The sequence below is a fragment of the Haliotis rufescens genome, unplaced genomic scaffold (assembly GCF_023055435.1).
Source record: "Haliotis rufescens isolate VD_foot unplaced genomic scaffold, xgHalRufe1.0.p SCAF_1, whole genome shotgun sequence".
In the NCBI taxonomy this organism is placed as follows: Eukaryota; Metazoa; Mollusca; class Gastropoda; order Lepetellida; family Haliotidae; genus Haliotis; species Haliotis rufescens.
In genome coordinates this window covers 15,047,516-15,107,841 of record NW_025963779.1, presented here as the reverse complement: position 1 = coordinate 15,107,841, position 60,326 = coordinate 15,047,516, and the positions used below count along the sequence as shown (strand labels likewise).

General features: G+C 40.3%; 4 protein-coding genes across 7 annotated transcripts; 1 reads left to right on the top strand and 3 right to left on the bottom strand.

Moving 5' to 3' along the window:
* Positions 1–598: 598 nt before the first annotated feature.
* LOC124149021 (thioredoxin domain-containing protein 5-like) lies at positions 599–16,689 on the bottom strand. Its single transcript, XM_046520355.2, has 9 exons — positions 16,525–16,689; positions 14,655–14,748; positions 12,142–12,300; positions 9,520–9,723; positions 8,138–8,224; positions 5,603–5,737; positions 5,302–5,384; positions 3,547–3,673; positions 599–2,297 (listed from the first exon to the last, which is right to left on the bottom strand). Exons 1-9 carry the CDS (start codon positions 16,683–16,685, stop codon positions 2,169–2,171), a joined length of 1,179 nt encoding a protein of 392 aa, XP_046376311.2. The 5' UTR covers positions 16,686–16,689; the 3' UTR covers positions 599–2,168.
* A 171-nt stretch (positions 16,690–16,860) lies between these two features.
* LOC124149010 (60S acidic ribosomal protein P1-like) lies at positions 16,861–21,214 on the top strand. Its single transcript, XM_046520344.2, has 4 exons — positions 16,861–17,068; positions 17,298–17,358; positions 20,613–20,738; positions 21,105–21,214. The coding sequence occupies exons 1-4, from the start codon at positions 16,997–16,999 to the stop codon at positions 21,173–21,175; spliced, it is 330 nt and encodes a 109-aa protein (XP_046376300.1). The 5' UTR covers positions 16,861–16,996; the 3' UTR covers positions 21,176–21,214.
* Positions 21,215–24,692: 3,478 nt separating this feature from the next.
* On the bottom strand, positions 24,693–39,546 carry LOC124150384 (cadherin-89D-like). Of its 2 annotated transcripts, none has more exons than XM_048390507.1 (11): positions 39,372–39,546; positions 38,669–38,743; positions 35,397–35,560; positions 34,276–34,317; positions 32,687–32,788; positions 31,463–31,570; positions 30,692–30,811; positions 28,876–29,043; positions 28,377–28,458; positions 27,291–27,451; positions 24,693–26,448 (listed from the first exon to the last, which is right to left on the bottom strand). In XM_048390507.1, exons 1-11 carry the CDS (start codon positions 39,463–39,465, stop codon positions 25,975–25,977), a joined length of 1,590 nt encoding a protein of 529 aa, XP_048246464.1. In that variant the 5' UTR covers positions 39,466–39,546; the 3' UTR covers positions 24,693–25,974. The 2 variants fall into 2 exon arrangements, with proteins under 2 accessions (XP_048246464.1, XP_046378343.2); XM_046522387.2 differs by having other exon boundaries at positions 24,694–26,448; positions 32,687–32,782.
* Positions 39,547–45,052: 5,506 nt separating this feature from the next.
* LOC124150368 (CD209 antigen-like) lies at positions 45,053–59,932 on the bottom strand. Of its 3 annotated transcripts, none has more exons than XM_048381646.1 (6): positions 59,848–59,932; positions 57,447–57,638; positions 56,552–56,755; positions 56,138–56,179; positions 55,498–55,749; positions 45,053–45,336 (listed from the first exon to the last, which is right to left on the bottom strand). In XM_048381646.1, the coding sequence occupies exons 1-6, from the start codon at positions 59,921–59,923 to the stop codon at positions 45,242–45,244; spliced, it is 861 nt and encodes a 286-aa protein (XP_048237603.1). In that variant the 5' UTR covers positions 59,924–59,932; the 3' UTR covers positions 45,053–45,241. The 3 variants fall into 3 exon arrangements, with proteins under 3 accessions (XP_048237603.1, XP_048237607.1, XP_046378326.2); XM_046522370.2 differs by lacking the exon at positions 45,053–45,336 and adding an exon at positions 53,894–54,088; XM_048381650.1 differs by lacking the exons at positions 55,498–55,749; positions 56,138–56,179; positions 56,552–56,755; positions 57,447–57,638; positions 59,848–59,932 and adding exons at positions 46,662–46,910; positions 47,706–47,747; positions 48,120–48,335; positions 48,944–49,210.
* Positions 59,933–60,326: the final 394 nt, after the last annotated feature.

The window sequence follows — 60,326 nt, the reverse complement described above, 5'->3', positions numbered from 1 at the left end:
CATTTATTGATCTCAAGTTCATCAATCTGTCTTAGATGTGATTAAGTCATTATGAATACAACACAGCATGAGAGCGGGTCAATGAGCCGTGTCTATGTACATGTGTAGTGACTCGTGGCTAAAGAGAGGAGATTGCTATGCAGGCACTTGCCGGAACAATACAGGGTCTGCTGTAAGGAAGCATTAATTGCACTGTATCTACTTGCATCTGCATCGTTTACAAGCACTGTTCATGCCATCATCAGAATACTCTCATCAAAATGATACACAATCACTGGGGGTGCCGGTTGTTTATGCAGCACAAGCACAATATATGGATAACTTTTTCTTTTTACTATATAAAACGTGACTAAATATGTGTAATGATTAGTTTCTTCATGAAAATTCTTGAAAAATGTAAAAAAGTATCAAATTAACTTCCTGTTTTGAGTGTTTGAATGACAAGTTGAAGAGGTACTTACATTGATCTGGATTTACTACTGAAGTCTGACAGATTAAATAGGGAAATGAAGGGCTGTTCTTCAAATCTTAATTTCATTCCATGAAGTAAAATATGGAAGCAGAAACTCCATAATCCAAGTGATAAAATAGAAATTCCTAAGGAACCAGTCATTTATTATACCAACAGAAGGGATGTAGGCGCATCCATACCAACAACAGGGTGTCAATGCATCCATACCAAGGAGGGGTGTACATGTTTCCATACCAACATCAGGGTGTCAATGCATCCATACCAAGGAGGGGTGTACATGTTTCCATACCAACATCAGGGTGTCAATGCATCCATACCAAGGAGGGGTGTACATGTTTCCATACCAACATCAGGGTGTCAATGCATCCATACCAAGGAGGGGTGTACATGTTTCCATACCAACAACAGGGTGTCAATGCATCCATACCAACAACAGGGTGTCAATGCATTCATACCAAGGAGGGGTGTTGATGCATCCATACAAACATGAGGGGTGTTGATGCATCCATACCAACATAAGTGGTGTCAATACATTCATACCAACATGAGGGGTGTTGATGCATCCATACCAACATCAGTGGCATTGATGCATCCATACCAACATCAGTGGCATTGATGCATCCATACCAACATCAGTGGCGTTGATGCATCCATACCAACATCAGTAGCGTTGATGCTTTCATACCAACATCAGTGGCGTTGATGCATCCATACCAACATCAGTGGCGTTGATGCATCCATACCAACATCAGTGGTGTTGATGCATCCATACCAAAATCAGTAGCGTTGATGCATCCATACCAACATGAGGGGTGTTGATGCATCCATACCAACATAAGTGGCGTTGATGCAGCCATACCAACATCAGTAGCATTGATGCATCCATACCAAAAAAAGGTGTAGGAAATCCCAAACCTTCGGTCTACATATGAAAATATTAATTCTGTTCATTGTTTCATCTTTGTAAATATACTATTATGAGATTACATTATTCAAATATTTAGAATATACGAGATCTTCCAGACTGACAAACACCTGTTCAGATCAACTTGATCGGAGCCAGTGGCACCAAGTCAGTAACATCAGTTGTATGTCATAGCGAGAGTGTTTTACACCGCCTTCAGCTATATCCCAGCAATATCACAGTGGGGGATGGGCTCCACACAGTGTACCCCTGCGGGGAAATCAACCTGGGTGTTGGCATGACGACCATTTCATAGCCTGTCATAAACCAGTCTTGAGAACCACTGTTATTTTCCATATTCATTGGACCTACATCCTAACTTTAAAGAATATATTTCACTCTCTGGTCGATACAATGAAACCTTATTTATCTGGACGGCACCATTCTCAGTAAAAATCATCGGGATTAACAGTTACTAAATTAAAGAATCAGTGACAAAGACTGGCAGGTTTCTAGACTCAGCATCCAGACTTACAGATGGTCACTGCATTTCAATTACTTGTTTAGACATTTTCTGTGTTATGTAGAGCAAGGTGTTATTAAATTAGCCCTGATACTACTTACATCGACATTACCCATCTTAAAAAAAATCCAAATATGTGCTAAAAGAATTTACTATATCATTAATAACTTCTTTCACATTACACACATCAAAGTAGCATCTTTTGCACAGATATTACCAGACACCTTGTCAGGTACACAAGTTAAACTTGTACAGAGTTTTAGGCGTGTCTACAACTCGTCCCTCTTTATTTTATTTTGATCAACAAATGAGTAGAGGGACTCCATATCTCTGGCACCGTTATATTCACTGATCTTCACGCCGTTGTTGAATAAGATCAGTGTCGGATAGCCTCGGACCTACAAACAAACAAAGTCGATCACAATAAATAACTATCAGGGAAGATTTGGGCAAAGACGTCAAAATGAAAAAATCCCATTTCATCTTTTGATGGTCATAATCTTGAAAACAAAAGATCAAGTCAGGTCATATCTTGAAGCTTTTTGATCATGCTGATGCCTCTATTCAATCTCATTAAAATCAGATCTTAGTTCTCGCTACCGCTAAACAAAGATCTGAGGACATCCCATTACGGGTCATGTCAGCACGACCTTTCATCCAACCAATCAGAGCGTCGCTTACCAGATCCTGAAAGTGACAGTCGGAATGTGTTTTCTAATCATGCAACCTCGAGATGTTTAACATGGGGTATTCCGAACGACAGTTACGGGTTTTATGATTATATCCATACAATCTAGGCCATCTTTAAGCCATTCCAGAATGTTGTTTTGGTCAGTTTAATTTTTTTTTAATTGAGAATACGTCAAAATATGTTTCGAAGCGTAGTCGCCAGTTTGAAACGAGTGCCGTAAAGCCCGAGATAGCTGCCTTCTGATTGGCAAATGTCAATTTCTTGTCAGTCATTTCATTGGTCGGTCAATGTTCGCGAAAGGTCGGTCTGACAGGACCTGTAATGGGATGTCCTCAGATCTTTGGTTAGCGGTAGCGAAAACTAAGATCTGATTTTACTGAGATTGACCTCTATTCAAATTTTTATCACAACAGATTATCTGCATATTAGATGTTTGTTTGTCATTTGAGGCCACACACAGCAATATTCCCACTATATGATGGCTGCTTGTACCTGACGATCCAGTGATCGATATTGTGAACAACGATCCACGCAGTTGGGGTATGGGACATGCTATCAACCATGATGGCGAGACTGACAACACTATCCTTTTGGTTGCATCTTACGATCGGCATTGGTTGATGTGGGCCTAACTCAGAGTCCCAACAAGGGACCAGAGAAAAGATATTTGTGATCAACATAATTAGGGTAAATCCTTAAAACTATGAAAATAAAATAATATGAAAAATAGATTATAGGCTTGGACATGTATCAATGTCGTGCATCTGAAAAGGAAGTGTTGACAGCTACACCATGTATTCACAACAAAAGGCACCCTGATGGTATGGGGGGTTGCTCATAACATCAACCACTGGTTTTTCAGTGATACAGCTGGAATATACTGATAGTGACATAAAACAAGATTCAACACAAACTTTGACATGGAGGTACATCACTTGAATACAAACTGACAATACCTCATGTTTCTTGCACAGATCCCCTTGTACAGTGCAATCAACCTTAGCAATATGGACATCTTCAACGTCAAGGAACTTCTTAGAGAGTTCGTCCCATACTGGTGCAAGCCGCTTACAATGTCCACACCTGTAGGACAACAAGACAGCTGGTGGGTAATGGTGGGTGATGGTAGGTGATGGTGGGTGATGGTGGAAGATGGTGGGTGATGGTGAGTGATGGTGGGTGATGGTGGGTGATGGTGGGTGATGGTGGGTGATGGTGAGTGATGGTGGGTGATGGTGGATGATGGTGGGTGATGGTGAGTGATGGTGGATGATGGTGGATGATGGTGGGTGATGGTGGGTAATGGTGGGTGATGGTAGGTGATGGTGGGTGATGGTGGGTGATGGTGGATGATGGTGGGTGATGGTGAGTGATGGTGGGAAAAGACGCGCCACCTTCAGTGACTTTCCCACCCAGTGGCAGAGCCAGGATTTTGAAAAAAGGGAGTAGACACTACCCAGGTCATGTTTGTTTGTTGTTTAACGCTGCACTCAGCAATATTCCAACTATATGACGGCGATCTGTAAATAATCGAGTCTGGACCAGACAATCCAGTGATTGACATGATGAGCATCGATCTACACAATTGGGATACGATGACATGCATCAACCAAGTCAGCGAGCCCGACCACACAATCAAGCTATTCGCCTCTTACGACAAGCATAGAGGCCTAATATGGCAAGCATGGGATGCTGAAGACCTATTCTAATCTCAGATCTTCACGGGTCCCCAGATATGCAAGACATCAGAACCGAATGAGTGAACTCTCAAAAAGATGAAACAGCATTTCAAGTTGGTGAATTATTTTTCTTTCAAATCAGCTGGTACCATGCTAGAAACATGTCATGACATCAACTATACTGTTTACACTGTATGATGTTTCAATTGATCATCCAGGCCAGGTCTTATCCTGGACACCTCCCCTAAACTATAATAATAATAAAGGTGATATATTCGCTTGCCTGTAAATTAGGACCTGTTTTAATTTTGAAAAACCACCCATCTTTTCAAGTATTTAAAAAAATAGTGTCAGGGCACTATAGCTCACCTGGATATTTCATCAACAGTTTATCACAAGATACTGTCAGCGTTGATATTCAAACATTTTCTGCATATATACTGATGACTCAAGGTAACGCCATAGGAGACATTGACAGAGCCAAGTAGAGATTTTAGGAGAATTTAGAGCTTGGTATGATGAGCCCCACTACTAACCACACATATCCAAAATGTCATTACATTTTAATAGAAAATGGCTGAGTATTCACAGTAAAGGCAACATATAGAATTTTTCAATATGGCTGCCATGCTGGCCATATTGAAAATCAGACTCAAACCTCTTTACCAAATGGGGATGTCATCATTGGTGGGTACAAGTGAAGTTTCAGGTTCATTAGTCAAATGGTTTCTGAGCAGCAGATGCTAATGACAGATGACAAGCAATGGCCATTATATAAACTCACTTTATTTACAACCATGCGAGCCAAATGTTCCAGTCCCCCAAACAGGGGATGCCAGAAAGTTGTGAGGTTCGTCCACGAAGTGCAGCAAAGTTGTTTAAGCAGTAAAGCTGTCCTGAATTACCAATTGCTAATAATTCACTACCTTTCTATGAAAGGGTAAGATTGATACTATCATCCTTTGAGAAACATTGTATTCCCTGTGAGATGCAATGCATTGTTTTAAGAGGCCATGAAAACTTCCTACTAACCAGGGTGCAAAGAACTTGACAAATACCATTCCATCAGCCAAAACCTCATCAAAATCATCAGCAGTTAGGTCCAGCACTTCAGCCTGCAAATAACAAACACATCTAAATACACTTGCCGACATATTTCAATACTTTGACACATGATGTTATTTACACTTTAATGTTTGTCCCTTAGTACACTTTCAATGTAATGATACCAATGTTTATTTCTCTTTGATCTTGTGGACATAAAGAAATTAACAAGAAATAATTTGTATTTTAATCATTCAGTGAGAAAAGGACTTGACATTTGACCCCTGACCTCTGGTTCATCATCCAGACTGCCCTCCACGATCATCTCGTCCGTCCTGAGTTGTTCAGACTGATCACGAGAAAGCATCCTCGACACATATTGTTTCAGTTCATCCAGGTTGCGACCTCCCTGGTACTGGTCAACCTGGTCAAAATAAACACAACTGCCCACATGAACACTTGGCAAGACTTGAAAAGAGGTTCACTGCTGTTCTATATAGCAACCTCAACAAAGTCATGCAGTCAAATGCTGAAATCTGTTACATCACTATACATGCTATATTGTCACACAAGCTTCACGGTCCATACAGTATGTTGTGTCACATGCATGCCTCCTCCCTTCATAGCTGTTCCAATATTTCTTTACATCAAAATATATAAAGGACATTTACCAAATGTGGCAATCGCCACCTAGGTCAACTGCCAACTGGGACAACTGCCATCAGGACAACTACAACCTAGGACATTTACCAAATGGGACAACTGCCATCAGGACAACTACAACCTAGGACATTTACCAAATGGGACAACTGCCAACTGGGACACCGGCCACCTAGGTCAATTACCACAAAGGACATTTACCAAATGGGACAATTACCACAAAGGACAATTACCATCTGGGACAACTGCCACCTAGGTCAACTGCCAACTGGGACAACTGCCATCAGGACAATTACCACTTAGGACATTTACCAAATGGGACAACTGCCATCAGGACAATTACCACTTAGGACATTTACCAAATGGGACAACTGCCAACTGGACAATTACCACTTAGGACATTTACCAAATGGGACACCGGCCACCTAGGTCAATTACCACAAAGGACATTTACCAAATGGGACAATTACCACAAAGGACAATTACCATCTGGGACAACTGCCACCTAGGTCAATTACCACCAAAGGACATTTACCAAATGAGACAATTACCACCCAGGACATTTACCAAATGGGACAATTACCACCAAAGGACATTTACCAAATGAGACAATTACCACCAAAGGACATTTACCAAATGGGACAATTACCACCAAAGGACATTTACCAAATGAGACAATTACCACCAAAGGACATTTACCAAATGGGACAATTACCACCCAGGACATTTACCAAATGAGACAATTACCACCAAAGGACATTTACCAAATGGGACAACTGCCATCAGGACAATTACCACTTAGGACATTTACCAAATGGGACAACTGCCAACTGGGACACCGGCCACCTAGGTCAATTACCACAAAGGACATTTACCAAATGGGACAATTACCACAAAGGACAATTACCATCTGGGACAACTGCCACCTAGGTCAATTACCACCAAAGGACATTTACCAAATGAGACAATTACCACCCAGGACATTTACCAAATGGGACAATTACCACCAAAGGACATTTACCAAATGAGACAATTACCACCAAAGGACATTTACCAAATGGGACAATTACCACCAAAGGACATTTACCAAATGAGACAATTACCACCAAAGGACATTTACCAAATGGGACAATTACCACCCAGGACATTTACCAAATGAGACAATTACCACCAAAGGACATTTACCAAATGGGACAATTACCATATAGGACAATTACCACCTAGGACATTCACCGAATGGGACAATTACCACCAAAGGACATTTACCAAATGGGACAATTACCACCAAAGGACATTTACCAAATGGGACAATTACCATATAGGACAATTACCCCCTAGGACATTCACCAAATGGGATCATTACCACCCAAGACAACTGCCATCAGGACAATTACCCCCTAGGACATTCACCGAATGGGACAATTACCACCTAGGACAACTGCCATCAGGACAATTACCCCCTAGGACATTCACCAAATGGGATCATTACCACCCAGGACAACTGCCATCAGGACAATTACCACCTAGGACATTCACCAAATGGGACAATTACCACCCAGGACAATTACCATCAGGACAATTACCACCTAGGACATTTACCAAATGGGACAATTACCACACAGGACAATTACCACCTGGGACAATTACCACCTAGGACATTTACCAAATGGGACAATTACCACACAGGACAATTACCACCTGGGACATATACCACCAGGGCCAACTGCCACCCAGCGAATGTGCTACAACATGACTGTATGGTAGGACTATGTATATGGTGTATTTCATCAGTAAGGAAAGGAGACAACACACACATTCTTCATTAGTCGGTACATGGGGACAATAAAATGATGTCAGGTGGAGTGTTTGGTGGTCAGACAGCCAGAGACTATAATCAATAATTTATTACGACCTAATTTCAAAGTTTGAGGGTGTATCAAGCCCCCTTGTAAACAATTAACAGATTTACGACCATTAAAGTTTCCAATCAACCTCTTGAAATGACACAGCTCTACTTGACTTGTTTTGATTGTAACCATGGTAACAATTCATCTTAGTTATAGAACTGATGTATTGCTATTTCAACTTGAAGGTATATTTTCACAAGGCATATTTTGCTGGAGACTGGAGTTATTCTATCTTGTTTCCATCAATGAGACTTTACCTTCTGCCCATCCTTCATCCACATCAGGGTGGGGTAGCCCCGCACAGAAAAGGAGTCACACACCGAACCAGTGGCTGTGCAGTCTATCTGTAACAGAATCCAGAAATCTCTATTAGTTAGTATAAACCTACTGGCTGTTTGTATAACTCGATATGGAGTTTTTGAAATTGTGGTAACACCTCGTAGGAGGTATTACAACGATTGTAACACCTCGCAGGAGGGCTTACCATCATTGAAAAAACCCTTGATAGAACAAAAACTACGAACAGCCTACGAGACGCAAGTGCAGATTCCGTGCCATTGTGAGACGCACGTGCAGATTTCGCACCGTTGCAAAACCCACATGCTGAGGTCACCGGTTTCATTGAACCGAGTTCACGACTGCAGGCGACATTTCATCTCCGATATAGGTTATACATTTGAGAGTTTTTATTACAGTTATTTCATTAAAAACGTTGTCTATGCGATGAGTCGGTTTATAAGTTGGACAAAACATGTCTCCTCGAGATTACTAGAGATTGTAAACCCTCACATTCGGGTTGGCAATCTCTAGTAATCCCTCGGAGACATGGTTTCTCCTACACGTATATTTTGCAGTTTACAACCAGCTCAACCAGCACATTCGACTGAAGAGTCAATTGGTAACTCAAAGCTTATATTCCAGTTCAGTTTGGTATCGGAGTAGAATTTTAAACTAATTTATAATTCACACATTTCTGGCCTTACAGATTTGCTCTAAATGACCATGGTAGCACTGATTTGTCCTTATATCTAACACATAACAGACATGGTATCGTAGTTCTCCTGGATACATAATCAATAGTTTATGATGGCCATAAATAGCTTAATAGCTAAATACAATATGGCTGCCATGGTACACAAAAAAGTCGTGACATCAGCTCACCTGAATTACTGATCATATCTATTGTCGCCAGTGCCATTACAATGATTACTGATTTTTACATTATTCAAACCATGACACATGTTTACAGTAAGTAGTGACTTCAATTGCATGTACGTTAGTGTCATCATTTTGGGGAGCAGAAACCGACACAGGTAATTGGTACTCTATGAAACTGATAAAATGACTGCAATCAGGAAGATTGTGTGATTAAAACCTGTGATAGGAAGATAGCTGCCATGTTTCTGATAGCTTGACATGTAAGCTGATGGCTGCATATTTGTAATAATACGGTCCACTGGTTTGGCAGGCTCAGATTTCATTGTTTACAAGCTGTTGTTATTTAGCTGTCTGTGCCATGTTTCTGATAGCTTTTCACGTAACCAGGCTGCATATTTGTAATGACATGGTCCACTGGTTTGTCTGGCCCAGAATTGATTATATACATTGCCGCTGTGATACGTCTGAAGTGAGCACCTACCTTTGCTATGCTGACTTCCTCGTTGTATTGGAAGCTCTTGGCCAGGTCCTCCCATGTGGGTGCGAGACGCTGACAGTGACCACACCAGGGGGCGTAGAATTTGACAAAGTGCTGGCCATGTTTGATGTGGTCAAGGAATGTGCCCTCAGTCAGCTCGACCAGTGTCCGGAGAGGCTCAGGAGGCTTCGGGTCACTCTCCTCCCCCTGAGTAACAATGATATTTTCAGTGTGAGTTGTGTTTAAGGCTGCTTTTAACATTATTCGAGTTATATCACGACATGTCAGCTTAATGTGGGAGGAAAGCCCAAAAAGATGCAGGTCTCGGAGTGAGTGAGTGAGTATGGTTTTACACCGCTTTTAGCAATATTCCAGCAATATCACGGTGGGGGACACCAGAAATGGGCTTCTCACATTGTACCCATGTCGGGAATCGAACCTGGGTCTTCAGCATGACGAGCGAATGCTTTAACCACTAGGCTACCCGACCGCCCCTGCAGGTCTCAGACGTTTACCACTTCCGTAAAACCCACGAGCACGGGTATGGTGCTGACGAACCTAGAAACATAATCGGGGCGAACCGGGATTCGAACCCACAATCATAGGTTTCTGGCGTGCCCAAGGGATGCAACTCTGCACAGCAAATTGCGGCGTCTTAGACGACTGGGCCACCTGTGCCCCCATGATATTATCAGAAATGAAGGAATGAATTTGTCCCTTTGCTTAACAGATATTGATTGTTCACAAGCAAAAAGTTATTGCAGATGTACTCAGCAAAAATAGAAATGCAAAAGAAGCAAAATCGTAAATATCTGACATTTGAAATTTGGAGAAAAGATGGAAACGAAAACAGGAGAATCATCTTCAGCTGTAGCCAGGTTTTTTATACAGCACCAAGCACCATTACAAGACTGGAACCATTATAAGACATACAGGACAACATGTGACCTTAGAAGATCCAGCTGACTGCATATCACTACTAGACCACAGGACAGATTCACACAGCTACACCACTTACGTGAAAGAACCACCACAGCCACATCTAAAACTAAGGCAACACCAGGATTGCGTAGGATATCAGCCCAGACAGTGAGGAACCGCTTACTCGCCAAAGGTATTCATGCAAGACGACAAGTTTGAGGTCTCATTTTGACAGACCTGCATCGTCAGCGGCGATGTGATGGAGACAAGTTTGGTTTAGTGACGAGTCACATTTTATGCTTCCCGTGCGGATGGTAGACGTCGCGTTTACAGGCGTCGCAGGGAACTTTATGCAGGAAACTGCATACAGGAAGTGGACATATTTGGTGGTGGGAGTGAGATGATGTGGCCAGGCATATACTACACTGGTGGAATAGACTTGGTGCAAGCTCTGAGAAATTTAACGGCACGATGTTATACGGATGAGATCTTCGGCCACACGTCCTTCCCATTATGCAACAAGGGAACGTCATTTTCTAACAAGACAACGCCCGATCTCACACTGCAAGACTGAAAACAGCCTTTTCAGGAATCACCACATCCAGGTCCTGCCGTGCCCCTCCAGGTCTCCAGATTATAACCCAACCAAACATTTATGGTTGGTTTGTTGTTTAACGCCGCACTTAGCAATATTCCAGCTATATGACGGCGGTCTGTAAATAATCGAATCTGGACCAGACAATCCAGTGATTTACATCATGAACATCAATCCATGCAATTGGGATCGACGACATGCATCCACCAAGTCAGCGAGCCTGACCACCTGATCCCGTTAGGCGCCTTTTACGACAAGCATAGTCGCCTTTAACGGCAAGCATGGGTTGCTGAAGACCTATTCTACCCCGGATCTTCACAGGGCGAAACATTTATGGGATGAACTGGATCAACGACAGCGAGCATGTCAGCAACAACCACAGAACCTCAGACAGTTGGCACAGGCACTGCAGGCAGAGTGGGGGAACATTCCCCATGACATGATTTGGGATCAGATTGCCTCCATGGGACGACGATGCCCACTCTAATGGAATCTGATGGTGTCCATACAAGATATTGAGAACACATGACCTTCTTTAAAATCTACCGATCCCTGTGTGGTATACAGAATCTGGGTCAATGACAATGATGTGTGCCAATTTTAAACAATTGATTACCATCTGTTGATTATTTATGTGATACATAAAATCCACATCTAAAATCACTTTTGCGTTTCTTTTTGTGCAGAGTATATTGAATGTTGATCACACATATTTGCATGATTAGGAACTGTTCTTGTTGCTTTCACAATACACAAAAAGATAGATTTGTATAAACTTGATCATGTTGATGCTTCCACACATTGATACAGTTCGAGAGACAACATTTTCTTAGAAAGTCAAACTGAAAATTATTTAATTTGAAAACAAATAGAAATAAACTGTATCTATCAATGCATAGCCTTATTATGTTAACACCACGATAACAACCTCTGCTCTATATATACTAATACCTATAGCTTGGTATACTACATCCTAACCTTTTCATAAACAGACATCTGTACACAAAGACTAGAGAGGAAATAACTGTCTAATGAAGACCTGCATTTCATAAAATTAATCTCTTAAAGTACATATAAAATAATACAAACATTACATCAATAATACCTACCTGACTGAACTGTTCCTCCACAAAAGCTTTGAGACTATCTAAGTCCCTTGGACCTTTGTAGCGTGAAAAGTCTGTAGAAGACTGATAGAAAAACTTGAGTGTTGGATAGCCAGTAACTCCCTGATCAGCACACACTGCAGTCTCCTCCGTGCAGTCAACCTGCACACAGACATGACATTAGCAGTGGACAATGAGTGGGAGTGGGCTACAATCATCATCCCTGCACACAGACATGACATTAGCAGTGGACAATGAGTGGGAGTGGGCTACAATCATCATCTCCGCACACAGACATGACATCAGCAGTGGACAATGAGTGGGAGTGGGCTACAATCATCATCCCTGCACACAGACATGACATCAGCAGTGGACAATGAGTGGGAGTGGGCTACAATCATCATCTCCGCACACAGACATGACATCAGCAGTGGACAATGAGTGGGAGTGGGCTACAATCATCATCTCCGCACACAGACATGACATCAGCAGTGGACAATGAGTGGGAGTGGGCTACAATCATCATCCCTGCACACAGACATGACATCAGCAGTGGACAATGAGTGGGAGTGGGCTACAATCATCATCCCTGCACACAGACATGACATCAGCAGTGGACAATGAGTGGGAGTGGGCTACAATCATCATCCCTGCACACAGACATGACATCAGCAGTGGACAATGAGTGGGAGTGGGCTACAATCATCATCCCTGCACACAGACATGACATCAGCAGTGGACAATGAGTGGGAGTGGGCTACAATCATCATCTCCGCACACAGACATGACATCAGCAGTGGACAATGAGTGGGAGTGGGCTACAATCATCATCCCTGCACACAGACATGACATCAGCAGTGGACAATGAGTGGGAGTGGGCTACAATCATCATCCCTGCACACAGACATGACATCAGCAGTGGACAATGAGTGGGAGTGGGCTACAATCATCATCTCTGCACACAGACATGACATCAGCAGTGGACAATGAGTGGGAGTGGGCTACAATCATCATCCCTGCACACAGACATGACATTAGCAGTGGACAATGAGTGGGAGTGGGCTACAATCATCATCAATACTTCATAAGCATCAATCCACGCAATTGGGATTGATGACATGCATCAACAAAGTCAGCGAGCCTGACCACCCCTTACGACAAGCATGGGTTGCTGAAGACCTATTCTACCCCGAATCTTCATGGGTCGGTTGAAAATAGTGGTTTGTTGCAAAGCAGTTGTGTATACAAAGAATTGATAATGTGCTACTATCTGAGAATGTTGAGTTACAAGAATTCTTCGGAATGTTTCATCTCGTATGAATACTTAATTTTTTCTGAATCCAAAATTTGAAGAAAATAAGAGATCCATTCTGTTTGGAGAAATGGATACCTCATTAATTATATATTCAGTTTGATCTCTATTTATCAGAACAACTTCAATTTAGTCTTTTCTCCACATTCTGTGAACTCAACAGGTTCAGTTATCACGGAAGCATATGACGTCATCTACTGTACCATATGCCATATGTGACATCATGTCTGTCTCACAACTGTTTATTTTTAGATCAGATAGATCAACTGTGATTCCTTCAGTCAAAGTGCATGTAAGTGATTCCCAATGCAGACTGGTCAGTTGAACTGAAATGATGTCACAATGCTTCATGACTGAAATCAATGCTATACAATGTCATCCACTGTTTATGATTTCACACATTAATAAAAATACATCATCTGAACAAACGTGAAGTTTCTCTGACAGGTTGAGTGAGTGAGTGAATTTGGATTAATGTTCGAGGTTGGCATTCATATTTTTTCTTTTATAAATGTTAAAGTGACAATAAACTACTCAATAAACTACTCAGCAACCTTCAGCAACCCATGTTTGTCCTAAGAGGTGACTATGCTTGTCGTAAGAGGCGACTAACGGGATCAGGTGTCAGGCTTGCTGACTCGGTTGATGCATGTCATCGTATCCCAATACAGACAATACATAATTCCTGTAGCTTGTTAGCTATTCCCACATAATTTCCTGGTATAGTATTTCATTAAAATTTTAAATGTATTTCTTTATTTATAATAAAAAGTGACAGGCGGATCTGTACAACCAGAAACTAAATTGGACTGGCGCTACATCAGAAGATGATAAAAGTTGAAGATGATTTTGATCCATTAAGTGGCCTCTTGCAACCAGTACAGGTTGCTGTGAAGGAATTCAAACCTGGCGACCCGTGAAGATTCCGGGTAGAATAGGTCTTCAGCAACCCATGCTTGCCGTAAAAGGCGACTATGCTTGTCGTAAAGGGCGACTAACGGGATCGGGTGGTCAGGCTCGTTCCCAATTGCATGGATCGATGCTTCTGATATCAATCACTGGATTGTCTGGTCCAGACTCTATTATTTACAGACCGCCGTCATATATAGCTGGAATATTGCTGAGTGCGGCGTTAAACAACAAACCAACCAACCAAATCAAACCTGGCTTCAACCAGAGGAAGTTGTTTAAGAGTTAAACCCACCTTAGCAATAACAACTGGCCTTTCTGGTGAGTCTACATTATAGATTTTGGCAAGTTCATCCCATGTCGGAGCGAGTCTCTTGCAGTGGCCACACCTGTGTGTAATATATATTGATTGATGAAACAGTTGTGATAAAACAGATGACATCTTGTATCATTTCAAATTGGACGTGAATTAACTTCATATTCATAAGCTAAGGTAATCGATTGTCATTTTGGAGTGAGTATCTTTATGTGGTCCCATCTGTGATAAACATTGATTGATGAACATTTGTGATAAAACAGATGACATCTGTTAGACATATTTCACATTTATTTAACATATATAGGTCATCATTTGCAGGCCTGGAAATTAAAAAAAAATTAATGCCACAGCACTGATGCTCATCCGTTCCAATTAATGTGATCTGAATAAAGTACCACATGGGTAGAACGTGTGAAGTCCATTTCTGGTGTCCCCTGCTGGAATACTGCTGTTATATTGCACTCACTCACTCACTTTGAATAAAGTAAACTCTTTACCCTTCAGTCACAAGGAGGGTGTGGCGGTTAGATTGGAAAAATGGTCTGTTCGATGTGAAAGAACCTAATGAAATAGTGTAGATGACAGTTCCTAAAAGAAACTTGTAAGTCTCAGCTTGAACATGATGAGTACTGAATTTTAAGAAAAGAAACTTTAATTCTTAATCTTAATGCCAATATTAACTTCTGTGTTGTGCAACATATCCTACCAAAATATCAGATTTCCGAGCCTTCTGAAGATGCTCAATAAGATGCTAAACATGTTCCACAATTTACAATTTAGAAAAAATAACTTAATTTGTCCATTTCATGCTGTAATTTCACCAGCACATCCATGCCCTACTGTAGGATGTGGGATGGGGGAAGGGGTGTGTGGTGGCGTTGATACTAATGCTGATAGTGATATCGTTCTCTGTGAGACTCGTTAAATCAGGTTTGAAAGTGGACTTGAAGAGAATATTACCCGGTAATGTACTTGTCCATAAGATGAGGTTTATATTGTAGGGTTAAGAATATGTCTATGGTATGAAATTTGAGCTCAAAGTGACATACTTAAAAAAACAGTGGCAGCTTGCTAACATAACTTGCATAGAACAGGTATGCGAGTTGAATTGTGGAAAGTACATTTGCCAGGGAGCCACACGTACTACACAGTAGACTAACATTTAGTCTCTGAAATCTTATATTACACAATATCCTTCTTGACTCTAAAAATAAAAAAATTCCCTATGCTGATTTCAGAGCTAGCTTGAGCTGGCTAGACTTGCTTTTGTATGCATTTCTAGATTATTATTTTTTCAAAAAATAAATATATTCCACGGTCATGGTGCAGGACTAACTACACAGCTGCAAAGAACAATGTGCTACATAACGACAGTTGAAATCTTCAGAGTGTACAGAATATTGGTAAAACTTCCGCCCTTATCCCCCCTACAAAAGATAAAGAACTAGATCTAAAAGGATTGAGCGGCAATGCATACACATATAACATTTTGGAGGGGGGATACGGGCTGAAGTCTTTCCAGAATAACTGCTGTTTTCGAGCAGTTTTATTTGTGATTTCGTTCTCCTAATTGGGAGGAGTTCGCCATGTTAGGGTGTGTTCGGAACGCCCCTTTAGAAAACTGATGCCGCGATTCAGGGTATCGATGTTTGCAACATCACACTGACCACAGGCCACTTGACACACTGTTTACACACAAGGCATATGACCGACACACTACATGTTTTATGTAAAAAATATAAACAATTTATCTGAGCAAAGATGACATGTGACACAGTAATTCAATGTGTTTACCTCGCCATCCTATATTGATCGGCGACATATTCGAACCGCAAAGATAACTTACCAAGGTGCATAAAACATCACAAAATGTTTGTTTTTAATGACGTTTTCATTTAATGCTTCCGCCGAGTAACTGTGAGCCTCTTCACCATGTTCTGAATCTGCTACAACGGCACCGAAAACAGCACAAAAAGATAGCACCACGTACACGATGCAAGTCGCCATGTTGATGTCGTTCAGTGATCTGAAGACCAATTACGACTTCACCAATTTTTTGCGGAATTGTCACACAAATAACATTTGGGATTTTGGAGACCAGATTTGCCAAATAGGTATATAATTTGTCAATTATCATTCTTTTCTGTGATAAAGATTAATGTCGTAAAGGCGGAAGTTATTGCACCACACGTCGGCAACTTCCTTTCCAGCGCCATCACATTGTGAAAGTGCACGGTTCTCTGTGAGCTAAGGCCAATCCGGCGACTTGCACTCTTTACAATAAGCATCCGTTACAGAAAACACGACAATAATTTACAATGGCTTCTAAAGACGAACTTGCCTGTGTTTATGCCGCCCTCGTCCTCGCCGACGACCAAGTAGCGATCACTGTAAGTACGATTGTCGACACGTGAAAAGTTCTGTTCATTTGTGGCGTGACGGACGGATTGGCACGATAAACATGATAAACAGGTAGTCAGTGAGTTAGAAGGACATATCTGATAACGACCTTGCGAAAGTTTGAAACTGCAATGCTTATTTTTATCTGTTGAAATGCTATCGTGCTGTGAGTGTAGACAGTAATAATCTTGAGTTAACCATATCTATTGTGCTTTTCAGTCAGAGAAGATCACCACTATCCTGAAGGCTGCAGGTGTTTCCGTTGAGCCATACTGGCCAGGTAAATATATATCTTTGTATCAAGACATATCCAGTAATGAGTTATAAGTTGATTTCTGACTAATGGTTTATGCAAAATATCTAGGATTTAGTATGAAACAACCAGTCCTTCTGGACAATTACTAGGCCTAGTAGTCATGGTAGTGGGACGATGCATAGGTAGATCACAATGTTTAATTGTTAAACCAAAAACTAATTTAAAAGTGAAATGTGTTTTGAAAATGTAAATATTTTCATCCATTGCACCATACTTGGTACTGCCAACTGTAAATTGTCTGTGTGCCAGGTATTTGACCATCTTGTCTTTGAAAAAGATGGCTTACACAAAGCGGATGAGAGCACATGCAAGTGTCATGATACAAATCTGATCATGTACAAGGTATCGTGATACGTGTCGAATCGCAGTTGTGTATTGTCCCAGTTTTCGACTATTGGTTGAATCTAACCAAGGGCAGTGTCCAGGTTTCAGTTGGCGCCACATTGAGGATAGAACGCACATTGCCAGCTTGAAGCTAAGCTAGGCTAATGAGTTAATCCAATTAGCTAACATGGGACCAATCGCAAATTATTGGTGCTCGTTAACCAAGTGATATGCACCTGAGTGTTTACCTTTGTGCATATGCACTAACCATTTCCTCTTCAAAACTCGATAAAAATAGTATGGATATTGCTTCAGATTACATTGGATTAAGTTGTTAAAATGGATAGAGATAGCTGACCCACTTGCAAATAACCCTAATGATCGTTAATGGGTCCCCATTCCTAAAGATTGTGATGGGTGCTTGATGAGAAAGGGCATCCAAGGGCTAAAAATAGAGTTGGGGGGTAAACTTTATCTAACACGTCTAAGCTTATAGTGAAATTGCATGTGAGATCAGTAAAGCGACACCCTCAACTGATGGCCAGAACCAATTAGCACTACAAGCTGCGTCTGGTCAAAGTCAACTTGTGAACTTCTATATCTGTCATTTATCTGTCAACTAAACTTGAAACTGAGGTACTGCACATTGACCATTTATGACCATTTGCATTTGCCTGAAGGCTAAGGCTAATAGTATTCTGTTTAGTCCAGTTACCTCAGCTCATAATAATCCACAAAATGCAATTCTAATGAAAATGATGCTGAGAGACAATTTTAGGGCCAGTAGTCGTAAGTTTTTGGCGCAGTCAGGAATGTTTAATCTGATTAAAAAGTAAACACCCTATGTGTATGAAATGTGACTAATTATTTGTTTTATATTATATCACTATAGGCTACTTTAGTATTTGCTCATCGATTCCCAGAGCACTTGTGTGTTTTTGGCTTTGCCATGAGCAAAGATTACTGCTATCTCATCGGATAACAGGGACACTTTTGCAGTGTATCCTGTACTAGAGAAGGCTACATAGAAACTCATTGTGATTAAACCAATTGTAAACTTGGGAAAGTAGACCAAGGGTCATGATGTAATAACAAGTAGTATATTCTTCCTATAAGTGTTAGGTTACTAAAGTTGTCAGACACCCTTCTTACCATAATCATAGTAATTGGTTAAGAATGTTGAAAAAAATATTGTCTTTGACAGACGTTCCAGCCATATATAGAGCATGATTGGAGGCTTTGGGACAAAGTTTACTCATTAATTCTTCTTGAAAATTTCAATTGAATCTGGATAGCATTGGACAGTGAATGACTGAAGTGAAAGGTAATTTAATTTTAGATGAGCATTGATGATAGCCAAATCTCCTATGTAAGCAGGAATATGCCCATGATAATATAGGAAGCATGACTTTGATTAATTTGAAGCATATGTACAGTTCATAAGATTCATGTTTGGAACAATATGCAGTCAATTGATTTTATTATCCGACAATTGCTCATCGATTCCCAGAACATGTATGTGTTATTGGCTTTGCAATGAGCAAAGATTACTGCTATCTCATCGGATAACAGGGACACTGCCATAGTGTCATTTGTACTCGAGAAGGCTACAGACACAACACATTAGTTATCCCACATGTAAACAGTGTGCACTTATAAAGTTTCTGAAAACATGAAAAATATCTGAAGATGTAAATATGATTTTATGTGAAGATGTTTGGCCACTTGTCCAAATCTGTAGTCTTGTACATTGACGTAAACTAAGCTAATCTGCTAATAAGTCTGAATTCCATCGAGGAAATCCCGAAGACCATTTTTTTGGTACATACTGGATATGTCCTAACATTGTCTGTCTGAAGCAGTGATCTTCTACTTTGTCGTAGGTTAAGATGAATATGTATCTCATTTTTAGTGTTAGATTTGGTTATATTCCATAGATTTTTCTATTTGATATATTGAAGACTTTGGACGTCACATGTGAACAATGATGACTAAACTCTTTAGTTTGTTAAAGTAATTTGATCTGATATGCTATTTGCTCATCGATTCCCAGAGCACTTGTGTGTTTTTGGCTTTGCCATGAGCAAAGATTACTGCTATCTCATCGGATAACAGGGACACTTCATAGTGTCTTCTGTACTAGAGAAGGCTACAGACACTATTAGTCTGACTTATTTCAAACCCGATGTATTTAACTAACCACTATAACTGAAGGAAAACAATACAAAGATTTACAATGACATGTTTGAGACAAGTCTGTCCTCCTTCAGGATTAAGTATCACCATGCAATTGAGTGTCATGCTGAGTACAGATAACTAAGTGGGCACGGGTGGCCCACTTGTCTAAGGCGTCACTATGCGCTGTGCAGAGTTGCACCCCTAAGTAACACCAGAAACCTATGATGTCGGTTTGAGTCCTGTTTCACCCTGATTATGTTTCCAGGTAAATGCTAAGACTTCACTTTCGGCTTTCCTCACACTAAGCTGACATTCTGCGATGTTAACTGGAATACTGTTCAAAGTGGCATTAAACCAAACTCATTTGCTCGCTGATAACTAAATTGTGGAATCAATGTGAGATTGTGATTGTACTGTTGTAGAATGGTCTTTCAATACCTGTAAACATGTTCCCATGCTTGATGAGTTGAGAATTGAGGAGTCAAGCGTGAAGTTGTGTACTGTGCCCCGTTAATTGATGTCCTTGCTACTGCTTGTCCCGTCAAGCTTTTTGTGTTATCTGGGCATGGATGAATACAGCCTGCTAGGTATGTGCTGAGTGAAGCATATAACCGCGTTCACTTGTAATTTGTTAATCTATTTGGGGTCCATTTAAAACAAATAATTAATAAATGAAACAATCCCAGGTATTTTCCAGTATTTCCACTTGGTTTCAGGTCTATTTTCCAAGGCCCTTGATGGTGTCAATGTGAAGGAACTGATCACCAACATCGGTAGCTCGGCTGGCTCTGCCCCAGCTGGAGGTGCTGCCCCTGCCGCCGCCGATGCCCCTGCTGCTGCTGGTAAGGGGGACAGCTCTTGTCCTTTGTTTGGTCGTGGGTTAGACTAGGTCCATTGCTTGTCATGAATGCAACTCAATTGGACTGGTGGTCGTACTCAGTAATTTGTTTTGAAGTATCCATTTTCATTGTGCGCACAATTGTCAAGTTTTCTCTATTTACTCATTTTGAACTTCATGTTAAACTATGTCCTTTTTGGAGGAAACTGTTTTTAGTACAACGTGAAATATGTATTTGGAGTGATTATCTGTTAACACTAAGTGTGATCCAAAGTGGAAATTTTGGTACAAGTTAAAGATGTTTTGTGGTTCACATCTTATTCAGATTAATTCTGTGTCCTTCTATAATGTGTTTCCGTTGTCATTGCAGACAAGAAAGAAGCCAAGAAGGAAGAATCCGAGTCTGAGGACGAAGACATGGGCTTTGGTCTATTCGACTAATAACCCCAAGTGCTGTAAATAAAGTCCATGTCTTAACCACATCTTTGTCTTGTTGTTAATGAATAATCATGCATGCAGTGAATTGGCAGCTTGGTAGTACATTGATTGATGTGCCTGGATGTGTTGCAAAATGTTGTCTTCCTAGTGACCCCTGGGTTCGACAATTACCAGTGTGGACTGGCCAGGTCTACTGTTGCATTAAAATTTCATCTCACTGTTCAGGGAAAGATCTTTGTGCGATGACTCCTGTAAGTCTATCATAAGTCATCTTCCCGAGGCAAGAGAGTTAACTGACTTCAAAAGTCGAGTTGCCACCCTTGCCGAACTAGGCTGGAATTATGGAGTTACATTTTGGCTGGACTAAGGAGTCTATGCATAGTCCAATCAAAATCCTGCAACAAAATCAAAATCTGGTTCATAAACTGTCATGAAGATTTTGGTCGATTGCAGGATTTGCAAAGCATGTGCACCGCAACTCGTCAACAGATATTTTCCAAATCTTTTCATGTTTTTAATCAAGGTGCTCACATGATTTGATGCATTTCGTGATGTAAGATGCGTTTTATCACAATAGACCTTGATTATCGATCAGATAGTCCTGACTGGGAGCCACTGTTTTGTTTGAAACAAATGCAAGTGATACAAGAGGTGGAATCTGATTGGTCTGAAGGAGAAGCTTAGAAATGACATGACTCGTAATAACCACTGGTGGCTCAACTATAGAGCCCAGGAATTCCAGTCTAGTTCAGCAAGGGAGGAAACTGCACTTTTAAAGTCAGTTAACTCTCTTGCCCCCGGGAGATGTAATGAAGAATGGAAATTAGTTGGTTGATTGGTTTGTTGTTTAACGCTGCACTCGGCAATAGTCCGGCTATATGACGGTCGTCTGTAAATAGTCTGGACCAGAAAAACCAGTGATTGACATTATGAGCATCGATACACTCCGTTGAGACAGCGGGGATCTCTTCTCGTCCCGACTGATTCTAAGTTTGTCAACACCATACTCTACTCGTGGGTTTCGCGGAAGTGGTAAACGACCTGCTTCACTTCGGGTGCGGCGATCGGAAAAAGAGAAAAACTTCAAAAAAGGTTCCTTTTTTCAGAATACCTTTGGCTTTGACGCTCTATACCAAATATTCGACAGTTTAGACATATGTCTGGTCACTCTTGAGAGCAAGCTGAACCCGATAACCGACAATTGAAAACATTGTTGAAAAGGATCCAAGAGCAGGTGACCTGTTTCAAATCATAAAACATAAAACAAGTTCGAAAATGAGTTTTAAAACAATTATGTATCTTCTGACATTTAATCTCGGGCAAAATGGAACCGGATACAACATAATATTGTAATTATACGAACAAGGGAAATACCTCTGGCACAGATAGTTTCTTAAATATGTTTTTAATCACTGAATTAAAATGTCCGATGGATCTGATTAAGCTTTAGGTTTGACAAGAAAGAAGTGCTAAATAATCTTTCCTTAGCGAAGCAGATTTTATTTTAAATGCATTCGTACAACATATTCCTACAATATTTACATGAGGAAGAGAATTTATGGATGTCAACTTCTTTATTAGGCACAAAACGTTTCGGAGTATATGGAGTAAGTATATACTCCGAATAAAGAAGTTGACATCCATAAATTCTCTTCCTTATGTGTATCACTTCTAAATGCCTTTCAAAGACCTAATATTTACATAGTTATAATATCCAATGTTTGTTTTCGATTTTCACAGCTGAACGAAAATAGGACGACTACAGTCAACCTATTAAAAAAATCTCACAGATGTCACGCAAATTCCAGAACCATTTAATATCAACATTGATCAGATTGGTTTCTGCAAAAAAAATATATGAATCAGAATGTATCGAATAAAAAATAAGACAGTAGATAGGAGCCGAACTGGTGTTTATATTTAATGGTAACTGTTAAGCGTTTTGACTACCCGATCGGTTTCGTATGTATTTGTATGAAGTGACAAAATAACCGTGCGAATAGATGGCATCACTGTAAATGTTACCAAATTGGCTCTTTGCAAGTGAACCAGGCGTACAGGTTGTTGACAGGAAGCTTGAATAGGCTGGAAGAGCCAGATGTCTCTGTAGCGCAGAGAGTTCGAATTACCCTGAACACTCGGTACAGGGGAGTTCTGTGGTTGAAACTGAATCCGCCCTCATCATCACTGATCCACCTCCAAAACTGTGCCTTTCCCTGACGTTAGCGTCAACAAAACGCTCACCAGGACGTCGGTACACTCGTATACGGCCATCACAGAACTGCAGACTGAACCTGGAATCCGTGAATAAGGTACTGTTCCACTGGTGCATAGTCCGCCGAAGATGCAGCTGACAGCACACCAAACGTGCAGCTCTATGGTGCGCCTGAAGTGATATACGACCAGCTTGACGTCTTGATCTCAAGTTTGCCCCTCGAAGCCTGTTCTTAATGGTAGGGGCCCGGTTCCACAAAGCGATCTTAGCGGTAAGATAATCGTAACTCCCATACTTAAACATAGGCTTACGACAGTCGTAGCGCTAAGATCGCTTTGTGGAACGGGGCCCAGGTCACTATCGTTAGCGTTAGCGTTAGCAGCGTCTCTGTATCTGTATTCTGAGAGCATTAACAGTTATGGTATGGTGGCGCAATGCTGTCAGGACGATGAAGGCGATCCTGTGCTCCTGTGATTGTTGGACGACCAGGGCGACTTGGTACCCATGGTCTGTGAATGACAGAAGAGGACACATTAAGACGCTGTAGCACTTCACACAGACTGATGCCTTCCTGAATCCATACCACAACCCTCCCTCTGTCAACATTACTCAAACGTCGTCTCTGAGGCATAGTTTTCAGTATGTGATAAGCGTCAGCATCTTTCATCTTTATGGGGAACGATGGCATGTGTTTCATAAACTCTTTGTCCAGCACGTGCAGCATGCTTCTTTGATCCAATTGGCCGTCTTTGCCCTACAGAAGTTCTTTTCAGGCAGAATTGTCATTTTTAGATTAAAACCACATGACAATGGAACAGTCAATGATCAATAAAAGTCTGTCCAATTCAAACTTAATCACGTTATAATTCGATATGAACTAGTTTGGACATCTACATATTCAAATGTGAAGACCATTTCGTGTGTACCCCGCCGTAATGTTGCTGGAATATTGTGTAAAGCGATGTAAAACTATACTAACTCACTCACTGAAAAACTGCTCCAATACTAAAACCAACTCACTAAGGAACCCTAGAGTTGAACAAGTGTCGAAGGTTCGTTATATTATGATAGAGACGGATTCTAGAGCACACCCAATCTCCTTACTATCAGATAATTGACACGATGCCCCTTAGCGTTCAGGAGAGTACACAAAATCACGACACACGCACGCACACACACACGCGCACACACACACACACCAGTGCATGCATCATGCACATTTAATACGGAATACGTGATTCTCATGACCATAGTGACTTATTAAAAAACAAACGAATGGACTTATTACTGCAAAATTTTATTGCGAAATACCTAACACTACAAGCATAGATCAACTTTGAAATATATAATCTGAACATAAAACATATAAAAAACTCACTTACAATGTACATGATAAAAACAACGTGTAATGAACTAAAAAACCCTCTTGTGACTTCGACCACGGTTCCGTACGCATACACATTTCATTCACACATAAAGCATGGCGAGGATGAACTGTAGCTATCGTGTCTGTGATCAGTTGATTTCATCAGTAGCACTTGTAACTGTCTGGTCTGAAAATTCCTCACGGAATGTACCAAAACTACATGTCGCCCCGTTGTTTTTAAACAAAAAAATATGCTGATAAGGGAGTCTGTTATTATGTATTATTGGAAGCAAAAATACCCGCGATCCATTGTCCTAAAATGCATGAGTTGTTAATCCCTATTTAATTATGTAAAGACAGTTTTAACTACCGTGTGCGACAGGGCATTCCGGGTCAGAATAAGGTCCACAATGTAACCCCTAGTCCTGCACCATGACCGTGGAATATATTTATTTTATGAAAAAATAATAATCTAGAAATTCATACAAAAGCAAGTCTAGCCAGCTCAAGCTAGCTCTATTCCACATTCTGAAATCAGCATAGGGATTTTTTTTTATTTTTAGAGTCAAGAAGGATATTGTGTAATATAAGATTTCAGAGACTACATGTTAGTCTATGTAACCCCTCTTGTCGTGAGAGCCGACACGAATCTCATTAAAATCAGATTCGTCGTTACTCCGATACTACGCGGACGGGTATCGTATCGGAGTAAAATATATCATGTTAATGAGATTGAGCCGACGGATGATTAAAGAGGATCGGGTGTTGAGGGTCTGTGACTTGGGTTGCGTGTCATAGTGCACTGATGGGTCATTGTTCAAGCTTTGTGAGGCCGACCCAAACTCGAGTGAGTGAGGTTTCACGCCGCTTTTAGCAATATTCCAGCAATATCACGGCGGGGGACACCAGAAATGGGTTTCACACATTGTACCCATGTCGGGAATCGAACCCGGGTCTTCGGCGTGACGAGCTAACGCTTTAACCACTAGGCTACCCGACCGCCCGACCCAAACTCGAGTACATACAGGTCGGGATATAGGTGGAATATTACTGCGGCGTAAAATAACATTCACTCTTCAGCTCACTTACCTAAAAACTGCATGACCCGTTCCTGATCAATTTACAGAAATAAATGACAGACAAAATGGATCTAGTCACACTTTTTTAAAATGACATTGGATGAAAATGTAATTACTGAATAAACGACCTAACCTGGAAAAGTCACTCTTTTGAGCTGGCGCCGTCCCCCTTGTCAAGCGTTGAAATGATATCGTAGACATCGACAACTTGTTTTGTTGTTGTATCCACTTCCACTGCAGTCATTTCCCCTTTCCCCGATTCCTCATACGCAACGTAAAATTCTTGCCTCTTTTTTTCGCTCACTTTAAAATGGTACTCACTTTCATTCTTAGACCCGCACGCCCTGCTGAGTTTGCATGCAACAACGATAATAACAATGACAAGCAACACACCCCCGACGGCCGACGGAATGATGATGATTAGCAAGCGTTCCATGTCTTCGCTTTCAGAATTACCCGGAGACGGCGTTTGAGACATATTCCCGGTTGTCATGGTAACAGGTGATGATGCTGTAGGTGTCATTGTTGATGATGGTGTCGTAACTGTAGGCGGTATACCGAAGTGAAGAATTGTCGTAATAGACGTGTTCAGGCGGTTATCTGATACCTCGGTTGCCTAGGAAACAACATACATGAATGTAGGACAAAACTTTGTGGTGATAAAATAGTGAAATCGAATTAATTTTCCGTCGCATCTATCTTGTCCAGCCAGTCGTTTTGGTTGTAGAAAGGGCCATTTCCTTATAATGATTGAATAAAAAAGACCGATATGTTGCTGTCCAACACTGTAAAACGATGCATAACACAGAACCCATTATAATTTGCAGACGTCTAGGGCTCGACGCGTTTCTTTTTCACTCGAACTTTGGCGGGGTGGATTTCCACCAGAAAGTTCACGGAATATGTCAATTTTCATCTCAATCAAAAAAGAAGAGTGATTGAGTGAGTATGGTTTTACGCCGCTTTAAGCAATATTCCAGCAATATCACGGCGGGGGACACCAGAAATGGGCTTCACACATTGTACTCATGTCGGGAAGTGAACCCGGGTCTTCAGCGTGACGAGCTAACGCTTTAACCACTAGGCTAATTGCCAGCACACGAAGTCAGCGAGGTTTCCACAAAAATGAAAGTCCGACAACTTGTTGTCTAGATCACGTACTTTGTGTACCCCTCTGACAAGCGTACGTTGGCACGGCTCCCATGGCCGAAAGCTATGAACGCACAATGCCATTTAAGGAGACTTCAATTACACCATTAGATGTATGCGTCGACCTCGACTGTAATAATGTCTGTCATAACACTCACAGGTCTTAAGGCGCATTTTGCAATATCCATGAACTTTAGTTGATATATAACATAATTCTTACCCAGGTTACTGACGAAAGTGGTTTGATGGAAAGTATTTAATATTTACCCTGCATGTTTTTCGAATCACATTGCACCGTTTACGTCGTACCGTAATTGAGATGTTAAAATCCATATCTTCATATTCCTGATAAAACTTGAAAAGTTGAGAGTCGGTTGTGGAGTTCGAATCATGACATTCAGCAGTTATCTCCCCTGATGAATTATTTATTTTGAGGGTACAGGATGAATTCTCAAACACCTCCAAAGTTTCTGAAAGTAAAACAGCGAACGATGAAATCACACAACATAAACATGTGACTTGATAGTTTGTTTGTTTGTTTGTTGTTTAACTCCACACTCAGCAATATTCCAGCTATATGACGGAGGTCTGTAAATAAGCGATTGACATCATGAGCATCGATCTAGGTTATTGGGATACGATGACATGCATCAACCAAGTCAGCGAGCCCGATCCCGTTAATCAGATCTTACGACAAGCATAGTCGCCTTTATGGCAAGCATGGGTTGCTGAAGACCTATTCTACCCCGGACCTTCACGGGTCGACTTGATAATGCCTTTTACACGAAACGTCTTTGTGTGGTACGTCAGGCAATTGAGCTCATGTTTAAATTACAATCCATATTCGTTTATTTGTTTTGTTGTTAACACCGTACTCCGCACTAGTCTAACTGCTTGGCGGCGGCCTGTAAATAATCGAGTTTGGATCATACAATCCGGTGATTGATATTGTGAGCAAGTCCCACGCCGCCGGGGTACGATGACACGAAGTCGCTGAGCCTGAACGCAGATTCATTTAGTCACCCCGTACGACAAGCAGAGGTTCCTGGGGACCTGCTCTAACCTGGGTCTCCACATGCGCTATCCATAATCCTCAGCTATTGTATCCATTCGATGCATCGGGCGGTCGGGTAGCCTAGTGGTTAAAGCGTTCGCTCGTCACGCCGAAGATCCGGGTTCGGTCCCCGACATGGGTACAATGTGTGTAGCCCATTTCTGGTGTCCCCCACCGTGATATTGCTAGAATATTGCTAAAAGCGGTGTAAAACCATACTCACTCACTCACTCATTCGATGTATCGAACAAACATGCTGTAATGGGGTCAAACCATTCTGATTCCCATCGAAGGATGTTTTTTTGAAAACAATTCATTATGTTACACTAGTAGTTACTTACCATTATCAAGGGAATACTCTATGGCGTTATCGGCGATGTCGCGATCAATTGCGTAGATTGATGCCGTTGACGTTACTTCACCCTGTTACGAAGAATTCCAGTGAAACATTCTTACAATTCATCAGTACCTTAATATGAAGACAAACAGTATTTTTGTCAAGAAAAAACCAAATATGATCTACTTGCTCTTGTTCATGATTGAATCCATCTCTAATCCTCTGGGGGCTGTCGGGTAGCCTAGTGGTTAAGGCGTTCGCTCGTCACGGCGAGGACCCAGGTTCGATTCCCATCATGGGTGCAAAGTGCCCATTTCTGGTGTCCCCCGTCGTGATATTGCTGGAATATTGCTAAAAACGTCGTAAAACCAAACTCGTTCAATCACTCACTCTAATCCTCTGCCATTTAATTATCTTTCAGATTGTAAAGGGATGAACTATTGGAGCTACCTGACATAATGTTTGACAAGGAGCAGAAGGGAGTGGATTAAACTTGCACTTACGTTAGGCTGTAGGTATGTGCTATAGGCGTGCGCGGGACACCCAGGGTACACCCAGGGGTAGCTGGAGGAGGTGGTTCTGTGACAGTCCGGCCTGACAAACACCGGGGGTTCGTCCACGTCAGTCATCCTGATGGTCAACTCCGTCGTGCCAGTCTTCAGCCCCGTGTCCTGCACACAACAGAACATGCTCAGCAATAGAAGGGATCTATGTTCCATGGTCTGCTGCTCATTCCCAGTCAGTCTAGACAGACAGTGTTATGTGAGTAGATATTGTTATGTGAGTAGCTATTGTAATGAGACAAGCTATTGTAATGAGACTAGATATTGTAATGTGACTAGCAATTGTTATGTGACTAGCTATTGTTATGTGACTAGCTATTGTAATGAGACAAGATATTGTTATGTGACTAGCTATTGTAATGAGACAAGATATTGTTATGTGACTAGCTATTGTTATGTGACTAGCTATTGTTATGTGACTAGCTATTGTAATGAGACAAGATATTGTTATGTGACTAGCTATTGTAATGAGACGAGATATTGTTATGTGACTAGCAATTGTTATGTGACTAGCTATTGTAATGAGACAAGATATTGTTATGTGACTAGCTATTGTTATGTGACAGGCTATTGTCATGTGACTAGATATTGTAATGATACTAGATATTGTTATGTGACTAGATATTGTAATGATACTAGATATTGTTATGTGACTAGATATTGTAATGAGACTAGATATTGTTATGTGACTAAATATTGTTACGTGACTAGCTATTGTTATGTGACAGGCTATTGTCATGTGACTAGATATTGTAATGCGCCTAGATATTGTTATGTGACTAGGTACAATAATGAGACTGGCTATTGTTATATGACTAGACATTGTTTTGAGACTAGATATTGTTACGTGACTAAATTTAGATATTATGAGACTAGATATTGTAATGAGATTAGATATTGTAATGAGACTAGCTGTTGTTATGTGACTAGATATTGTTATGTGACTAGATATTGTAACGAGACTAGATATTGTTATGTGACTAGATATTGTAACGAGACTAGCTGTTGTTATATGACTAGATATTGATTGAGACTAGATATTGTTATGTGACTAGATATTGTAATGAGACTAGATATTGTTTTCGAGACTACACTGCTGCTCATAAAATAATTTGATCTAGCCGCCAAAAAGGTGGAGTTGAGGGTCTTGAATGAAATTTCACAGGACTGTCAACTGATCAGGGACAGGCCCCCGTCAACAGGTGGCACTGGTTAACTTAATAAATACAGAAAAGGTTCAGTCCGATTCCCTCACCAGGAAATGATGATCATATTCAATATGAAGTGTGCTTAAGCCAAGGATCTGGTAATTCAATAGCTCGATTTATATTTATAAGCATAACCTTAGGGAATGGTATCGCTCTCACAGAGGCTATTGATGATAATTTTCTTTTTTCAGTGTATTACAGAAAGACTACTCTTGTTCATAATTACAGGGCGATAGCAAAATTGAATCTGTCATTTATAACAACACAAACGCATTTTGATCTGTTTCAATCTGACATGACACGTATTTACATATCGCGACCTACGTGGATGGGGATTGCAATTTGTATTCAGAATTACATAACGCCGCTTTGAACAGTATTTCGGTTATATCACAGTGTGTAAGTTAATGTACGAAATGTACGAACTTAAGACCCTGCTAATATCGTGCTCATATAGATAATCAATGTATTCGTGTATTCTCAATGTCTAAAGTTAAGGAGGTATCAAGTGACCATTGTATCTGAATCAAACAACACTCCTTCCTTACATATAAGACAAGGCCAAGGTTGAAGAATGTTTGCGACTCTAGTTTCAGTGTTTCGAAGTCCAGTTTTGTTGTCACAATAACCTCTTCCCCCTCGATATGGAAGAAGGCAGACCCGTCAAACTGAAATAGACACAATCATGGAGAATGTTGCTGTATTACGACCATCCGCACAGGGCAAAAGATACTTTCTTTATTTTTTGGATTTTTCTACTTCTATGTTGAAGTAAACGAATGTTGTTTTATTACACAAAGAAATATTCCAGTTATATCATGACGGCTTATGAATAGTCTATTCGAGATTAGGCAAACCAGTGATTGATATCATGGCGACACGACATAGGTCAGGTCATTGTAATCATCCTATCCTCATGGGTCTTACAACAAACATGGGGTACTGTGGACCTATTCGACCCCGATATTCCAACGGGGTATAACTGTTCAAGTCAATTGTGCTTGGTTGGTTGTTTGTTGTTTAACGCCGCGCTCAGCAATATTTCAGCTTTATGACGGAGATCTGTAAATCATCGAATCTGGACCAGACAATCCTGTGATTGACATCATGAGCATCGATCTAGGCAATTGGGATACGATGACATGCATCAACCAAGTCAGCGAGCCTGACCACCCGATCCCGTTAGGCGCCTCTTACGACAAGCATGGTCGCCTTTTACGACAAGTATGGGTTGCTGAAGACCTGGTCTACCCCGGATCTTCACGGGTGCAATTTTACTTGGTTGATTACACGGATTATAAATGAAGGTAGTTCCAGACCTCGGGTATTTTGGCAGGTATTATGCCAATCTTAGTGATGTTGTCCATGACGTCACGATCCCGGTACATCAGATGGAGGCTGAATATAGTTGTGTTTACGTCTGTGTTCTGTAAATCAGTGGATATTCAAAATATAAACACCGCACATTACCCTCGACATTACAAGATTAATGATATGAGTTACGCTCTTTATATTAAAACAGTGTTGATGTAGCACACATTGCTGTATATCGTTGCTGTACCACTGGGCTGGCATTCGCAATAGCAAGACTAACAAATCTCAAATATCAAGGCAGATTATTTTGAGACTGCGAGCAGTGCAGTGCAAGAGTGCCACAAGGTAAACCTGTCTTCCAGAAGAACAAGAAATGGTTGTAACATAAGTTATATTTGGGATAACACTTTCTGAGTAAAGTACATATTCTCGTACTTTTGGGGGGGTTGAGTCCCGTCCGGGATTCGAACCCACACTGCCAGAGTGAGGCATCTAATCGCCAGCACACAAAGTCAGCGATCTCACCCACCCAGCCACAAAATGAAAGTCCGACAAATGGTAGTCTAGATTACGTACTTTGTGTACCCCTCTGACAGGTGTATGAGCGACTGGGTTAGATCGCTAACTTTGTGTGCTGGCGATTAGATGCCTCACTCTGGCAGTGTGGGTTCGAGTCCCGGATGGGACTCAACCCCAAAAAGTACGAGAATCTGTACTTTACTCAGAAAATGTTATCCCAAATATAACATTTGTAACATTAACTTTCTAAGAGGTATTATGTGTTTAAATAAATGGTTATTCGATGGTTTTGTATTTGATACGGGTACCATAGGCGATATTACATTTATCATACCAATGAGTATTTCACAACAGGTGACGTACACATGACGTGTCAAGCAACACGGGGTTCTTAATGTCACAGTACATAGTAATGGGCAGAAAGAAGCAGGTATTTTTTTAAGTGTATACTCTCTTTGCCCGGCAGTGTATATAAAGTGTTGGCACCTTTTCGACTGTTTTGTCAGACTGGGTAAAAGAATTAAGAGATGCTTGGTCTTCAGCGCGTGGGGGCCACCATAAAAATCATGACTTTTTTGTAGTATTTATACCAAACGGGCATTATGGTCGACAGGTCCTCATGCCAATCGGTCGTAAAGAACACGGGGTAACGTGTACACACTTTAATCAGTACCGCCAAGCGGGGCTTTAGTAAGATTCAATGCACTTACCTCTGGAACGTCAATTGTATAAGGTGTTTTCAAAAAATCGGGTGAAAATTCATTAACAGGAATGATGTCAACGTCCACATATTTTGCTGTTTGTCCCTGCAACTAGGAAAATAAAATAAGATATGTTATGTTTTGATTTATCTTTAACTTAGGAAATACGACATTCCACTTACTCCATCAACTCTGGATAGAAACAACTCATGAAAAGAAATCGTGGGGGACCGATTGGACCGAGAGTAAATGTCCCCGAAAATGAAGCAATTTGAAGATAAAACGGCAACGCCAGAGAATAACCAGTCTCGATTATCCGCCCAAACAGATTCCATCGGGCGCCTAAAGCGGTGATCATTATATGAATGGATAACTGAAAATCAGTGATGATATCAGGTGTTTACGAAAAGGGTAAACACGTCCCATTCAACCGGTAGCACCCGCCACTCACACAATTTGGATGAAAAAGTAAGTGTTTGTTTGTTTCCTGACGCCGCACGGCAATACTCCTGCCATGCGACGGCGACCTCTAAACAAACCAGACAAAACTTGACAAAACCTGTACCAGACTCAAGGTGGCGGATATTTATGAAAGAATTCAACGATTGCAATACCAGGTATATGCATGCTCGTTTACGCTCGCAGTTCGATTAGATCTAGCCGCGGCCTGATACATATTGTCATCTATCTGTAAAATCGGTATCTTGACACATGCGGTTAGTACAAGCAATCCTGTCAATCCTGATGGCATTGTTAATATCGTGGTAAGATTATTCTCGATTTAATACTTGAGATTGACTTAATGAAAAAGGACATGTCTACCACACAGGATATCTATTTCTGACATGTATATTACATTGCAATATTCTATCAATATCACAGTTCCCCTTTGCCACCCAAACTAGTGGTTGTCAGCATGAGCACTTATCCAGGCAGTTTGGTCACGGTGACACCCAACCTGCCAGGTCACACATAATGACAGGATACTCATATCATTTTGTGAAACATATGTTCATTTCTGAATCGGTCATTTTTTTCCTGATAGGGTTTCGCCGAGAGTTGTTCTTCCTGAATGTCATCAACATGACACCTACACAAACGCTTCATGTCGCCGACGTCCATCATTCTTTCAACCCGCGGATTGGAACAAAGTGAGTGAATGTTATTTTATGCTACTGTCAGCAATATTCCAGCTAAACCGACGGATAAACGACACTGTACACTCATGTTTGATGGTGGCTAAAAATTATTTAAAAAAACCCAAGAAATTGTTATTCGATGGTGATGTATTTAATACAGACATCATAGGCGATATAACATGCATCATATTGATGAATATCTTACGACAGGTCAGCCTCGTAGAGTTTTGATAACGTATGTAATGTTTTGTTTTGTTTGTTTGTAAAATCCAATTTTCAAGTGTATACTTTCTTTTGCAGGGCAGTTTATATATCACGACGGCGATCTTAGCCCTACGACTGTCGTAAGTCAATATTAATGTTGGGCATATTCGTATTAGCGCTGAGATCGTTTCGTGGAACGGCCGCTGTACACTAGATAGTTCAAATGATGATTATTTCATCAATAACGATACGTACCTTGTTGCCAAACGTTAGCCTTATATATTGCAAATCCTGGTTCTGCAACAAAATAAACATATTGCCAGTTTTTGCAAATATAAGTTGTGGAAAAACCTGAAAAATCGTGGACTATACTCAGAGAGCGAATGAGTGAGTGTTGGCAATTGTCCATTAATATCACGGCGGAGACACCGTAGGGCTTCGCCTACCCACATACTGACTACAACCCGGAACTCGGCGTGACGAGCGAACGCTTTAGCCATAGAGACTATTTCATGCTTTCTGTCCAATACGATGTATTAGCAAATTACATTGAAGGTGCCACAAGTCTCCGCAATTACGGAGAGATTAAAACGAGATTTTTTAATATTATCTGATACAATTATGGCCAACGTCAGCTGAATATATGATATATCAAATATGCTTTATTTGTGAAGCTTGAAAATATGGTTGTCTTCACGAGATGAGATATACATCGTATTTGACAAAACAAATTAATTGTGCCCCCTTTTTGAAGATTTGTCAACAGCTGGTCAAGTCGCATTCTCAGTTACTACAGTGATCGACAGTGTATGCCCATACTAGTTCATCATTAAAATTTTACAAACAAAAACACGCAAAATTATGTTTTTATCATTTTCAATATTTATTGTTGATTCTCACTATTTTGAGGAAAATGAGACCTTATGTTAAAACTGTTTTGAGGTGCACCAGTGAGAAAGCCCACCAATACATGGAAACAACAAAGCGACAATTATGGCAAAGATCAGTGCCCGCTTCGTCGCAAGTTTTTCGTACTTAAGTCAGACAAGAACACAACAGACAGCCTGGTAATAGTGTTTTGTAATATGAAAGTTGTATGGCATTAAGTAGTCACGGGTGGACCAGTATTCGCCTCGTCATTCTGTTCAGAGTTACGTCCCTTAGTCGCGCCAGAATCCCCTGACCTTATTATGCTCCTGGATTTGTCATCAGCGTACACTTCAGTGCCATGGGTTTTCCATCAAACAGAAATATCGTGATGCTACTGGAATATTGTTCAAATCAGCGCAAAGTATATCACTCAGATAATAAACAATAACAATAACAACAACAACAATAATAACAACTATAAACATCAAATATCTGTGTTAACCTACATGTTTGGCTTTGATGACCTCCAGGTCAACTGTCTTATTCAAAACCAGTTTGTAACCGTCGCTGGTTTTAGTCCAACTAAAGTATCCGGCCATGAAAAAGGGTTCACACCCATCCATTGACCACTGTAGGACGCCACAGTAGCTGACATTCAACACCTCTGTACCTGTAACAAATCATCACTGGCAGTTATACATCTATCACATATCTTATTCTTTTGAGGATATACTATATCAACCAAATATCGCTAAGCGCGATATAAATGTTTCAGAGCTGTAACGATATATCTTGTCGCGATACAATACGTATCCCGGTACCAGACACGATATACCGGTATATGGTCTCTGCGATGCGATATACCGGTATATGGTCTCTGCGATGCGATATACCGGTATATGGTCTCTGCGATGCGATATATAAACCTGTTTCCTGTTGACTTGAGAATCACGCATATTTGCACACTGTCACGCGCTCAGGGTCAAGATGATATACCGAACGCAAATATATTTAAAAACTCATATCAGTTATCATTCTTTCGAACAACGTATTTTCTGAGACATCTACTTCTTTATATTCCTTGGCCTGTAGTTGACTAATGTCCCTTGACTTCGTGCCAAAGAAATGCCTGATGTTTCGTGACATGAGCGTCTGATGCCTCGCTGATTTCGCCCCTTGGTCCCGGAAGACGGGCCTCGCAATACTTCCACTTTATAGTGGTTGGAAACTCGGATCATCTGTACGATACGAGACAAGAAAGTCGACAGATGTGCTCTGATTGTATTCAGTCATCAAATGAACAAACAGCCAACTAAACTAGACTCTGTGAAGTTGAGAACCTTTGTACACCATGTCAACTATACTTTCATGTCATGCAATATGTCTACGGTCACATGCATATATTATTTTCTATCGACATATGATCATCGATACGACATTTGTATAACATGTAAACTCCAGTGTACTGAACTTGCCCGCTTATAGCCTACAGACACAGTACAATTTACACAGGGGGGCACGGGTGGTCCAGTCGTCTAAGGCGCCGCGATTCTCTGTGCAGAGTTGCGTCCCTTGGGCACGCCAGAAACCTATGATTTTGGGTTCGAATCCCGGTTCGCCCCAATTATGTTTCTAGGTTTGTCAGCACTATACCCGTGCTCGTGGGTTTCACGGAAGTGGTAAACGTCTGAGACCTGCATCACTTCGGGCTTTCCTCCCACATTAAGCTGGAACACCGTGATATGACTGGAATACTGTTAAAAGCGGTTATAAACCCAACTCACTCACTGAATTTACACAGAGAACGATGGTGAACATACATAACACCATTTTGAAGTACATGTATTTTTAAGACATAATTGTAAGGATCGATGGTCCATAAAGATCCTAAAAGTATAGTTAAAAAAATAAATATATATATTCAAAATAAATGTTACAAAAAAATAAAACATATATATTCAAAATAAATGTTACAAAAAATAAATATATATATTCAAAATGAATGTTACATAAACACAAATATATATATTCAAAATAAATGTTACCAAAAAAAAATACACCATTTTGAAGTACATGTATTTTTAAGATATAATTGTAAGGATCGATGGTCATAAAGATCCTAAAAGTATAGTTAAAAAAATAAATATATATATTCAAAATAAATGTTACAATATAAATAAATATATATATTCAAAATAATTGTTACATATGAGCATGAAGTGAAATACATCTTCTACACTCTTCAGATTCCACATATGTGCAGATGGTAGTCGTTCGATGAAATTTACTTTTCTGAAACATTAGGTTATAGTATCTGATGGGAAGTAAGCAAGGAATAAACGGATTTTAATATGAATACTGATACTGGTTTTAATATGGATCGACATTTATCCCGACGTTGACATGGTATCGATAGAAAAAATGAAACTGTCTCAAATGCTTGAAATATTTTTATGCTTCAGGCTGTTGAAGAAAGATGTTATGTGACATATAAAATACATCGTTCCAAGATGTTTATATTTTTGGGATTAAGGCTGATTTTAATTAAACAAATATTTAATTTTGCAGATGCAAAAATATTAAGTCTCCATACAAAATCCCAGCCCCCCAGAAACAAAACAACATATGTTTACATCGATGTTCGTGCAGTAGACAAAGACCTTGCACTGAGGGGCGGATCGACACGCGTGATAAACACTCTATACTGTAGCTACATGTTGTATAACACTGATACCGAACCTTGAAAACAATAAAAGCGACAAAACCCTTTCCACACACAAAAAATATATCTACTAAACGCAGTGTCCATTGTACGATTCCGACTATATATCACGAGCATGTGTTTATAAATCATTATCAAACCACCAATTCATTTTCACTGACGTGACTACAGTCACTGAGGCCCAAATGGGGTTTCTTTTGTCCTGACTCAAATTTATATGGCGCTTTTGTTACTGTATGTTGTGTGTGTTAATGGCGATGTAAACGCGTAGCGAGACCCAGTAATGGGGCACACACACGCAAAATGCATTCGCAAAAGAAAAAGAAAGAATTGTGAAAATACGTGTTGTGTGTCAATGACTTAGCTGTGCATAGTTCTGGACCATAATACCATCCTATTACGGCATGTGAACAAGGACGGGATGTGCTTAAAGAAATAACAGTTTAGATATGTGTATCCAAAATTTGAATATTCCAATTTTGAAAAATAGTTTGAAGATGCTTTTTAATCTTTGAAAAACAATGTATGAATTTGTCAAATCAAACATAAGAGGGATATGTGGTATATGAACACACAATGCCATTTAAAAAGTGGTCAAACGTAACAAATGTTATATTTGGGATGTTAGAGTAAAGCACCCAATCGCCAGCACACAAATTGTGCCTCACTCTGGCAGTGTTGGTTCGAATCCCGGTTGGGACTCATCCCCCAAAAGTACTAGAGTCTGTACTTTACTAAGAAAGTGTTACGCGAAATATAACATTTGTTAAATATGTGGTATACTAGCAAATAGTAATCAGTCAAGGTTGATTGGTTTGTTGTTTGACGCCGCACTCAGCAATATTCCAGCTTTATGACGGCGGCCTGTGCATAATCGAGTCTGGACCAGACAATCCAGTGATTAATATCGTGAAGTCATCCCTCTTGCCATAGAGTCTTGTAGAGATTTGTTTTGTCGTTCTGAATCTTTTTGCATTTGTCTAAATATGAAACAGATGAAGTAATTCAAATAGAAGTCATATTTCTAATAAGATGAATTGTATTTTGTTCGCCTACCTTTCGGGTCTTGTTCTGTAATGGTGGCATTCTCTGGCAGGTGGAAGTTCGAACAACTGCCATCTTGCGCAGCCACTGGAATGGTCAATATTCTTGTTATTATGGCATAAGTTTGTGGACGAAATATCCCCCAAATATTTCTAATTCGATTTCTTTCGTTGCTGTGGTATATATATTGCAGTGTCTCATTTGTACGTAAATTTGCCATACAAATAAATATGGCCTATCTATTAATATGTGTTTATAATAGGCAGCCTTGCTGCGTATAAAAAAACCCAGAAACTAAAATCAAATATAAAAAACTGGAACATTAATAATAATAATGTTCCCTCAGTTGTGGATATCAGTGGACATAGTCCTATACAATGCATACATGTATATCAACTAAAATACACAGCTCGGTTAAACAGTACGTGTATATCGCCATTAGGTTCTGTTCAACCGATTACCAACAGAGTCGTGGATCCAAAAGAAGATGAGCAAATTACAATTACAGTAGACTACGGTTAAAACGAACACGCTTATAACGAACTGACGGACGTAACGAACTTACTTTTTGGTCCCGACTATTTGCTGTAGTTATGCTGTACATATGCTTATAACGAACTACGGTTATAGCGAACTAAAATGAGTAGTCCCTTTGAGTTCGTTATAACCGTAGTTTACTGTAACAATATAACATATTTATATGTTAGAAACTCACCCCGTTGAGCATGAATCAGGAGGATGCTCATCCCCATCCAAACAGCCAGTAAATCAGCATCCATCTGGCAAGGTATCATCCGACAAGTCAACATCGACTGATACAAAACACAACCACCCTGTTACAAGTGGAACACTGCAAAGCTATATGTCGATCTTACTTCTTAGCAATGCGGAATGAGTCCACTGGCATTGATTGACTGCAACTGATACGGTTGCTACACCCGCAACACCAAACATTCACATACCACAACAATACCCGCGCTTATCCACCGAGATTTACACACTCCACCATGGCACTAAAGTTCTGATGTAGCTAAGATAACGAACATATGTTTGTTTACAAGCCTTCCGCTTTTCCTTTGAGGAAAGCATTGTATTAAATTATTACCCTGCTACAAAGGATTTATTGAAGTATTAATGTTTGTACATACATGAGCATTTACTGTAAGTTATTGCAGCCGTGGTCACAGGGAAGGATTTTGCTATAATTCCAAAATCGTATTTCGACAAATATAATTATTTGAAGTTAGGCCATAACGTTACGTATACATTTTGATAGATGAATACCAGTTTTACCTTAATTGCCTTGACGTTTTAAGTTTTAGATGGCTCTTGTAGCCTCATATTTACTCCATCGTGTGTGCAGTGCACTGGCTATATTCTCGTAATGGTTGCACGGTTAGGCTTTAAATTACGTCTTCATTTGTATTTGTTTGAAATCAAGTATATTTTATTTGAATATTTATCATTTTGAAATTATACTGATACATTGTATAAAAATGACATCAACTGAACGTATATGCATAAAAAATACAAACTTATGATAAAGTATTTTTCCGAAGACGATAATTTTTCCAAGAGAAAACAGAAATGAAATATATTTGTATTTGTGTATTTATTGTTCGTTTCAAGATTAATTCGGAATTTGTAATGTGAAATGGGAGCTAGCATTGAACGAGAGTCAGAATCTGAAGAAAGCGACATGTCGCCAGCTGGTCCTCATCAATGCAGAGTTGTGTCCCCTTTCTAGCTCTTCAATCACAAATCTCTCCATACTTTATATTTCCAGGGCTCGTACTTCAGTGAACTTACACTAAATCCTAAATCCATTCCCGTGGTTCTCGTGATCTGGAATTACCCGGCCTTGATTTTTTATTAACCAATTTGATTTGTTATGCTTCTCGGTCTAACGGACCAATCAGAATGCGAGTTACAAACCATCCCCAATGTCGGTAAGGCGATATCAACAATATGGTGGCCAGTCCCTTTGATTTACGATAGAGTTTGCGAGACATTAAACATTGAAAAACTGACGGAGACAGAAACGAAAGCCCCAAAAATCTTTTTGATGGTAAGGATGTCTCCACGAGATTAGTTAATAGACCGTACTTGATATGAATGTAAAAGTGGCATGGTTGAACTAATTCTTTATACTGGCTCATGACAGTATGCAGAGTTGCGTCCCTTGACTTGTCAGCATAATGCTCGTGCTCTTGAAAATCTATCAACGTGTTGAGGGAGCATCCATTTTGTTTGTAATGTACAGTAAACTACGGTTCTAGCGAACCCAAAGGGACCATTAAGTTTTGTTCACTATAACCGCAGTTCGTTAAAAGCATATGTACAGCAGATATTGAGCAAATGCACGGGGATTACACACATTTCGTTATATCCGTCAATTCCTTATAAGCCTGTTGGTTATAAACGTAGTTTACTGTATTTTATCCCCAGCTATATCCAAAAAACTATTTAGTTACAGATTACAATCAAACAATTCATTTTGGGAATATTTCTGAACAAACTCAGCAACGCTTTTGGCTTCCCTCCATCAAAATACTGACACGTCGAGATACAGGTCACCCATTCACCCATTCACTTAGTGCATTAAACGGGGGCGGACGGGTAGCCTAGTGGTTGAAGCGTTCGCTCGTCACGACGATGACCTGGGTTCGATTCCCGACGTGGGTACGATGTGTGGAGCCCATTTCTGGTGTCCCCTGTCGTGATATTGCTGGAATATTGCTAAAAGCGGCGTAAAACCACTCACTCACTAGTGCATGAACCAACACTTTTTTCATAAAAATGATGTCGAGACATTGCCCTATTGACCTGGTGCTTGGCCGTCGATTTCAACCGTTAAGTGATACGTTCAATAGATCCACAGACGGAAGAAACAACTGTTAACCTTCCAATCTCATTGAAATCAGATCTTAGTTTTCGCTACCGCAAAACAAAGATCTGAGGTCATCCCATTACGGGTCACGTCAGACCGTCCTTGCTCGAACTTTGACCGACCAATGGAATGGCTGACAAGAAGTCGACATTAGCCAATCAGAAGGCAGCTTTCTCGTGGCTTTACGGCATTAATTTCAAATTGGCGACTACGCTTTGAAACATTTTGACAAGTTCTCGATAAAAAAATTGAAATCTGAACAAAAGAACATTCTGGAATGGCTAATTGATGGTCAAGATTGTATGGATTCAGTCGTTAAGCCCGTAACTATCGTTCGGAATACCCCGTGTTAATGTTTTCGAGGTTGCATGATTAGAAATCAAATTCCGACTGTCACTTTCATGATCCGGTAAGCGACGCTCTGATTGGTCGGATGAAAGGTCGTTCAGACGTGACCCCTAATTGGATGTACTCAGATCTTTGTTTAGCGGTAGCGAGAACTGAGATCTGATTTTAATGAGGTTAACCTTTAGGCTCCTATTCTCCCAAACACCGTAGCACATGATATTCGATATCGAATTCGGGAATCACGTCTAGCAAAGCTTGGGTATTTTCAAACCTTTAAAATTCTAATTGTTGCTTTGCTACAGCAGAAAAAAGAAGAACAGTATTTGATGTGGCAACAAGAAATTCAGGATACATTCCAGATAATGAATACAATTCCACAGTTTTTGTTGTAGTCCGGCTTTATATGTAATAGATGGTTGCCTCAGAAAACATATAAACTGTCGGCAAAAGTATTGACTTGAAAGCCGGACTTGACCGAACACTCACAAACTTTTTCAAAACTTTACTTGGCTGAAAACAGTCACCAAAACACATAACTTTAAGGTAAAAAACTGTTCTACCCATCACCATCGGATAACCATTTTGTTGTTTGTTTCGTTTTTAGCCACCATCAAACACAGTTCTCCACTTTCGTGTTCCCTCCACTATATATTATAGTGTGTACATGTTCTTCATTGCCGGGGCGGTGGGGTAGCCTAGTGGATAAAGCGTTCGCTCGCCACGCCGAAGACTCTGGTTCGATTCCCTACATGGGTACAAGGTGTGGAGCCCATTTATGGTGTCCCCCGTCGTGATATTGTTCGAATATTCCTAAAAAGCGGCGTAAAACCATACTCACTCACTCTTCATTGCCCTCGCCAACACATGTATATAACACGTTCACGACTTCTTCGAATATGGGGAATATGGGTAGCACAGCAGCCTCAATTATTCAGTGCATCATATCTCTATGCTATTATGATAGTTTACTCCACCATAGCTTCGATTCAGAAGTGACGTCAGTATCTTATCTCTCATTCGTGCACAATTTCTCTGGTTTATGAGAGTAATTTGACTGGATGGCTTTTTAAGGAATGTGCCATGCGTATCGCTAAAAATTACGAAGCTTTAGGGGCGAATGGTTCCAGGTAATTTATCAAAGTAGATTCGAGATATAATACGCTGGATAATCAAGGGTGATGGCCTTATGGTAAAAAGAGATTTTTGCCTGAGTTTGTTTCCGTATCGTAATTATCATATATCAGGAATAAAAATATATATGTTATGCTCACCATAAACGATGGTAATAATTTCTTTATCATGTTATGTCATTCTTAAAATAATGTATGTTTAAGATATGATTGTACTTAATGAAGAGTCTTCAGAAACGGTGAATGAATACAGTGTTTGAGGGAATCGCCCAATTTATCATATTGTGCCAGAATACATATCTACAGAAACACGGCGACACATTGGGAAAACCCTATCTAAACATATTGATCGTCTGTCAATGGTTAATTGAGAAGGAAGTCATTGTGTCGATGTGTGGAGCTTGAAAGTAGTTCCTGCAAGGCGAACTCATTTGCATAGTTTTCGGATCGTGATAGCTGAAACAAGACACGAGACCATAAGAGACCGAAACAAGAATTTGCTCGTCCCGCTGAAGACCTTGGTTTTATTCCTGACATTGGAACAATTTTTGGTGTTTCTCGCCGAAGTGGTGTGAGTAACAAAGTGGTACACTCTAAGTGGGTTGGCTGGGGTACCTTGAATATACCATATGGTTGGAATATTGCGAAATCCGATGCATTTATGAAAACGATGTATGGACGGTGATGCCCCCACTGCATAATTCGTTCGTTTTATTTATATATACCATAGGTGTAATGAGATGAGGTGAAATGGGGTTTAACGTCGCGTTCAAAATTGCTGCACTTATATAGCGACGTGCATGCACGTGTGTGTGTGTGTGTGTGTGTGTGTGTGTGTGTGTGTGTGTGTCTATTTATACTAGTCCGGCCTAATGTCGTTTTTATAGTTCTAGCCCACTGGTTTTAGCCCGTTGATGCCGAGCGCCAGACAGGGTAACAACAAATACCATGTTTTAACGTTTTTGGTAGGACGCTGCCGGGAGGTCCAACAGCCGACCTTCCCTTCTCCGGTCGGACGCTCTACCACTACACCACGGAGTCCTTTTGACTTACAAGTGTAGAGTTCACAGTAATTTACCTACGCTTTTCTCATATTAAATTTATTTGCGTCAATGCTTTCGTAGAGTTCCATACGCAATTAAATATTTACAGACAGGCCTATTCGTCGACACATACGCCGAATATTAAGCCATCACACGATGGCCTATTTATTGAAGAAAGTGTGTATGTTTAATGTCCGTTTCTGTCAACATGCATTCACTCAACCTATCGGCCACTATACATACATCTACAGTCACAAGACAAGGCTGTGGCTGTGAGGTAGTCTGGTGGCTAAAGCGTTCGCTCCTCACACCGAAGGGCCCGGTTATATGTGTGAAGCACATCTCTGGTGTAGTACTAGTAGTTCTAACACCGTCGGACTCGGTGTCGATTTTATAGTGCCAGCCCACTGGTTTTAGTCCCTTGATACCGAGCGCCAGACAGGGTAACAACAAGTACCACCTTTTAACGTCTTTGGCATGACGCGGCCGGTTATCCAACCGCCGACCTATTGGCCACTACACAGACATCTACAATCTCACGACAAGGCTGTGGTTGTGATGTAGTCTAGCGGCTAAAGCGTTCGCTCCTCCCGCCAATGGCTCTAAGTTCAATGTGTGAAGCACATTTCTGGTGTTCCCGCCATGTTATTGCTGGAATACTACGGAAACCATACCCACTCACTCACTCACTCACTCACGACAAAGCGGTGGGTGTATTGGCGGATACGACGAGAAAGGCATGGATCGGCTAGTCGGACTCGGTGACTTGGTTGATTGCTTGCCCTCGTACCCCGACCCGGCGTGAAACGTTTGTGCATGCCATAAAGTCCTGGTTTGACTGGTCCAGATTCGACTACATTCAAAGATCCGTTATATAGCTGGAACATCGCCATGAAAAAGCAAATAGCAACACGAAAGATATGAGCATGACTTTTATGTGAACATTTCACAGTCATCATTTTGAAAAATGTTTCATGTTATTTTGTACTGTATATGGCAAGAAACTATTTACTACTGTATCTAACAGAATACAATTTGTTGCCGTATATAGTAATCTATATATAATAAATGTGTTCGAGGTATGCATTTATTCCTTGATAATCTTACAAGTTTAATTTATATGCCTTTGTTGGATCTGTATAATATGACGTCATGTCTCGGTTTCTCACTGGCGTTACTTGTAAACGTGTCTCCATACTACAGCGACGACGACAAGTGCTGTCACAGTTACCGCCCTTGGTTTTGTTAAATTGCATTGGGACTGGGAGTCTGAAAATAAGAGCAAGGTTTTCTTCATATTTCATCAAGGCAATACTTGTATCAAGATAATGTAAAGTTAACAAAGGCCTACAGTCCAATCCACTGTTTGCACGGTGTAACACGCAACCATGACTTTTATTCCGGATGATTTCAACGGAACGGGAGCGTCACGATGAACGGGATTTCAGAGTATAGATACACGCCGTTTGTGATGTTCTTCATGTGTCTACCTTGAGTGAGTGAGTAAGTGATTTAATATAATCGTTAGCAGTTTTTCAGCCCGAATGTGAATATGTAATACGTCTGTAAATAATTGAGTCTGAACCAGTCATTGATATCGGGAACATCGATCTACGCAATCGGGATGCGATGACATGCATCAACCAAGTCAGAGAGCCTGACCACCCGATCCCGTTAGACGCCTCTTACGGCAAGCATGGGTTGATGGAGACAATTCCAACCCGGATCTTCACAGGTATGTTAACAGTGGAAAACGAAACTGTCGACAAAAGACGGCAAACATTAGTTACATTTACATATCATGAGAACATTCATAGAGTTAAACAAACAACGACCTGTTATGTTATATTCGGGCTGAGGATTGCAATCAGCCGTTTCTATTGGTCCCGTGCAATGGAAATGGAGAAACATTATATTACAATTTAACAAGTGGCTCATTGAACCCTATAACCATTGATTAGGAAATGACAAGTTGCAAAATATTTGTACGTGTAAATATTCATCTCCACTATACGGTCTCGTGTCTTTATTATCTAAAAACTAGCATTTTATATCAGCTTTATTGTGAGCAATATGGACTGGGCAAATTGATTTGTCTGCCAATTATATTGATGATGGGTGAGATAATTGGTTTAAATAACAACCAGTTCAACATAAAAAGATATTGACCGAAAATGTTTTCAGAAAAGACCTACACATGGAATTCGAAACGTCAACGCAAGAGAATTATCGGTCTTGATTATCCGCCGAAACAGATTGCATTGCATTGCGTAATAGACAAAATAGTGATGAAAGTAGATCACTGAATAGATCACAGGTGTTCACATGATTCAAGACTTACATTTATTTGTTCCCGCAGACAACTAACATGCACATGCCCCTTCCGCCCCCAAACACCCCCAAACAAAACAACAAACAACGCTCAGCCAAACAAAAACAAAATTTAAAATAATGATTAAAAACAAATTACAACAAAAACCCGCCAACAACCTAAACAAACCTAAGCAACCCTGAACAAAGGTTGGTAAAACTTTGTTGGCGTCCCCAAACTAACCGACACACGTTCAATAGTTCATCAATATTCATATACATACACGAGTCATTACGATCGAGATGTTCGCTCATTTTCTGGTGAATGTCCACGGTGGTAGCTGTCGAAGTCATCATCATCATCTTCATCACTTTGTCTTCGTCGACGCCTCCCATACCGCCTATTCCGTGTTCAACGCTGCTGTTGTCTGTCATGGGTAGAGTATTCTTGTACACCTGTGTCGTCGATGGTGCTGCTTTGTTGGTGGTGGTGATGTAGAGTGGAGACCCCACAGTCGTGTGCGGAGTGGTTGCTTTTTATGAAAGAATTCGAAATAGTTAACAGCTTTATAACGAAATAGCTGATCACGTTTACTCACAATCACGCACTGTGAACATAACAGGAGGCACGAGTACTAGGATTTCCCGATAGATTAAATGTATATGACATTATCATATCATATTGTATAAAAATATACTTAAAGGAGGACCGTGTTCCATGGACTGGTATGATACATCCGCTCCAATTCTTGGTCTGGGTTTGTTGTTTGAGGCCGAATAAATTTTAAGCCCAACATATTTATATTTCACAATTTTTCTTTTGTCACAACAACCAACCAGCATTTAAATTGAACAAGTTGTTTTGTGTGAGGACAATTCTCCCACCTCCTCTCCTCGCCTTTCCATTGTTTCTATCATACTCGAAATACGTTAGATTGTGTGTGATTCTGAGGCTGAAAGTGGCAATAGTTCCGTAAGATGATATATATTTGTTTTAAATAAGCTTGCGTTATATACAAAATGTCACTCATTTGCCAACAGCATTTAAGAGTAGCACTGCCCATTTCAAACCAAGGTCGTGCGTTATAATTAGTGCCATGTGATTAAATGAGAAATTGGCTTGGAGTAGTTGGGATGATAATTAAACGCTTGATAAACATACGTCAATCAAACAGACAAACAAAGTTGGTTTTGGAATTGTCCCTTTAATACATTACACAAGTTTCCATGCGGCTTTACCAACTTTATTTAAGCGATTCAAAATATCACCCACAATCTGTCCAAACAATGTTACTGACCTGTTGACACACTCTTGATTTTTGTCTTACCCTGATTCGTTGTTTCTTTTTTGGTACACTTCGGTAAACATTCTAAAAAAATACAGATCAGTCAACTACAGCCATTATGATACAAAGGAACTATGTTGATTCTTTCTATCATCTTATTAGAACATACGTGCGCACTGAAGGCATGTATGCGTATACGATTCTGAAACAATGACAGATTCTGTTATTCTGTAAAACGCTTTACCTTGTCACACATTATATACAAATGGCGTGATGGGCATCTTCGTGTGATACAATGCTACAATTAAAAATATGATAACTGATTCAATACGATTTTCCCATTATTCATTTTATGTACATTTTGATCTATCGTACTGTTCATTTCAATGTAAAGTACGATCAAGTAAAATACACGCTTACGCGTGTAAAAATCAGCAGGATCAACTTCAAGTGTACCTTTCATTTCACATAAATAACGATTTTTCGAATTACAAAATTGGTCATTCCATCCTAAACGCCTGTTTTGTTGTCTGTACGCTACACAGTCCTCCACGCCTCCACTGTTGCTAGGTTCAGAAGGATTCCAGAATGTCACCGACAACTTTGGGCTTCCAACCGTGTGGCGAAATGTTCCCAACATCTTCTTGACATCAGTCCAAATACGGTGGAGTTCTACAAGAAGAGGTGAAGAGAGGTGAGGTAAGGTGAGGTGAGGTGAGGTGAGGTGAGGTGAGGTGAAATAGGGTCTAACGTCGCGTTCAAGATTATTGCATTCATATGACGTGCATGTATGTGTGTTTGGTGTGTGTGTGTTTGGTGTGTGTGTGTTTGGTGTGCGTGTGTGTGTTTGGTGTGTGTGTGTTTGGTGTGTGTGTGTGTGTGTGTGTGTGTGTGTGTGTGTGTGTGTGTGTGTGTGTGTGTGTCTTTGTGTCTGTGTCTGTGTGTGTGTCTGTCTGTTTCTAATGCTGGACTAAGTCCGGACTAATGCTGATTTTATTGTGCTAGGCCACTGAGATACCTTGACTCCGAACCGAACTGTCCTTGTTTTAGCCCCTGAATACCGAGCGCCAGGCAGGGTATGACGCAGCCGGGCATCGAAACCAAACTTTCCGCTCTCCGGGCAGACGCTCTACCACTAGGCCACGGAGGCGATAACCTGAGTAAGGGGCAAGTTGTACGCACTCAACCTGGTTCGAAAGGCAGGCATTTTTAGATTTGGATCATAGTTCTGTCCTCAGTTGTTTGGGAGCCACATGGTTACAAAATGAAAATGAGATTACCTTTCCTTCCTTTTAAATACTTGGTTACAGCCATGTGTTCTTCCACGGTATCCACGCGGAGCAAGTCCATGCTCTTTCGTTGGCAGGAAGCACGTGCGCCTTTCCATGTTCTGGGAACAGTCTCGAGAATGTAGCATGCTCGACCCAACTTCAGCACTCCATCTTGACATGGTGACACACTGGCTTTAATTGCTGTAGTGGTAATAAAATATGGGGGACCAAGTACTGTAAGGAGGCTACAGCGTGGAGGACACACTCACACAAATGAAGCATACATGGTCCAACCTGACCACACCATTGGGGCATACTGCCATTAACCATTGGAGTGGATCTAGGATTTAAAAAAAGAGGGGTATAGAGTGTGTTTGTGTCCAGTTTCGTCACTTCAGGGGGGTGGGTGGGGGAGGTCCACCCAAGGACGTATAAAAAATATCACAAACACTGTTATGTGAATCATTATTCATTATACTTTAACAAACAAGTCTACACTTTACCATGGTAGACATTGCGCATACAAAATGTCATCAGATGGGGGTCGACCCCCAGAAACCACCCACGCCCACCCAACCCCACCCACGCATCCAACCCCCCTGGATCCCCCACTGTACTTATTCTATAGACTATGAACAGTAAGGATGTCTGTTAGGGACATTTTAACTATAAGTTGGCATTGCACTTGTTACGAGCACAACTGAAACTATAATAGGGTAAATAACATGTTGCAACATGAAATCTAAGCCATCTACATCTAGGGCTGTCATCTCTCTGCTTTAAGTACCTCTTTGTGTCTGAGAATATGATGCTCTTGTAACGATTTCCACAAATGAAGGATACTTTCCTAATATACCTGAGAAATATATACACATTTCCAATTCCATACCACGAAGACATCTAAGTCACATTATGGTTCAAACAACCACACAAACACACGCAAGCACGCACGCACACGCGCGTAAATGCAATTCGCCATATAAGTGCAATATTTTTGAACGCGACGTTAACCCCTCACACGCAACACAATTCTCTCGATTCTGGGAGTTGTCTGGTTGCCCGGAAAACCAGAACGTTGGTCACACTCACTCACTCACTCACTTGACATGTGTACGTATTTTCCTTGAATTCTTCTTATGTCAATCCAGAATGACACACCATGAGCAGTTTCTTTTAAAAGAAGGGATTGAGTAAACGAAACACCCCGATTTGTCCTTTTTACTCGTATTTGCTCAAAAGATAATCTCATCAATTTAGTTTAGGCGAATTAAAATATCGAGAATCAGATCATTTAACATAAAAGTTTGTTCTGAAAGTCTTACAAATTTAAATCCTACGTAAACTGAATTTAAATATTGTGACATAGTAAAGGGCTGTAGCCAATGTTCAAATTCCTAGAATATCAGAATTCGAGTCATTTAACACATACACACCTCTCGCTAGTTTTAACATGTGATCCGTTATCGCCTTATCTTTTCTATTAGAGTCAACAAGTGCCAGGGTCATGCCTTTTGATCGACAGTATGACTTTGCCTGCTTCCATGATTTTCGATCAGTTTCGAAACGGTAGCATTGTTGGCCAAGTCGCACTGCACCAATGTCACATCTATCTCCACCAGGATTCACAGCTGTGTTATTCAGAAAACAGAAACACATCGGAGGAGGTTATGTTCAGGTTCACACATGTTAGAGAGTCTGAGTTAGTGATTGATGGTTAACAACATTTTTGTCATCAATATTCAGGTTTCTCTCTGCGGCTGTGAAATAATCGATTCCCGACTTGGCAAACCAGCCATTGACTGAAAACACACACCATCGGAGCAAGATGACATCCCATCAACCAAGTCACATACTACTCGAATCAACCCATGTTGAGAAACAGGTACACCGGAATGGTTGAACTCAAACAGAGCATTATGCATATGGGGATCAATTGGTCAGACAGTGACTTTGCTAATTGCATTACGTCTTTCCCGGCTCCTTGGCCTCTTTTCAATCTATTTTGATTTTTGATTAGAGGTTCAGTCAACGATTCTATCATCACCAAATATTTATATTTAAAAAACTAATTATATTATGTTTGCAGCCTGTTTATGCATGACGTTTTACAATCTTCACGTCTTCATGATTTACGCATGCATCCTGTGTACCAACCAACATTTTACTCTCATCCAGTGTTCCAAATGAAATGGATGATGAAGGCATTCTGAGTATCAACAGACACGTTAACCATCATCAAATGTTCCAATTGAAATTGATAACGAAGGTACTCTGAGTATCAACAGACACGTTAACCATCATCAAATGTTCCAATTGAAATTGATAACGAAGGCATTCTGAGTATCAACAGACACGTTAACCATCATCAAATGTTCCAATTGAAACTGATAACGAAGGCATTCTGAGTATCAACAGACACGTTAACCATCATCAAATGTTCCAACTGGAACTGATAACTCAAGGCATTCTGAGTATCAACCGACAAGTTAACCATTATCAAATGTTCCAACTGGAACTCATAACGAAGGCATTCTGAATATCAACCGACAAGTTAACCATCATCAAATGTTCCAACTGGAACTGATAACGAAGGCATTCTGAATATCAACCGACAAGTTAACCATCATCAAATGTTCAAACTGGAACTTATAACGAAGGCATTCTGAGTATCAACAGACACGTTTACAATCTTCAAGTGTTCCAACTGGAACTGATAACGAAGGCATTCTGAGTATCAACAGACACGTTAACCATTATCAAATGTTCCAACTGGAACTGATAACGAAGGCATTCTGAGTATCAACCGACAAGTTAACCATCATCAAATGTTCCAACTGGAACTGATAACGAAGGCATTCTGAATATCAACCGACAAGTTAACCATCATCAAGTGTTCCAACTGGAACTGATAACGAAGGCATTCTGAATATCAACCGACAAGTTAACCATCATCAAATGTTCCAACTGGAACTGATAACGAAGGCATTCTGAATATCAACCGACAAGTTAACCATCATCAAATGTTCAAACTGGAACTTATAACGAAGGCATTCTGAGTATCAACAGACACGTTTACAATCTTCAAGTGTTCCAACTGGAACTGATAACGAAGGCATTCTGAGTATCAACAGACACGTTAACCATTATCAAATGTTCCAACTGGAACTGATAACGAAGGCATTCTGAGTATCAACCGACAAGTTAACCATCATCAAATGTTCCAACTGGAACTGATAACGAAGGCATTCTGAATATCAACCGACAAGTTAACCATCATCAAGTGTTCCAACTGGAACTGATAACGAAGGCATTCTGAATATCAACCAACAAGTTAACCATCATCAAATGTTCCAACTGGAACTGATAACGAAGGCATTCTGAATATCAACCGACAAGTTAACCATCATCAAATGTTCCAACTGGAACTGATAACGAAGGCATTCTGAATATCAACCGACAAGTTAACCATCATCAAGTGTTCCAACTTGAACTTATTACGAAGGCATTCTGAGTATCAACAGAAACGTTTACCATCTTCAAGTGTTCCAACTGGAACTGATAACGAAGGCATTCTGAGTATCAACAGACACGTTTACCATCTTCAAGTGTTCAAATTGAAACTGATGATGTATACCAAATTATAAATAAATTACCTGTTGTCAAAACGTATCCCCACTGTGATATTGCTTAAATATTGATAAAAGCGGCCTAAAACCACACTTAGTGACTGGAATCAAGTCATATGTGATATCTCGTCAGTGACCATTCACCATTCATTTTCTGAAGTATATTTATCTCAAATACGTACAAAATAAATATTTATACTACAATAGAGAAGTATTATCACAATTACCGTTTTGGAAGTAAGCGAGCCATACCACTAACGCAGTAACACGATAAGAATCGTTACAGATTGACTTCATTGTCCTTCTCCCCACTGCTTCTTGTGGATATATTTGAAAACGAGCATGCCTTATAATATATTCACATGTTTGTGATTGAACGTTTCTGCATGACCAGTAACATTATTATTTCTTTTGGGATGAATGTGTAGGTTCCCAGGATATCAACTGTACTTTGCATAATAGTGTGTGCTGATGACCATGAGATAAGGTGATGTTCTTTAGAAATCTTGGCAATGCATTGTTTCATACTTGTAATTACATTTGTAGCCAGTGAGGCTATGAAGAATAAAATAACGTGTGGGATTATCATCTTTTTCGTTTTTTCTTACTATTAATTCCGCTGTTCAGTAATAAAACTCTGATTTTCAGAGATGTGTATAACAAATAAACGTACAAGGGTAGGGCGTGGAGCTATTGAGCATATCGTTAGTTGTAAATAATGTATTTCCAGGAATTGTGTGGCAATTGTGTAGTTTTGGTAGTGAATCAACCCCTCGTCTTTGGAACAACCCCGCCCCTCCCGGCCCCTTCCCCTATTTCATTTACATATACACCAAGTATGTTGAAATCGTACGTTACATTAGTAGAGGCACATTTATTCCTCAGCCGTGTGAAACAAAACCTATAACGCTACTTCCTTTCAGAAAATGCATCTTCTGAGAAATCCTAAATCTTTTCGATATAGAACAATATGTAAATGTTTTGTAGCATATTGTAAACTGCAATAACGGTAATTACAACAAAAATGACATATTCCATGGTAATAGCTCATATTAGGGGTAGGATTTTACTAATATGAACCAATCCTACCTCACTCGTAGAACATCACGTGGGCGGATAGGCCTTAACAATACATTTTAGTCGATGTCACTGGCGTCGTAGCAAATAGCAACACGAAAGATATGAGCATGACTATGATGTGAACATTTGGCGTCATCATCTTGAAAACTGTTCCATGCTATTTTGCAATGTAAATGCCAATATCCTTTTTGCTACCGTATCTAATAGTATACAATTTGTTGCCGTATATAATAATCTTCAATATATGTGTTTAAGGTATGCATTTATTCCTTGATAATCTTACAAGTTTAATTTATATGCCTTTGTCGGATCTGTATAATATGACGTCATGTCTCGGTTTCTCACTGGCGTTACTTGTAAACGTTTGTCCACACCACAGCGACGACGACAAGTGCGGTCGTTACAGTTACCGCCCTTGGTTTTGTTAAATTGCATTGGGACTGGGAATCTGAAAATAAGAGTATGGTTTTCTTCATATTATATCAAGGCAGTACTTGTATCAAGAAAATGTAAAGTAAACAAAGGCCTAAAGATCATTCCACTGCTTGCACGGTGTAACCCGCAACCATTACTTTTATTCCGGATGATAGCTTCACGATGAACGGGGTTTCAGAGTATAGATACATGCCGTTGCACTTTGTGATGTTCAATATGTGTCTGCCCTTGAGTGAGTTAGTGAGTTGAAACAGAAAACAAATCGTTGGCAGTATTTCAGCCTGAATGTAAATATTTAATACATGTTAATATTAAGATTTGTTTATTTGTTTGTTGTTTAACGCCGCATTCATCAATAATACAGCTCTATGAAGGCGGTCTGTAAATAATTGAGTCTGGACCAGTCAGGAATATCGATCTACGCAATCGGAATGCAATGAAATGCATCAACCAGTCAGCAAGCCTCCCGATCCCGTTAGTCGCTTCTTAAGACCAGCATGGGTTGCTGAAGACCAGTTCTAGCCCGGATCTTCGCGGGTATGTAAACAGGGGTAAAAGAACTGTCGACAAAGGACAGTCAAATAACCAGTAACATTTTCAAACTAGAACGAGAACATCCAGAGAAGGAAACAAACAGCGACATATAATAATATATTCGGGCTTATATTACAATCAGCCGTTTCTATTGGTCCCATGCAATTGAAATCGAGAACCAGTGGCTGTTGTTGAACCCTATAACAATTGATTAGAAAGTCACAAGCTGAAAAATATTTGTATCAATATTGTAATTGAATTCGAGCGACTGAAGACTGCACTTCCCATGTGGCTGTTCGAGAGAAGGTTACCACATGGATACATGTTTCTATAAGGAGTGTTTCACGCGTGATGAAATGGATAAAGACTTGGACGTGCAGATGTTTGCGTCCACTTCGCAGACTCGTGCCTTTATTCTCAAAAAACTAGCATTAAAAATTAGCTTTATTGTGGGCAATGTGGACTGGTCTAATTGATTTGGCTGTCAATCTTGGGTCAGATAATTGGTTTAAATGACAACCAGTTCCACATGAAAAGATATTGACCGAGAATGCATTCAGAAAAGATCTACACAAGAAATTCGAAACATCAACGCAAGAGAATTATCAGTCTCGATTATATGGGCGTAACAAAATAGACAAAAATAGTGATGAAAATAGATCACTGAAACTCGGTGATGCCACTAGGTGTTCACATGATTCAAGACTTACAATCACGTTTCACAGCCTCGGTGATATTTTGTTCCCGTAGACAACTAGTGTTTATATGCACACACACACACCCCGCCCCCAGCCCCCTCCAACCCCTAAACAAAGGTTGGTTAAACTTTTTGCCGTCCCCAAACTAACCGACACACGTTCAATAGTTCATCAATATTTATATACATACACGAGTCATTACGATCGAGACGTTCGCTCATTTTCTGGTGAATGTCAACGGTGGTATCTGTCGAAGTCATCATCATCATCTTCATCACTTTTTCTTCGTCGACGCCTCCTATACCGCTTCCTCCGTGTTCAACGCTGCTGTTGTCTGTCATGGGCAGAGTATTCTTGTACACCTCCTGTGTCGTCGATGGTGCTGCTTTGTTGGTGGTGGTGATGTAGAGTGGAGACCCCACAGTCGTGTACGGAGCGGTTGCTTTTTATGAAAGAATTCGAAATAGTTAACAGCTTTATAATGAAAAGGCTGATCACGTTTACTAAAAATCACGTGCTGTGAACATAACAGGAGGCACGAGTACTAGGATTTCCCGATAGATGAAATTTATATTACATTATCATATCATATTGTATGAACAATTGGCTTGGAGTAGTTAGGATGATAATTAAACGCTTGATAAACAAAGTTAGTCAAACTGTGACAAATCAAACAGACAAACAAAGCTGGTTTTGGAATTGTCCCTTTAATACATTACACAAGTTTCCATGCGGCTTTACCAACTTTATTTGAGCGATTCAAAATATCACCCACAATCTGTCCAAACAATGTTACTGACCTGTTGACACACTCTTGATTTTTGTCTTACCCTGATTCGTTGTTTCTTTTTTGGTACACTTCGGTAAACATTCTAAAAAAATACAGATCAGTCAACTACAGCCATTATGATACAAAGGAACTATGTTGATTCTTTCTATCATCTTATTAGAACATACGTGCGCACTGAAGGCATGTATGCGTATACGATTCTGAAACAATGACAGATTCTGTTATTCTGTAAAACGCTTTACCTTGTTACACATTATATACAAATGGCGTGATGGGCATCTTCGGGTGATACAATGCTACAATTAAAAATATGATAACTGATTCAATACGATTTTCCCATTATTCATTTTATGTACATTTTGATCTATCGTACTGTTCATTTCAATGTAAAATACGATCAAGTACAATACACGCTTACGCGTGTAAAAATCAGCAGGATCAACTTCAAGTGTACCTTTCATTTCACATAAATAACGATTTTTCGAATTACAAAACCGGTCATTCCACCCTAAACGCCTGTACTCTACACAGTCCTCCATGCCCCCTGTGTTGCTAGGTTCAGAAGGATTCCAGAATGTCACCGACAACTTTGGGCTTCCAACCGTGTGGCGAAATGTTCCCAACATCTTCTTGACATCAGTCCAAATACGGTGGAGTTCTACAAGAAGAGGTGAAGAGAGGTGAGGTGAGGTGAGGTGAGGTGAGGTGAGGTGAGGTGAGGTGAGGTGAGGTGAAATAGGGTCTAACGTCGCGTTCAAGATTATTGCATTCATATGACGTGCATGTATGTGTGTTTGGTGTGTGTTTGGTGTGTGTGTGTTTGGTGTGTGTGTGTGTGTCTGTTTGGTGTGTGTGTGCGTGTGTGTGTGTGTGTGTGTTTGGTGTGTGTGTGTTTGTTTGGTGTGTGTGTTTGGTGTGTGTGTTTGGTGTGTGTGTGTGTGTGTGTGTGTGTGTGTGTGTGTGTGTGTGTGTGTGTGTGTGTGTCTGTGTGTCTGTGTGTCTGTGTCTGTGTGTGTGTCAGTCTGTTTCTAATGCTGGACTAAGTCCGGACTAATGCTGATTTTATTGTGCTAGGCCACTGAGATACCTTGACTCCGAACCGAACTGTCCTTGTTTTAGCCCCTGAATGCCGAGCGCCAGGCAGGGTATGACGCAGCCGGGCATCGAACCCAAACTTTCCGCTCTCCGGGCAGACGCTCTACCACTAGGCCACGGAGGCGATAACCTGAGTAAGGGGCAAGTTGTACGCACTGAACCTGGTTCGAAAGGCAGGCATTTTTAGATTTGGATCATAGTTCTGTCCTCAGTTGTTTGGGAGCCACATGGTTACAAAATGAAAATGAGATTACCTTTCCTTCCTTTTAAATACTTGGTTACAGCCATGTGTTCTTCCACGGTATCCACGCGGAGCAAGTCCATGCTCTTTCGTTGGCAGGAAGCACGTGCGCCTTTCCATGTTCTGGGAACAGTCTCGAGAATGTAGCATGCTCGACCCAACTTCAGCACTCCATCTTGACATGGTGACACACTGGCTTCAATCGCTGTAGTGGTAATAAAATATGGGGGACCAAGTACTGTAAGGAGGCTACAGTGAGGAGACAAACTCACACAAATGAAGCATACATGGTAAAACGCGGAAGAACGTTTAAAGAAATCACAAACGCTGTTATGTGAACCATTATTCATATACTTTAAGAAAGAATTTAACACGTTATCATGGTAGACATTGCGCATACAAAATGTCATCAGATGTAAAAAAAGGTGTGTTTGGGGAAGGAGCGACCCCCAGACACCCCTCCCCCCCCCTCTGGATCCCCCACTTTTATTTTATGTCAATAAGGATGTCTGTTTGGGACATTTTAACTATAAGTTGGTATTGCACTTGTTACAAGCACAATTAAAACTATAATAGAGTAAATAACATCTATTAACATGATGTCAAAGCCTTCTACATCCACCATTTTCTTTGTTCTATATATTTTAGTTAGTTCAGGTTGTATGTATTGTTATTGTCTGATAACGCTTTCGGAATCGATACACGTGTTTGTCTGAAAGACTTATTTGGAATAAAAAAACCTAAGTGTTATATAGCCAACAAGTAAAGAAGGTATGTCTGTTTATTGGCTGTTTAACGATGACTGTATGACCCCAGTGTAATATTCCTGTAACTGAAAGGAATCGTCACGATAAAGAAACTTTCATGGAAGTATCACCGAACATGGTTAAAACAAAGTCACATATTTCATGTTTGTAATATCCCCCTCAATGGCTAAAGTTGAGTGCAGATGCTGCTGTCTGAAGAAACATATTAATGTTAGCATAAACACAAATATTTCAGGTCACTCTGGTGTTCTTAAACGTTTTCTGTTTTTTTTTTTAAAAATTTGAGAAATAAAAACCTTTTTTTCTGATATTAATCCTATGATTAACTGTAAATAACATTGTAGGACTATCGGCTCTCTGATTTAAGAACATCTTTGTTTCTGAGAATATGATTCTCTTGTAACGTTTTCCACAACAGAAGGATACTTTCCCAATAAAACGTGTGTGTGTGGGGGGGTGGGGGGTGGGGGGTGGGGGGTTGGGGGGGTGGGGCGGGGGTGGGGGTGGGGGTGGGGGGGGAACCTATGATTGTGGGTTCGAATCCCGGTTCGCCCCGATTATGTTTCTAGGTTTGTCAGCACCATACCCGTGCACGTGGGTTTCACCGAAGTGGTAAACGTCTTAGACCTGCATCACTTCGGGCTTTCCTTCTACATTAAGCTGACACGCCATGATATAACTGGAATAATGTTCAAAGCGGCGTTAAACCCAACTCACTCACTCACTCATCAATATAACTGAGGAAAATATACACATTTCCAGTTCCATGCCAAGAACACATCACATTATGGTCCTACACTTGTAGGCCTTGACGTTTCTGAGAACATTGATTCCAAAATAATTTCCAAGCTTGAACTTTCACCAAAGGTTTTTCATCTGCTTGAGGAGAGGCTTTGTGGATTCCATGAAGAAGAAAACTCAATTTCAACAAAAAGGTTTTCTTCATGTTTGGACTTAATTTTAACGCTAAGAACAAACTTGAACACAGTATGGTTCTAGACATCCTCTGAACGGTTCAGACTCATCTCACACATGTGCATGCACGCCGCTATATTAGTGCAATATTCTTGAACGCGACGTTAAACCATCTCCAACCGGATTCACAGCTGTGTTTATTCAGAAAACAGAAACACATCGGAGGAGATGATGTTCAGGTTAGTGATTGATGGTTAACAACATTTTTGTCATCAATATTCAGGTTTGTCTCTGGGGCTGTGCAATAATCGATTCCCGACTGGGCAAACCAACCATTGACTGAAAACACGCACCATCGGAGCAAGATGACATCCCATCAGCCAAGTCACAGATCACTCGAATCAACCCATCAATCAAGTCGTAGACCACTCGAATCAACCCATCAACCAAGTCGTAGACCACTCGAATCAACCCATCAACCAAGTCGTAGACCACTCGAATCAACCCTACAACCAACTCGTAGACCACTAGACCACTGAAATATTGCAAAAAACAGCGTAAATCCATACCCACTGACTGTAATCAAGACATCAACGATATCTCGACAAATGTCCATTCAGTTTTTTAATTAATAGATTAATCTTAGCTATTATAAAAATCAATATTTCTACCACAATATAAAAGTATTCACACTCGAATGTAAGATCAAATGTAACTTTCATGAAGTCCTACCTTCTCCGTTATGGAAGTAAGCGAGCCATACCACTGACACAGTAACAAGGGAAGAGTGGTTCCAGATTGACTTCATTGTCCTTCTCCCCGCTGCTTCTTGTGGATATATTTGAAAACGAACATGCCTTATAATATATTCACATGTTTGTGATTGAACGTTTCTGCATGACCAATAACATTATTATTTCTTTTGGGATGAATTTATAGGTTCCCAGGGTATCAACTGTGCTTTGCATTATAGTGTGTGCTGATGACCATGAGATAAGGTGATGTTCTTTTGAAATCTTGGCAATATATCGTGTCATAAACGTAATTACATTTGTAGAAAGTGAGAATATGCATTACAAATAAGCATTAAACAAACAAGGGTACGAGGTGGAACTATTGCATATCTTCATTTGTAAAAAATGTATTTCCAGTAATTGTTATGTGCCAATTGTGAAATTTGGTACTGAATCGAATCCTGGTGAAAATGCATT

What these genes read in the sequence shown, in the direction of transcription:
- LOC124149021 (XM_046520355.2), bottom strand. Translation starts at nt 16,685, where the DNA reads ATGGCGACTTGCATCGTGTACGTGGTGCTATCTTTTTGTGCTGTTTTC. An exon ending in GTCTGGATGATGAACCAGAG is followed by an intron (nt 5,385 to 5,602) that starts GTCAGGGGTCAA and finishes TGTTATTTGCAG; the next exon opens with GCTGAAGTGCTGGACCTAAC. An exon ending in GTCAAGTTCTTTGCACCCTG is followed by an intron (nt 3,674 to 5,301) that starts GTTAGTAGGAAG and finishes GTTGTCCTACAG; the next exon opens with GTGTGGACATTGTAAGCGGC.
- LOC124149010 (XM_046520344.2), top strand. Translation starts at nt 16,997, where the DNA reads ATGGCTTCTAAAGACGAACTTGCCTGTGTTTATGCCGCCCTCGTCCTC. An exon ending in CGTTGAGCCATACTGGCCAG is followed by an intron (nt 17,359 to 20,612) that starts GTAAATATATAT and finishes ACTTGGTTTCAG; the next exon opens with GTCTATTTTCCAAGGCCCTT. An exon ending in CGATGCCCCTGCTGCTGCTG is followed by an intron (nt 20,739 to 21,104) that starts GTAAGGGGGACA and finishes TTGTCATTGCAG; the next exon opens with ACAAGAAAGAAGCCAAGAAG.
- LOC124150384 (XM_048390507.1), bottom strand. Translation starts at nt 39,465, where the DNA reads ATGTTGACTTGTCGGATGATACCTTGCCAGATGGATGCTGATTTACTG. An exon ending in TACAGAACAAGACCCGAAAG is followed by an intron (nt 35,561 to 38,668) that starts GTAGGCGAACAA and finishes GATTTGTTACAG; the next exon opens with GTACAGAGGTGTTGAATGTC. An exon ending in ATTTTAACATCTCAATTACG is followed by an intron (nt 26,449 to 27,290) that starts GTACGACGTAAA and finishes GTTGTTTCCTAG; the next exon opens with GCAACCGAGGTATCAGATAA.
- LOC124150368 (XM_046522370.2), bottom strand. Translation starts at nt 59,923, where the DNA reads ATGAAGTCAATCTGGAACCACTCTTCCCTTGTTACTGTGTCAGTGGTA. An exon ending in TTATTTATGTGAAATGAAAG is followed by an intron (nt 56,180 to 56,551) that starts GTACACTTGAAG and finishes GTATTTTTTTAG; the next exon opens with AATGTTTACCGAAGTGTACC. An exon ending in TCTCGATCGTAATGACTCGT is followed by an intron (nt 54,089 to 55,497) that starts GTATGTATATAA and finishes TCTTATTTTCAG; the next exon opens with ATTCCCAGTCCCAATGCAAT.